We start from the raw sequence: 70,196 nt of genomic DNA on the forward strand, positions 1-70,196 counted from the left end.
CTGGCTCTAATTTAATGTGAAGCACCTGAGGCTGAGTAAGCCCTGGATTAGAGCTGGGGAAACCCTGTAGACAGGGCTATTGGTGTGAAGGCCGAAGTCCTATGTGAGCTAAGAAAAGGTACTATGTAGACCTTAGTGTTTTGGTTAAACTTGTAAACTGTGTGTGCAATCGGTAAACAGCTTAGCCATCTGATATAGTTAGAACTTGAAGAAAAGTATAGTTTAGAACTCCACGTGGGGGTTAGGTGTTTTGTTTTGTTTGTTTTAATTTCTGTAAATAATGAAAGTGCTGAAAAAAGCACCGTTCTGTGTGTGGGTGTGCTATTTTAAAGGGTGCAAATGAGTCTTAGCCGGGAGGCTGTGTTACACAAAGCATAGTGTGATAAAGCAGAGTGAAAGCATAGTAAAGCATAGGTAAGTATTGTATTAGAAAAACAGTAGAAAATGTGGCAAACCATGATAAAGAATTGGGGGAGAAAAGCTAAATTATTGTGCACATTTCCAGTGGTAAACTTTTAAAAGGGTAAAAGAACACAGTAGTTGGACAAACCACTTGGAGCATGTTGTTGTGACTAATTAATCTGAAAATATATCCCTGATTTGTGTTGTGTAATTTTTTTTGTAAGATGTTTCCGTTTGTAAGTCTGTTTTGGTCAGGACTGCATATATAACAGACCTGCACACATTTCTGATGCTTCAAAAGAAACACATTCTTGTAAGTGATCACTAAGAACAGACATCGCTGCTGATAATCTGCCTAGATTTGGAGATTTAATCACAATGTTAATGTTACAAAGCCAAAAAAAAATTAATAATAATGTGGAAGTTACTTTAAGGATTTATGCTTGATGCTTCTGACAAGCTGCATTTAAAAAGACCCTAGAATTGCTCTAGATTTAGTTTAGTGTGGTTTTCTGATGTGATAATGCACAATTTGTCTGTGTTTTGTGTTGTATATTGTGTTCTAGCTAAAGTCAATACCTGTTACATTACATATGTCCAAAAAGACTCACCTGTGCAAAAAAAAAAAAGAAGATAAAGTAAGATGGGCAGCAGTGTGGTGTAGTGGTTAGGGTTCTGGACTCTTGACTGGAGGGTTGTGGGTTCAATCCCCAGTGGGGGACACTGCTGTTGTACCCTTGAGTAAGGTACTTTACTTAGATTGCTCCAGTAAAAACCCAACTGTATAAATGGGGTAATTGTATGTAAAAAATAATGTGATATCTTGTAACAATTGTAAGTCGCCCTGGATAAGGGCGTCTGCTAAGAAAGAAATAAAAAAAAAAGATAACAACCAAATTGAGAAATGTGAGGTGACAAAGTTCAAGTTACCACAACCTCAGGACAGGTGTCAGGTGTTACTTCAGATGTAGTTCTTCCTTTTGCAATCAGCATGACTTTAAATAATAATCTCAAACATGACCATGCACTGCACTGCATTGTACTGTAATCTAACCTGCATTTCTACTTCCAATTTCACTTATTTTTCAATATAAGACATTGCGGCAGGGCCGAGTCCCTGCACATCTACATTTTGATATATTGTGTACGTGAAACTGATTGCATAATTGTTCTAAATATTTGTATTTAAAAGCAGTTTGTTTAGTTTTAGAAAAAATCGGGAGTTTTATTTGATGTAGACCTCTCGGTAAGCATTAAGACTCTGCATGATTATTGAGTGCATCAGAATCTGGGTTGTATATGGAAGCTGTATAACACTATAATCACATTTCCAATATTTGCTCCTACTTCATATTCCTTTTATGCTTGTATCACATTTGCATATTGCATGTCTCTTAAACCGGGCTATTCCTCTTGGAAGGGGTATTTGTAACACGGCTTAAGGCAAACATTTAAGGGGCGCCAGATTCCCAAGCACTCCGTTTTGGGCATTGCCTGGATCGGTGCTTCTTCTATATAACAGATAGACAGAAGTCATAATTAAGAGGCTGTGCTATTTGTATTCCACCTCCTAACGAGAATGCAAGTGCTAATGGAATGGCAAGATGGAGAAATTGGAGTCTTTTATATTGTTGGTGCTTGGATATAAAGGGCTATAATGAGGGAGCACTGCAATTGTCATTGCTTACCTGATACATGTTATAAAGTTATTTATAGAATAAAATGCGGCCCTTGCTCCTGATCTTCCATGATCCTCTTGCACCAGAAGTATACTTTGATAACATAATCCTAATGTTCACTGTAAAAGAAAAAAAAGTCTAAAATCCTTTAGCTTGGTGCTCGAACAGTGGATTGTTCTTTGTGTTCATGACCTTGTCCAGACTTGCCCAGTCAATGGGGTATCTTTGTGACATGTCATTAAAGTGCAGTAAAAGGCAGCAGTCAAAGTGTAAACTTTAAAAGGCAGGTGTGGATTTCAGACCCATGATGTCTGAAGCAAATTGAAGTGTTCCATGCACTGTGGACTACTCTCAGCAGCGTTGAGATAAGTCTGGCTGCTCTTTGATGGATTTTTTATCAAAGCCACAATGTCCTTTTGTTAGTGAAGGATCTGAATTTAATGCAGAATTTTAAATGCAGCCTTACAAGTGCATGATACAACCTCATCAATAACTCCTTTGATTTCTACTCTAAGACTACTCTTTCTGTATGACTTGTCTGGTATTTTAATTCTCATTTTTGTGGCGGGCATGTAACACTTTAGTAACTTTTAAAAATGTTAATTTGCCATGTTTAAACCCAGTTCTGTATGCGTTCTATGAGGGTCATGTATCAAGCGTTTGCGACATCATTAATGCAATAGTGCAGAGTATATGCTGGCCTTAAAATATTAAAATTAGATTTATGAAGCAGAACAGTTGTGCCGGCTCTAAAAGGCTCTAAAGGCTCGCATTTAAGCATTTAAATGTGGCAGCTTACGCCGTGCCTCATTAATTTTGTGCTAGTTAATGCATTCGGGATGGGGTAAAATTTGTGCCGCGGCGTCTGATACATGTCCCCCCTACATGTCAAAGTTTTGCTAGAACACAACAAATTTCATTTAATATTAATACATTTCAAGTACGGTACATCCCAGTTATAAAGCATAACTTAGTTAAAACCATACTCACTTATCCAGTAAGCCATAATTACAACATTATTTTTTCTCTCTTGTTTCCAGATTTAGTGTGCCTGTTTGAGGGTCTTTTCCAAACTACACTTTTTAATATTCTGATAAAAACACCGTCTGCAAGTCCATATAATTAAAATGTAGCCTGAACTTGGCAACGGAAGTATCTCAATACAATAATGACTTCAACATGCATATGCATTCACATTTAACTCTGCCAATGTGTCATTGATGACAATATGTGTGATAATATAAATATAAGACTTGCTGGTATACATATGCCTAATTTCCCCTGTGGGCTGGGGCCGGCCAGAGCCAAGAAAAACACGTTTCAGTGTTTTTTTCCAAACATGGCCAACCTCGTAAGTTCTTGTCCTGTGTCAAAAGGTCACTGGAGGATTGTGGGATAGTATTGTGTTGTGTTTTAAAGAATCTCGTAGCAGTACTATGTTCAGAAAAAAAAACAAAAAAACTGCCTGAGCAATGGATGCTGCAATTGAAACAACGTCCATTGCTTATTTTTTTTCGCTCTACATGTGATATTAGACAGCCTTCTCAACATGCATATATTCCGCACAGCGGCCATTAACCGTTTCTGGATTTCACAGCCAGCACAGATTGCCAAACTCCACTTGACAGCCATTACGTAGTGAAAAAAGCCTGACAAGTGTAGCTCTGTTCCCATCGGCTGCTTATCCAGCACGCGCCTCCCTGCTACGTGATAACATAGATCCTTTGTGGTCAGGTCTGGCCACATCGGCTAAGATATAGCAAACTAGGCCACAATAAGTGGCCATGGCTGGCCTGGGTAATGTGGCCAGCAATGGAAACCCTTTTTTTTAGGGCTAGCAGTGGAAATGGGGTAAGAGAGTACTGCTCGTGGGGCACTGGCCATTTATTTAATTTAAAATGAGTAACTTGTATGACATATTTTGCTTCAGCAACTTTGTGCCAAAGAGGTACCACTGGTTGTAAAAAAAAACAAAACAAAAAAAGTAAATCATAACTGGTTGGAATATAACTTCCTGCTGTATTCCTTGTCCATTGTGCAGTATTTTTCCCCCCAGATATGTCTTTTTTCACACCTCATAGGGAAATAAACTAGGAAATTACTTTTTTTCAACTTTTACTCCGAAATGTTCACCAGGAGAGATTGTTTCTTCTAAACATCGCAGTGTATCCAGATCATGCTCCCTCCTGCAACAATGATGCTGCTCTGGTTGAACTAAGTGGCATATTGTGGGAACAGAAAACCAGTATTGTTGCAGAAGGGAACATGATCTCTATACACTACAGTCCTTAGAAGACATTTGTTTTTCTCCCGGCAAACAATCACGAGTAAATGGTGAGAAATGTATTGCCCAGTTGATTTATGATGTTTGATTTAAAAATGTAAAGAGAGTCGGCAAAGGTAATGTGATTAGTTTCTTGTAATCTTTGCAGGGTGTTGAATAACTCTTTAAATTAGAGACTTAGCTAAAGTTGTTTGCAGAGTTAAAACGGACAGTGGTGGTTTGTTAGTTGCATTTGCTTCAGGCCTCTTCACTCTCACACATTTAGACAATGCACAAAAATGCCAGTTTATAATTGCACCTTACAGCACATCATAAACTGCAGTCCAAGTGAATTAGTGTTACTGCAGTTACAATGTCAATAAATAAAGTTGTCCTGGATTCCAGTTACAATGTCAAGACAAAGCAGATACACTGCAGTTAAATTCAGCAGATGTTACAAAACCTGCAATTAGATAAGAAACTGGTTAAAGGCTTTTGTGCACAGAGAGGGGAACCACGCTAATCACCGGACAGGAGCAATTTGAAATAATTAGCTTTCTCCAGCTTTTAAAAATGAGTAAGGGGGACTTAGCTTATTAAAAAAAAAAAAAAAAAGCCCAAATACTTCAAACATAGGCGTGAATCACCATGACCTACATCTATAGCCTACACAGATAAAACTGACACAGGTGGATATTTAAAACTCTGCATTGTGAAATTCTTAAGACAGTCTCCACTATATCCCCCTGGCCAGAATAACTTGCTTTCTATGTGAAATAGTATACGAATATTGACTGGAAATGAGGCTTATAAAACTGTTTCCCCACCAGTTAACAAACAGTGAAAATAATGTGGGTTTTATAAAATTGCTAAATTTAAACCAGGATTTTCAGGCAAATGTCGTAACTGCAAAAACACTGCCGATTTTTCTATACCACTCATTCTGGTCCTGGTCGCAGGTCAAACATTTCTGGGCATACGATTTCAAACTTTCAAGTCTAGGCTACCAATTTCCAGTTTAATTAAAGTCTGTTCTGCTGGGAATTTGCTGTGCTGTGCTACTTATGTTAAGAATGCTATAAAAATGTTTTATTTTAACTTGCTACCTTATTTGTAAGAGACTGATATTGTTAAAATGGAAGTATTCCAAATACTGACACAACTATTTATAAACTAGTACATATTGTGCCCCTATCTCACCTCAATGCTCTTACCAGTAAACAAGTGTCAAAGCACCAAGAAACACAGAAGTGATTGTCAAAATATCTTGTGAACTAAAATAGGACCTTGAACAACGATGAAAGCACACAGATATAGTATACTGTCTTACATTGAAATGAAATTGCATTCAATTGTATTATGTAATTCTATCTTTTCTAGGTTTAGGTTATACTTGCAAACTATGGGTGTTGGGTGGAGGGTTGTGTTTGTCTGACACATCGTGTATGCTCTTGTTATATAGAATTGCTCAATAATAATACTAATACTACTACTAATAATGCTGACTATAAATATGGCTTAGAGCAGGACCATGCTGGCTCTAAGGGGAGTGTGGCAGGGCTGAGGCCCTGCACATGTAAAAATGTATATTTGTGTGTGTGGTTGTATATATATTTGTTAACTAATTAGAATTGTAAATATTGTGTGTGGTTTTGGCAGGTATGGTGTTGGAAACCCATTTCTGCAAACTAAATACTTTCTACTTCCCCCTCCAATTGGCCAGGCCAACAAAACATGTGAAAATGCGTGTTTAAATGGAAGGCCAACGTCACTGGAGGGGAAGGGAAAAAATGTGCAGAATGTGGTCAGATGAGAGTGGCGTTAATTATTCAATCTGGCTTGATAACATATATAGGAGGAGCTGGGAGACAGCTCTGTGGTTAGTCGTAGGGAGAACTGAGAGCAACAAGCTGTGCTCGAGGTCCTTGCACCAAGTGTCTTGTTTGTGTTCTTGTGTAACTGTAAATATTAAAAGTGCACAGAAATCTGTGATGCTGTGGCTTGTCTGCCATTGTGTGTATTGTGAGTTGGTGTTAGACGGTACTATTGACTGCTTGACATATATATATATATATATATATATATACACATATACATATACATATATAACACGTTTGTTTGCCCCTATAAAAACGTAGACCCGACACAAAACTTTAATGCTTTTTACTCACACTTTTAATAATACAAAAAATAAACTAAAACAAAATAAACACCTAGCTCTACTCGAGCACTAACTGCACACACAGGAACCCGTTAACAAACACACTGTTTTACACACTGTAGCACGGTAACACACAGTACCTTTCATTTGACTGCTCGGCAGCAGGGTACACTTTCCTGCTTCCTTCTACTCAGCAGTGCAGAACAGACTGGCTGTATCCCCTTTTAAACTCTGCACCTGGCTTTAATTTACAATAACTGCCAGGTGCAGGTGATAATTTCATAACAATAACATTAAACAATTAACACACGCATTTGCACGTGTGTTTGGCAAGGAAGATTTTAACCCCCTCTTTGCCTTGCTACAAATATATATATAATGACTTTATTATTAACTAGTGTACAAATGTGTGCCAAAAACATCTTATATCTCTTCAAGGGATTTAAAATCTATATTCACCAGTCCCAACATGGTATCTTATATTAATTTACCTTAGGAAAGTTGTTGGATTTTGTTTCTGTTTTTAAACTGTTATTTCCCACTGTGATCATTTTGCTTTGAGCACGTGGCTTGCCAGTGATATTATCTTGCAGATGTTAGACCACAGAATTGAATTCAGAATTCTGGGCAGCATTAGTGTAACTATATCAACTTTTTTTTACCTTTAGTATTTTATTGTTAGTTTTTGTAATAGCAGACAGAAAAAAAAAAACATGAAAAACATGTCATCTTTGTGCAAGGCCATGCTAATCTTCTCTGCATTTTTCCAATTTTAGCATATGTGCTGCTGAAGCAAGCACAGACATTAGTATCTATAATAATAACTACATGTAGAAATGTTAGATTCATTTGGCTAGAGTATCCTGTTAACAAACACCAGATATACAAAATCATTTATTATGATGGTAAAACACAGTGCCAGGGCTGAGGCCCTGCACATGTGAATAATGTATTGTTTGTTTGCTGTACAAATAAAGTTGAATTTAGATTTGGCAGGGGTGGGGTTAATTCCATTCCTGCCAAATCTGTGTGCGGAACATGGCTGGGTCCCGAGTGATTGATTATTTGATGGTCAATCAAGCCCCAGCCACATGTAAAAGAGGAGCAAGATCTCTTTGTTAGAGAGTTAGTTTAGGGGAAAGGATGAGAGCAGCAAGTATTAAATAGTTTGAGTGAAATGGAGGATCTTCAAGCACTGCACAATAAAAAACAAACAAAAAAAAAACAACTTGTGTTTTGCAAAAGAAGTCAAAGACCCAGTTTAACTAAAATTCATATTGGCTCAGTTCCTCCTTCAGTCTCATGGGGTTTGGAAGATTTCCAAATTTGATGAGGGTGCAATTTATTTTATGAACATAAAAACATATATTTAACTTCTAGTTGTGAATAATATGTGCTCCTGATTTAAGCACACAGTCAGGTGGTGACTAGCTTTCCATGGCTTTTTTGTAAAAGAAAGTGCCTATTTACACATACCATGTAAGAGCTGAAAAACGAAAGCTAAATTGCACCCCTGACATGCACTCTGAAAAATACACATTAAAAGACTTCCATACCCAGGACTCCATAAAACAGAATTTACTGCAGATTTTCAACCAAAACATCACTGAAGGAACTAGAGGTGGTAATCATATAGGACTGTACACTTATACACTTATAGATAGATTTAGGACAGGGGGAGAGTCCACAATGGACTACCTACCCATGTTGTTGAGGCAGAATCACTTGGATCTTTTAAGACCCAACTTGACAAAGTTCTAAGATAAATCAGCAACTAGGAACCAGACAAGCGGCCTCCTCTGTCATACATTTTCTGTTGTATTTTTAGAGACCATCAAAACCAACATAAATGTTTTTTTGTAAAATGCCCCCTGCAATGATAATACCGCGTAACAAATTTTTATTTTTTTTTGGTTCCTGGGTAGTAAGTGTTATTTCCTAATTGCTTATGCCTCAAAAGTATAGAAAATGGCTATTATTCCCCACAAACTTTGCTTTTGTGACCAGGACAGTGATATTTTGAAATTGACCTATTTTCCAGAACATTCCAGATAGATTCAGTGCTGAGTAAACTTGGAGTAACTTCTAGAACTTTCCAGTAATATAAATAGTAGTATAAATACAGGGGCCTTAAGCCCACCAGTTCAGTTTAGTTCCAGCTGCCTAAGTGGATACATATCTGCATTTTTCTGAGATGGCATCAAGGTCATAGGAGACTTCAAAATGGTGGCATTCCTGATGGGTCTCCAAGGCAGTTTTACCAAGTTTCCCTGCTGTCTTTGCCTTTGGGACACCAGGGACACCAAGGCGCACTACCACAGGCGGGACTGGCCACAGCGGACCGAGTTCTCTGTGGGGAGGAACAACGTCAAGTGGGAGCCACTGGTGGACCCCCGGAAGGTGCTGATGCCACCACTGCACATCAAATTGGGCCTTATGAAACAATATGTCAGAGCTCTAGATAAGGCGTCGGCAGCCTTCAAGTACCTTCAAGACTTCTTCCCTAAGCTGTCTGAGGCAAAGGTCAAAGCCGGTGTCTTCGTTGGACCACAGATAAAGAAGATCCTGGAGTGCAATGAATTCCCCAAGAAGCTCACTAGTAAGGAGAAAGCGGCTTGGAACAGCTTTGTCGCAGTGGTTCGGGGCTTCCTGGGCAATCACAAGGCCGAAAACTATGTGGAGCTGGTTGAGACTCTGGTGAAGAACTACGGCACAATGGGCTGTAGGATGTCCCTCAAAGTCCATATCCTTGATGCTCATCTTGATAAATTCAAGGAGAACATGGGAGCGTACTTGGAGGAGCAAGGCGAGTGCTTCCACCAGGATAAACTGGACTTTGAACGCCGCTACCAAGGACAGTATAACGAGAACATGATGGGAGACTACATTTGGGGGCTGATTCGTGAAAGTGATTTACAGTATAATCGTAAATCTCGAAAAACTACTCGCTTCTAAATCTTTTGTAGTCATTTTTGTATTACTTTAGTATAAATATATGTTAATTTGGATTCATATGTTGTTTTTTTCTGACTTTATGTGAACGAAAAGACACAAATTCGCCCGTTTTCTCATTGGAAATAGGTAAATTTCAAAATATCACTGTCCTGGTCACAAAAGCAAAGTTTGTGGGGAATAATAGCCATTTTCTATACTTTTGAGGCATAAGCAATTAGGAAATAACACTTACTACCCAGGAACAAAAATTGTGTTACATAGTGTAATTGTATAAATTAAATGATAGACCAGATACTACATATTTTGTAGGTGTTTATAAAAATGTGATTCCAAGAAATTGTATCATCACAATTCATTATAGGAAATGACTAGCCCAAGTGTTGTTCTCCTCCACAGGTTAAGTAAAATCGTTCATAAATGAAAAAGATTGCATGTACAGCACTGTGAGGATTAAATGTGGATGCTAGCTCTTTAAATAACTTCTGCATTTAACAGGTCTGTCTTCTATCTGCAGCTTGCAAGTATCTGTCTTTTGTCTGTCTTTCACACTAAAAAAGAAACCCAGTGTCTATTCCAATAAAAGTTAACACTGGGATTGACCCAGCAAGGGCAAGACTCTATTGAGTTGAGCACAGATGTGTCCATATCTCCACTTTTAAAAGTCATAGGGTCATAGGCGCCGGAGATGGGTCAATGGGCCACTGCCCAAGCACTTTTTAAACAGGGGGGGGGGCCCTGCCCACCCATTTTTAACAGTGAGAATGACAAGAAAAGAAATATATACTGTATTTTAATACCTTGAATCTCATCGTTCTTCCAAAACACAATAGCACAGATAAGTGAAATAAATCCACAAATTAAGACGACACCGGAACTGTGTTGCTAGACAATAATTCTAACGTTTCGCTAGCTGTGCCGGCAGCTTCTACAGGTACAATGAAGCTTTTAACAAAGCCTATGGGAAAGAAAGAGTGCAGCGAAGCCCAGTTTATGTGTGGTAGCGAACGTTGCTACATTCGTCATCTTGTAACACTATAGAACTGTTGAAACATGTTGAAACATTTGTTACCATTTCATGTAATTTGTGTCCGAAGCAGTAAATAACTGTACTATATATACTGTAATAGTATTGTTGTGTATATGTGTGCTTAATTTTATTATTATAATATAACTGCACTTGTAAAACTTGTACCCAAATAATAAAAATAGTTTCCAGGACTGCACACACATGTTGACAACTGAATCTCTGTTTTTTCTGTAAAATATCAACAGTGGCAAGAATGGTAGATCTGTGCACTGAAGGTTCAAAGACAGAGGAATCCACATGGAAGAGAAACATATGTCAGTGTATTTCAAAGCACTAAAAATATATCTCAAATATGTTGCAGTATATAAAGAGCAACCAGACTAATCCCAGGGCTTAAAGGAATGAGCTACAAAGACAGGCTGAAAGAACTGAACCTATTTAGCCTAGAACAAAGACATCTTAAAAGGAGTTGATATAGTTAACCCTAACCAATACTTTAAGTATAGTACAAAAACCGGGTCCACAGGACATGTGCACAGTTGGAAATTAAGTGGATAGACTTAGGATAGAGGGAAGGACATAATTCTTCATACAGCTACCTAGCCATGTGGTGTTTTTATTTTTTATTCATTTTCCAGTTTGAAATGTCCAATTATTATTCAACCTGGCTCACCGCTGCAACCCTCGAACTAACTCAGGAGAGACGAAGGCAAGCACTCGCATCCTCTGAAACAAGTGCCGTCAGCCATCCGCTTTTTTTCACTCTGCAAGCCCGCCATGCAGCCATATCCAGAACTTACAGCGTTGGAGGACCACTCAGTTCCGAATAGCGTACAGGCCAGCCTGCAGGCACCCAGCCAGCCACAGGGGTCACTGGTGTGTTAGGGCAGGGATTGGGGTTAAATCCCAGCACTATTTACTGTTTAAGCAATGTGAGAATCTGAACTGTGGTATGTCTGATCTGATTGGAGGGGAACAAAAGCAACACGTGAGAATGTGGCCAGGTTAAATTGGATAATGTATTGCCAATTTAACCTGAGCACCTGTATGTAATGGAATGGCTGGTCTAGCCAGCTAAACATGGGAAGTCAAGGAGAGGTTTGGGTGTGGTTTGCAATGCCTGACCCAGGGCTGTTTGGTGTTATTTTCTTAAAATAAAATTGTGCAACCCAGTGCTAAAACAAAGTGTCTGGGCACAGGGTTGCATTGTTTTGGGCAAGCAGTTCTGAACATACAGCGCTCTGTTCAATTGATATAAATGACAGTGAATCTAAATTCTGCTGCTATTTAGAACACTAAAATATCAATAGGACCCTTTTATGTTCAATGTTCTAAAAACAGCATCTCCAACAGCTCAGGGGTTCTTTGGTATATTTTTGTCAACAGGGCTTTGTTTTATTTGTCGTTAATAATCAACACCAAGTGCATCACACTTACTCAGCTAGTCAACTAGTCATTTTCTTACTCATAGACGTCGCATCCTAAAATATATTGTTACAGTGCAGTTTTGTCAATCAATTAATGTAACAGGAAAGTATTTTTTTATTGTGCATGTTATGTATATAGAGTTTATATATATATATATATATATATATATATATATATATATATATATATATATATAGTTCATCATATTAATAGAACCTTTGTGGATTTCAGGGGGGCTGGAGCCGGGACTCCTCCCCTGTGTCACCCCGCTAAAATATCTGTCAGTCAACTTTTAATTACCTGTCAGTCACCCTATTTAAACCGTTGCCAGCTTCCTAATTCTCGACTTGCTTTTCAGTTTAATGTTACTACGCAGATTTGCAGACCCAGTCTTAAAACAAAAACTTTGTTTTCAATCGGTATAAAAATGACTGCTCACTTGAGGCAGCTTTTGTTTTCATCTCGGATAAAGAAATTCTCTCTCCTTCTGGCTGTCTGCCTTCAACAAATAATCCACCGAATAAACTTTCAAAGAAATCTGCCTGTCCTACTTCTCCTCCATATGAGAATGCTGCTACTCCAATCCCTGCTTAACCAGCTGTGCCCGCTGCCATTTCTCTTCGCTGCGCTAAACGCATTAAACCTGAGGACGATTCTCCAGTGCAACTTTTTTACAAGGATTGGCCCATCGACAAACTCGTGAAAGCCTTTTCAAAAACTATTGCCCATTGAAGCAGGGTGCGATCGGGCTGTTTTATTTGTTTCATATTGTAATTCCACATCAGACGAGTCTGTCTGTCCTCCTCAAAAGACTCAACAGAGATCAAAACTAGTCAGTTAATGCGCTGCTTCTGCTACTTTGCAAGCTTCTCTTGCCTCCGATTCAGCATCTACATCCCCTCAGCTTTCAATTTCATCTGATCCTTCATCCCATTTGTGTTCTCAGATTTTTAACGATATCAACCAACTCATTCATCCTCTATGCACCTCCATTCCTATAGGCAGCCATTACATCCTCATCAGTAGCGCACCAGCTGCAGCGCTTGCCTCCCCCGCTGCTTCAGCTACACCCACACCTGTTCTCAAGCAGCCAATCTTGACTTTAGTGATGGCCTCTACTTCACTCTCTCATCAGCAGAGATGCAATATTATTGAAGGTAAAGGTGTTAATTTGCAATAAGAATCAAGACCAATCTCAGAATTTCTGGATCACAGGGTAGTTGACTGTGGAGATCTGTCTGTTACTCAAATCTCGGGATCCTCGGCTGTGTAATAAATGTACTCTTGGAGAATTGTACTTGTTTTTTCTGTTTTTCGGAATCTCCTTTGTGAAGTTTATGCTCACCGACCACAAGAACTCAACTAACATGGTTGATCTCTCGGTCAGATATGGCGGTACCATTTTTATGAGTATCATAACATTTTTTTCAGCAGCTTCTCAGTTATCATTGGACAATACACTGATTACTGGTCTCAGCCCGATCATGATCTTTAGTAGATTCTTCAGTAGTCTCTATGCTAACACTTGCGGTTTGTGCATCCACCGCCATTTTAACCTCTGAGGACAAAAGAAATTATTTATTTATTGATTAATTGATTGATTGATTTTTTTAGGAATTGTGCATCTGCAGTTTCTTCTATTCATTCTTCAGCTCTGCCTGCTTTTTCAACAAGCAAAGATTCTCATGGAAGACGCATCAAACATTCTGGTGGCAGACAGCTGTGCAATAATTTCAATTCCTCATTCTGCATTTCCAAAGGATGCCGTTTTTTTTTTACATATGTGCAGTTTTGTGGCGATGCTCATTCAGGTTCCATCTGCCCTCTTTCATCTAAATGACATTCACTTTCTCCTTATATCTCCTCCATCAGCTCCTCCAGCTGAAGGACTCTTAAAGCTCACATCTCTCTTCTCAGTAGTCAGCGTCCCCCTCTCACAGGGGAAAACCATCGGTCCAGTTCACACCCTTGCGGTCCTAGTAATAACTCTGGGTACTATTCGATTTGAAGACCGACTGCCTACCAATCCTTTCAGATCTTCCTCTACAGCACTGGAACAGCATTTCTCTATTTTACGATAACTTCAATGCTGCCCCCCATGACCTCTCACTCCATACGGATGCTTCTTCTATCGGTTTGGTGGTATTCTCTTAATCAATGGTTCGCAGATGTCTGGCCACAGAAATAAAAAATAAAATAAACATAAAAATAATATCTTCTTCCTGAGCTTAAATCCACCGCCTTACTTGAAGTATTCCCTATTGTCATTGTAGCCTATCTTTGGGGCTCATTTTGCAGCAACATCAGCATCCAAAGTTAAAATCAACCAGTCCTTCCTCAGCAGTGGATTCTTACATTCGCTCTTCTCTCCTTGATAGTATTTCTGCTCAACAAGTATTGCTAGCATGCCCGGAGTGGAGGCCATCTCTCCACCAGGACCACCAGAGGTTTCCTCCCACAAAAAAAAAAATATATATATATAGAATTGTAATTAATCACTAACTTTCTTATCTAACTAACAATTTTCTCTCTTCTTTGCATTGGTGGAGCAGTTGCAGGGAGCTGGGGGTCCTCTTTTGGGGGCAAGTGAAGCACACTTCCCAACCTTAGAGGCTGACTATGTCACTTCGCTCTCTGAGGAAGGTTGCCACTAGCCAGAGAGGGCCCCTGGCCCTCTTTATGTGTTTATTTCTTATTCTCTTTTCTAGCGCTTTGGTTCTTCCTGTGTAGATCGCGAGGCTCTCCATGCAGCCTCGGAGCGTCAGCAGAGTCTGACCTCTCTCGACTAGATGACTCAGTAAGCCAGGGAGACCTTGGTTCGTCCTCCTATCCTTCCTTAGTTTCCCCTTGGGGGAAGTCCTTGCTTCCCAGCCTTGGAGGTCGATCGGTTCGGCCTCACCTCAGCGAGGGCGGTTCTCCGAGTAGTCAAGGGGAAACCCCTATTCTGTTACTAAGTCACAGACACTTTGTCTTTATTCTAGTAGTCCCTTACGCAGGCCTGGCTCCTGTCTCGTGAATAGTTCTCGTCTGTCAGACAAAAAGATACTGGATCTGGGTTCCGGTGCAGTCCGGCACAAATTAACCCCTGATTTACAGTAATTGATCTTTATGAGGGTCAAGGAAGTGGCTCGAAAAGAACTAAGTTTGCCTACTCCTGTTTAAATGACTGATAGCAGCACCTCATGAGTGCTTTACAGTATATGCAATGACATTGTTTTACATACAGGCACTGTTCCAACATAAATCAAGGAGATACATTTAGCTTTTGTTACTTTGGTTTTCTTGGTGTTAATAAGACCTGGCCCAAACTAAACAAAAGATTATGAAATCAGCCTACCATCTTATGTTGCTGTAGAGTAAAAGCTGTGTGTGTGTGCCTGGTATAAGGACAGTTAAGATTTTGAGCTTTACTACTTTGTTTATAGCCATCGAAACTTGGCTCTTGTAGACAGGCAGCTCGTGCCATTGTTTGTGATGGACTGGCCAGCAGCCAAGGCTGAAATAAATCAGCGCTGTCAGTCAACAGCAGCAGCGGCGTGCAGACAGGAGGAGACCAAGTTTCTGTTGTGAAATCCAAGTTCTAAAATATCCCTGATGCTGCTGAATATAACCCTTCTACAATTCCTTCAAATTCGTAATTGCCAACACTGAGAGCTCTCAGCTAACATTAACTCACATTTCATTGACTTAACTCTTTTTTTCTCTAAAGAAAAACGAAAAGTAAAATAAAGAGTTTGTTGCCTTTTTTTTTTGTCTGGCAACGTTCCCAAATTCTCACATCCCGTATAAAAAAACTAAAGCATATTACCATGGCACAGAACAGTTGTGTATAACGTTTCAGTATTTTTGGAGTTTAAATGAAAAGGGCATGTTCAGTAAACAAAACTGAAAATGGTTATGAAGCAGGTTATTTGATCCATGCTTACACTTTTAATATATATATTTATAGTTGTAGTTATTAGTGCTGGCCTGACAGCGACACTACAGACATTAACCATGTCTATTTATGTTAGTTTCTGAGTTTTACCTCAGCACAAGCAGACATGTGAGCTTCCCTGAAGGTGCCCCAATACTGCCCCCCTCTAGGATCTCCATGACCGTAGCAATGTTACAAGTGCTGGTTTATGTGTTTCTAGTAAAATAAGTAATACGATGTTACATTATGTAACTAGATTTATGAAATACAATGCATGAGTGTTAAAACATTTATACTTTAAATACAGTAGTTAAAACATCAGTAAATCCAGTATGATTTATTTCATTTTTCCATTTAAAACCAACATTTTAAATGTCACTGCCTTGATAACGGTGCAGGATCACCGGAATAAAAAGTTATAATTCAAATTGGATAAAACTGAGTTGCTTAGGTTGCTCTTTAACTAATTCAATAATGTACTTTTCTGCACCAGGGGGTTAGTTTTACAGCCAGTTTGTTAACTTTAAACACAATAAAATACAAAAACATTCAGCAACATATGCAGATATTACTATGTTTTCTGTCCAGTGCAATCTTCCCAGCATTGTCCCCCTTTTTTTGCTGGCACAGTTACAGCAGTAAAGTGTCCTGCCTACTCTGTGCACATTAATCATTCCATTGACAGCTTTCTGGCCTGGTTAAATTACTGTACCCCCTGGCTAAATCTCCTCACTGGGTCAGGACATCCCTGTAAAATACATTTAGCACCTCAGGGGATCTGTTCTGCCTAAACACTGTCTAATATATATTTATTTTAAAGCATTTAAAATTAAGATAGCTGAGTAGACCACATGGAAGTAATACTAAAATGTTTTTAGGCCTAAGAACAAAGAAAAACTGGACTACAGTACCTCACCACAACTCACCCACTTCCGCCCTGTCGAGGGTAAAATTGAAAGATACTGTCACTGAAACTCCATAATAAATACTGACAATATTTGTATCATTTCCCAAGCCAATCAGATTCACTAGTCTAACTTGGTGTAAACTCATAGCTCAAATAAAATAAGTATATAGTATAAACTATAAACAAAAAATTGTTTGGCCTACTTTAGGCCTACTTTACTTACCCGTAGAAAACAGTACATGATTGTATTACATGGATTGCTTACATTTTCCTGAATCCTGTAGTTTCTAATGTGCCTTTTATATAAGTGTTTTTCTTTCAGGATTTTTGGCTGAACTGTTGAATACTGCATTGTTTAAGTACTATGGTGCTATTCAGAAGGCAGAGCAATGGCTCCTCAATTAGCTTCCATTCTGAAATACCCAGAGTGTGCCTTACCTTTGTCTGCATTGTGTTGCTCTTGAACAGAACCTCCACTCTGCCACCTCTGCAGTGATGTCTTCTCCTCTGGAGGCCGTGGCTCTCTCATCACTCCCCTTGGAACGTCTGCAGCTGTGAAAGGCAGCTTCTGGCTTAGACAGAGATGACTCTAAGGCAAAAAAAAGTTACAGTTGGTTTAATCTATGCAGACATTGCTCCTACCTCATGAATGTTTACTGTTAGACAATGACAATATCATTAATATTCATGCAATTGTTCTCCCACAGTAAAATCTTAGCAAAGTGAAAGCATGATAAAGCAGAGGTAAGCATTGTAAAGCACAGAAAGGTCTGGTATAGAATAGTTTTAAAAAAATAAAACCATGGCAAACCAATATGCTTAAATTATTATTATGTATTTCTTAGCAGACGCCCATTTCCAGGGCGACTTACAAGATATCAAATTATTTTTTACATACAATTACCCATTTATACAGTTGGGTTTTTACTGGAGCAATCTAGGTAAAGTACCTTGCTCAAGGGTACAGCAGCAGTGCCTCCCACCAGGGATTGAACCCACAACCCTCCGGTCAAGAGTCCAGAGCCCTAACCACTACTCCACACTGCTGCCCCCATGTATTGTAAATTATGTATTGAATGTGTTAAAAGGAGCTTTTTACTTGTTTCTAATTTACTGTAGGTTTAGAGAAAGGAAATGGGGGGGGAAAAGGAATTTCCAGTAACACGCAGTGAGTAGTACATGTAGGGCAGTGTGTATAATCTGGCTTTTTGTCTCTTAAGGGAAATAGTCTCAATCGAATTATTGGAAAGGCTGCTGACAATTTGATACCATATTTCCCATGACAGAATAGACCCTACAAGTCACTCCGACAACAAGTATACCTTTCAGAAGGTAAAACATGTAAATCAAGCTTATTCATACCATTATACTTAAATCAGCATTTCAGTAGTACTCATGTCAAACACAGGTTTGACTTCCCTAAAGTACCAGCATATACCCCAACCACACGCAGCGGCATGACAGTATAGTGTAACTAACATGCTTTAATTCACACAGCACTATTTGTTGCAAATCAGTTTTACTGACTTAAGACATTTCAGACTTTGATAGCGGGCAATAGGAAGCGATCACTCAGCAGGTGCTATTTTATCTCACAAATAACAATATTACGACTCTGTCCATGGTGGCTGGCTCAATATCCTATTGACCTGTTTTGGAGGGGGTGTTTCAGCATCTGCAGTGCTCAATATGACAAAGATATGTTCATATTAGAGCACAGGCCAGACCTGTGATTGATACATGTTGTTGAGTCGACTCTTGTTCTCATAAGATGAACAGAACCTTTTTTGCTGTAGATGAATTATGTCTAATTAGTAGAAATAAAACTGTTTAATATTCATTGCACGACTAGGCCTTTTCCTGGAACTAGCCATTACACTGTTGGAATACTGGGCACATTAAAGTTCTAGAACTGTCTAGAAGGGATTACCGTCTGGTAATTGACTGCGCTGGGAAGGTAAGATTCCAAGCCATAGAAGAGGGCTCTACCATACAAACAAGGTCATTTACCAAGGTAATGCCTGATAATTTCTGGCTACCATATGACCCTGTTAGTCACATTGCTTTACATATGCAAATGAGTCATGAGAAATATCACTGCAATTGTTTGTACTCTGATATCAGAGACAGCTCTGTGGTAAAGGCTTGGTGTGACAGGAAGAACTACTGTAGACATTGCTGGGTTCCCACAACCAAACCTATACATAACAAGACAAGAGATGAGACATGAGATGAGACAAGGTTAAAATGATGGGAAATGACCCAGCCTGCGGTATAGTAAGCCAGTGTCAGAGATTGTATTTCAAAAGTTTATCTTTATTTATACATGCTGAAACCCCACTAAGATTTTGCATATTGTTTACAAGAGTATAGGAGACAATGGTCACGGAGTTTTCTGATAAAATGTCACACTTATCAGACACAGGTTCACATTATCAACCTTTGGTGTTTATAAAGTTTATGAAGCTAAAGGTAGGTCACAATACATGAATGCCACAAGCCAGTATATCATTGTTTATAATTGTTTATAATCTGTATTTTTTTTATATAGAAAATACATTTTAAGCTGTGTAAATAAAGGGGAAACTGGTCTCTGTTGCTTGGTAATAAGGAAATGCTCATCTTTTTTTGTCATATTAATAGCTCTAATTTGTTATTTGCAGCTGTGGCAGTAATGTATGTTACTGATATTCTAGTTTTACTGAGCTAGAGCTGTGGTACAGCCTAGTGCTTAGCTCCATAACAGAGACATGTGTCTCCCAGAACCTGCAGCAGATAGCATATCCACACAACCATGCCAACGTTACCAAATATAACAGTCTCAGGACATCCATTAAACATCTCATTCAAAGATGTGGAGCATCCAACAGCAAAGTACCCCTTAATGACATGCAGAGGCATTGGTTCTAGCCCAAAGTGAGGAATGAGCCCGTACCAGACCACCACCATCATTTCATATACTTCAGTCAGGAAACTCATGCGATAGAAAGAACAAAATGTATTAAGCTTAGACAAGTCAATACTACATTATATATATATATATATTTTCATTACATTCTTTGTCAAGGTACCGCTACCCATAATTGAGCTTGCTGATAAGTGGAGAGGCTGAGTGCAGGGAAGCCATCGGCAGGGGGGCAGGATAGCTGCCCTCCCCCTTAGACGAAGCCAAAAAAAATAGGTGGAGGCTGGAGAGGAGGAAGCGATCTCTGACGCACGGCAGGGACGAATGGATTGATATCCCCTCCCAGCTGGTCACTGGACATGTTGTTTATTGAATTACGTATGAGATACTAGTTATCTGACTGACGAATGTTCTGGTAATGGAGGCGCCTCATGTGCTTGATGTTTATGATTTATCTAGATTAAAAGTGTGTTCCCTGCCTCAACCACTGCTTTTCTGAATTTCATCTACTGTTATCCATTGGGTTTTTTTTTTTTTTTACTAAACCATTTAACTCATTATAAATGCATTCTCTGATAAGAATATGTGTTTCACATCTTCCATTATCCAGTTCAGTAAACAGATACTTTGATTTAAATATATATATATTTTTTTATTTCTTAGCAGACACCCTTATCCAGGGCGACTTACAATTGTTACAAGATATCACTTTATTTTTACATACAATTACCCATTTATACAGTTGGGTTTTTACTGGAGCAATCTTGGTAAAGTACCTTTCTTAAGGGTACAGCAGCAGTGTCCCCACCGGGGATTGAACCCACAACCCTCCAGTCAAGAGTCCAGAGCCCTAACCACTATGCCACACTGCTATATATATATATATATGTGTGTGTGTGTGTGTGTGTTTATATTGAGAATCTCTTCCCCCTCAATTGGGTTTAAACTGCAGTTCACAGGAAAGGAGATACCCCATTCTCTTTGCCTGTGAATTGCTGTTTAAATCCAATTGGGTGTTGGTGATTCACAACACATGCACATATTCTTATTAGAGAAGTGTGCCTTGTGGGGCAGGAACTAATACAGTACAGTATTGGAGCGATTGTCACATCCATTTTATGGACATGGTTACATATGTTTGCTACTGGGAGCACTATGACTGTAAAAAGCTTTAAACACAGCACAGAAACCAGGACCAGAGGACACAGTTGAAAATTAAGTGGCGACAGACTTACAGTAGGACAGAGGGTATAGGAGACATTTTACACAGAGAGGGGTGAAGGTATGGAATGGGTTACCAAGCCTTGTGGTTGATGCTAAATCAGTGGGACCCGACTTGACATAGTTTTGGGCAAGGAACCGGACAAGCATTGATAGGCCGAATGGCCTACACTCAGTTGTAAAAGTTATGTTATTCCTATGTTCTTACCAAAGTCCTTTCCCACTTATTGGAACTATCCACACTATTGGTTTTTAAATTATTATTTATATAGTTTTGCCTTTCCTTTTCTACACTGTAAATACATGTGGCACAGCTTTCCTTCACTTCCCGCTTGATCCAGTCAGGTACAGATGCTATAGGGTATCCACAATCATACCCTCAGAAATGGTTTAGCCCTTTCACATAACTCTGACTTATAATTTCCAGATAGTTCCCAATAAAGTGTGCATTCTCCCTGTATATTCAGAATACTGAATAATATTGTTGCTATCATTATTTTACTGCGTTTGATGCAGGATTGTCAACACTGAAGATTGGAGTTCTCTATTTCTCCACAGAGAAAGGATACCACATGCCACAGAAGCGTGCCTCATTTCTAGGTGAGGGAGCATTCTCTCTTTTTCAGACTGACAGCTCGTCAGGATGCCCCATTCCACGTGTGCCACTGTATGGTGGTTTAGTAACCAAGACAACTGAGACCACTTTTCTGTTTTTCATAGATGTATATACTGAACATTTACCGTATATCTTGAAAAACAGAAATGTTACAGCCACGGGATGTTTATGCAATAGAAAGTAATTGTTAATACTCTTGTTCAGCCCCTGGCTTGAAAGTATATGGGAAATCGTTATTAGGTGGCAATTATCAAATTAACTGAACAAAAAAATTCACAGGGTAAAAGTAATACTGCCAGAGATACTCCCATAGTAACTTGATGCCCATTTAAATGTTTTTTCTTTCTCATTCCTTTGTCTTAGCTAAGCGTTTTATTCATTTAAAAGGTATCTGTTTACAGGTTCATGTTACAAACAGCTTTTCATGCAATCAGTTTAGTAGATTGAAAACATACTTCACCAAGTGGTTTATTCTGCTAAACAACAGTCATTCTCAACAGTTCCTGTCCTTACCTTTAAGATGTTATTGCTGTGTTATTTGTTTATCCCTGTTGGTCACACATTATTAATTTATTTTTTTTTACAAATTTTAAAACGGTTTGTGTGAATTCTGTGGAGTGCGAGAAGTTGCCCTGCCATAACTTTGAAAAAAGCAAAACACATATGCTTTATAATATAGATACATAGATGGGAAACTTAACAACATGGTACCATTGTGCACATAGTCACTGGCTATATAATATTGTTGTTTTACAAAAAAAGTAAACCAATGTTATCTGACCTGTTTGACTGTCCAAAATATGACTGGAAAACTGTTAATACAATATACCAAATAAAGAAACCTTCAAACACAATTCCAATTCCAATGTCAGTGACACACATCTCCCACCACGGCTGTAAATACAAAATTAGAGCGATCAATCAGTAACATGAAAAAGAAAAAGGGGTTCTCAAGAAAAGTGTGACATAGAGGGTGTCGGACAGAATCGTTGGATAAACACTTTTGGAAAGTTTTCATAAGTCGTGTAAGTATCCACAAATAATCTGAAAGTGTGTGCTGGTGCTGTCCCAGTAGTATTTTAAGCATCCACTAATAATCCTAATTTTTATATTTTTCCCCAAAACATCTGTGCTTACTTAAATGCTCAATTTACACTTTGTTCAGCCAGGCATGACCTATTACAAAAAATATGATCAAACTGTACCCTGTATGATATAGACAAAAAGGTACAGACAGAAGAATAAATTGCGTGAGCTGATTTGAGAAACAAATTAACTGCGTAGGTGCAAAGCAACAAATATCATTTTGTAATTTGTTCATTCCAAAAATGTAATACAGTTTATCATGTACTGTGTGACATGTTTTTAAAATGCTTTACCAGACCTCTCTGGGCTTTGCCATGCTTTCACTATGCTTTTTTTACACTTTTTTGTGCCTTTACTATGGTAACCTTTTACCTAGTTTCCTAGCTGCCTAGTTTCAGAACAACAAGGGTTAACTATTGGCAATGCTGTTTTGAATGACTTCTCAGGCGTAAACAAGAACTGCACTTGTCAGTAACCCCTCGTCCTGACCTCAGAGATAGACAGTCCAGTTAATGGGCGTCTCTTTTAGCAAACAAGCAAGAAACAGAGAAACCATTGTCTGGCTGAGTCTCCTGTGGCTGTGCCCACAAAACTGCTGATGCAGCTTTAAAGGAAACAGCTTCACTGCAGTCAAACTCAGCCGGAGAAGAACAGAAAAGATGTATATCCTATTTTAGAGCACTTTTAAATGCAGCAGAGTACTGATTGGTTAAACTGGTCAATTCAACAGCTTTCAATATGAAGCTTTACAATGGGATATGGAGTAGTGATGAACTTTCTGAAGCCTGTCCTGCCAATGGTAACCTGTTCAAGAAGTTCTCCTGTTGTGTTCTTGTCTCTGAGCAGTTTCAGTGAAATCCATTCATGGAGTACGTCATGATTTTACTGTAGACCATTTGTTTTATTACTTCACGGGTCTGAAACATCACTAGCCTCTCTGAAATACAGTTCATAAAGCTTTTCAGAAAATGTTTTACATATATTTTATCAGCGAATCTAGCTCACCTTGAATGTGGACTGCGGCTCCATAATATCACAATAAAAATTGGCTTGATTTTCAAAGCTTGGTGACTTACTGAGTAAGTCTCCATTAATAAATATTAAAAACGAAAAAGTAAATGCCTTTTTTTTTGCATATTTACTTCAATAGCATCTTTAATTGAGCACCACGTTACTGGATCCTCAGCTGATGCACCATCCTTGCACTATTGCACTACCATTATGTCATTGTAGATACAAATGGTTTGAATCCTAACTTGTTGCTCTTGTATTCTAGTGGTAATTGCACTTACTGTAAACTATACTGTATTTAAATATTGTTTTTGCACTGTAGCTATAGGCATCTGTCAAATAAACAAATAATAATAACTGAGCAAAACAGAGCATGTATGTAAATGGTAGCTACAGTGTAACTACATAGGAAACAGAGAGTATTTATAAGAGGGGAATCTTTTCACTGAGGCAATTTACTCAGTGGGGTGGTGCAGGGCTGTGTTCTTGGACCGTTATCTAAATCAATGACCTAGATTGGAGGATAATTAGCAAACCTATGAAATTTGCAGGGGACACAAAGCTACAGTATAACACACAATAGGCCAAGACATGGAAAATGCCCAGAATCTACTTATAGTCAAGAAAAATGGATATCTAATGGGTGTGAATGCAATGCATTATGTTAACGTTGGCCACAACATTCATATTCTATTTGCTGAGCCTAGGTTGTGCACAATTCAGGGCTTAACAGTGTTGAACATTGGCTAAGATTAAGACAACATAATCCCCCTTTTTGATTCTATTCCTAGACAATTACTTCTAGGAATGGCTGTATAAAGTCACTGGCCTGTAGTAAAAGGGCTGCCAAGAATCACAACAGGGAAAATTTAAGGGCTGGCTGACAGAGGAACATGTAACCTAGTTACCCTTAAAGGGAGCTCTATCGTTCCAAAGAAACTGCACCCCATCATTATTTTATGGTTTTGTGTGCACATTATTTTGAAAAAACATTTAGTACATTTGCAATTGCTAATAATCTCATTTTTAATAAACATGACATTAATGTGTTTAAAAATGACTTGTTTAACCTTAAATGGAGGACATGCCAAACTTTAATAACACTCTGCTTGAGATAACTAATAGCAAGCCCCATACTCAGGTCATTTAGAGTTGTTAAATTTCCTTGCCAGTTTAAGCTGTGCAGACAGACATGCGGTTATTAGTTCAGGCTGCAGACAATTACTCTTAGTGAGTTGATGACCTCCCCACGGGAGAGGAGCAAGTAGGCACCACTGCTGCTAAACGGCTGGCTAACTTCAAATTAAAATGTTTCCAAAGGATGAATTCATAAAGCCTTGTTGCAGATTTACAGTTATGAGTATGAAAGCTAATTCCATGTATTTAGTCTTTCTGCATATTTATTGGTCATGCACTGTACAGCTACCAGTGAACTTCTGCATGCTGCATTTTAAAAATGAACAAGTTTCTTGCAGAAGGTTATTGAAATGTGAACAAGTGGGATGTGTGCTCTGGGCTGAAAAGCCTCAGAAAATGTCAGACACATTTCTAGTTCTTTTTTGTTGATGCTCTGCCTGCATAGATCTTCTGTGACCTGACTTACAGCAGCATCACACACGCTTTTCAGGCTCTCCATTCTCTAGCTAGTTGTTTAAACATGGCTGTCATACGCCTACTCATTTTTATTGCTCCCACCTTTATTTCGGTTTTTCACATATTCCTCTCATAATGCACTTTTTACAGTTGTGATGTTTGTATGTTATGCTAAAATAACAGATACTTAAACACAAATGGCTTTACAATGTTTTTTTTAATTATTTCCCAATACCACTTACCAGCAAAACATACCTATGAATCTAATTAAACAAAGAGCAATTATCTTTCCTGTATAAATGGCCATTTTTTGAGCACAGAAAGATGAATCTAATGTTTGTCAGGTTTGTTGTAACAAGGAATGTCAAGGATAACATTCTGTAGCTCTACCTGAACAGTAGGACGGACGGACATCAGGTGAAAACATGACTGCTATTGTATGTCCTACAAAGAAAACTGCTGAGGTCACACAGGTGGTTGTCAAGAACAGTCCATGCAGGTCTGCAAGAATCTGTGTGACTGGAACACCACCTAAAGGTCAATTCAAGTTGACTATTTCCCCATTGCTTTGATGCTTTCTAATGCTATAGAGTCCAGCTCTCTGAGTTCACTGTCGTCCTGTCCGCCCCCCCCCAAAATTCATGGTTCATGGCTTGGACCCAGGGAATAAGGTGTGTGCAAAGTGTTGAAGCTCATCTACTCCCCAACACTGCGCTACTGTAGCTGAAAATGTACTTCAATTCCAGTACCTCAACAAAACTCCAATGGGGAGGAGAGGATGCTTATCAGTTGACTATCCTATTTCTATTTTGTAATATATTCAAATGAAAAAGACACATCTTTTTTTTCACTTTCTGCATTTTTATTGAAAAAAATGGTACCAATTTGAAAAACAAAATCTGAGAAAAGATATCAATTCAAAGAGCCAAGCTCTAATTTACAGCGGTATTGCACGAATACAAAACTCTCCACTTTCAAACTGTATTTATATGGTTAAGGAGTGCACAGTACAGTCTCGAAGACACACAGTCAATGTTTTTAAAAAATGCTACATTTTCACTGGGTCTCAGTTTATTTGATACAGAGAATGTGTGGTCCCCAAGACGTCTTCGAAACCAAAGGAGTAATGCAAGGCATATCCAGAGCCTTAAAGCAAACATACTCAAGTTCCAGACTGTAATTTCTGGTGACTGGCCTTTGTGTTTTTGTTGATATCTCTTATAAAAGATTACAAAAAAGTATATTGTCACCACAGGAATGTTTTACATTTTAAAAAGAAACAAATAGCTTTTCAAAAATTCCACCCAGATGTGAAGACTTTTTAACAATGAAAAGTTCCTCAACAATGAAAACAGGAAGCAGGAACATTTTACAGTAAAAACAGGCATTATTAACCTGACAAAACATCTGATTTACGAGTGTGTTCTTGAAAGATATAGGTTGAGTTCTAGCACAGGCCAGAAATTCCCTCAGACAAAACACAAAATGAAACCACTGTGGTTTTCTTCAAATTAATTACAAATCTAATTCCTGAAGCCAATTGTTAATTACAGAAATCCAGTTTTGTGTTTTATTACAAACAAAATGATAAGTGTACTTTACACCAGAAACCAGGGACATGTATGAAATATATATATATATATACACACATATATAAATTATTTTCCAGTGCATTGAGATTACATAGGGTCTGTTGTTATATTATGCAAGTCCAAAACATAAAAGGCCTTTGACATCACTGTCATAAACATGCAAAGTAATGGAAATGAAGGCAATTAATATTTAATCAGGGATGGAAATAAGACTCCTATTGCATAGCAGTTACACCCATTGCAGGTTTTACTTGATGTTTGGTTACCCATAGCACAGGAGTCTCCAACCATGGTCCTGGAGAGCTACTGTGGCTGCTGGTTTTTTGTTTCAACCAGTTTCTCAGTTACTTAATTGAACCAATTATCGGCTTAATTAGTCAAGATTAACAGGTGTTCCAGATCTTTAGCCACTGATGATGTAAATACATGACCTGCAGGATGGGGGTTCTCCAGGACCAGGGTTGGAGACTCCTGTCATAGTATTCAAGCATTCAAAATTCTAAAAGGTAATGACAATGTCGACCCAGGGGACTTTCGACCTGAAAAAAGAAACAAGGAGGATCTGGAACCAACTCCCCAGTAATGTTGTTGAAGCTGACACCCTGGGATCCTTCAAGAAGCTGCTTGATGAGATTCTGGGATCAATAAGCTACTAACAACCAAACGAGCAAGATGGGCCGAATGGCCTCCTCTCGGTTTGTAAACTTTCTTATGTTCTTATGTTCTTATATAGGTAACAAGCTCAGGTGTGTCTTATTAAACCAGGAATGGATTCAACTGCTATGCAATGGGAGCCTTATTTCCATCCCTGTATTTTAAATATGACATTTGATTGTGTCCAATACAGCAGCCTGTTTTTCCAATCTCTATAGCCCAATTAGTTTTACTAAGCATGCCAAACACAGATTATTGTGCAAGAACCAGAGTTGTGCCTTCACAGGGGATAGTGGGAATATGTATTACATTCGCTTCAAATATTGTACTTCAAATAGAGTAAACTAGCCAACATACTTCCTAAAGTCAGTATTAAACCATTCTATTATATTAGTAACCTACTTAATACTGTGGGTCTACATTTTCTTTTTTGAAAAGAAAGATGTGTATGTCAAACAGCCGCCCATCTTGCTAACAAAAATAAAAGGGCTGGCCTAACCTTATAGAATTCAAGCAAATGCTTTCAAAAAACAGTTGTCTGTATCTGTGGGGCTGTAAGTATGAGTCATGTATCCTGGCACAATCTTGGTACTGACAAAACAGAACACGGTTACAAAAAATTGCACACAAGGAAATCTATACAGTAGAAATAAACAAATATACACAAAATAAATTATGAAGAATAAGTTACAAGGAAAAGAAGTCCCTTTTTGATGTTTGGAGCTGACCCACTCAAATTGGGTGGGGAATATATAAAAAAAATATTCACAAGTTGATTCTAAGGAAGGCAGGAGGCTACGGTAGTTGGCTCAGCTTTCAAGGTTCACAGGAAACAGCCATTACGGAGGCTGCTTACCATTTGACACCTTTTAAGGAGTTGCAAATAGTATAATCTACTGTTCATGACTTATAATGGTGGTAATTAGAGGATAGAACGATGGCTCTTGATGGCCTTTAGCCGTTATACAACAGCTCTTATTGCAAAACTTACAGCCACTAGTGTTACATTAGTTTATATTAACCCCAACTGTTTTAATGTGTTAATAATTTTTTTTCAAGGGTTTTCCTGGGTTTTTCATAATCTAAGAACACAGATATAATGGAGAATAGTCAAATTACAATGGGCAGTTCCAAAGGCATTCTGTAACTCCTTGGTACATTTAGACCCTGATTAAACGTCATGTTTGTATATTTTTGAGTGTCGCACTAACTACATTTTTTATCAGCTGGTACCCGACTCATGCACAAACATGTTATGGCTTTTAAAAGTTGTTTAAAATGTCAGACATCATCTATTGGGATTAAATTTAAGTAATTAAAATCAGTTTACGTTCAAGTAACAAGCTGCAAAAGAAAAAGAAAGAACCAAGTAATTTATGAGGTTTAGTGAAATTGTGATTGTACATTTGTTTAATGCCCAATTTTATATAAAAATGTGATAGACTAGGATTCAAGACTAAAAAACAGATTTCTGTCTAGGGTATTTTAATGAGTGGCAGGGCCAGCTTCCATCAAAGAGGGACAAAAAAAAATGAAACAGCATCAGTGGTCTACAAATGTATTAATTTTCACAATTAACCAAAATTATTACAGTCTTCCTCAACTTGAAGTATGTTTGTTTTCCTGTACAAAATCTACTTCTTAGTGACAAACTAGTGGTTATTTGTAACAATAGCACCGTACTGAATCCATTGAATTATCACATCCAAGTAACCTGAAATTAGGCGCAAGAACTCTGGCGCTCCACTGTTAAACCACATCCTGAGAAAATGTCTGATATAAATCGCAGGTTTTTGTACCTCATATGATTTTGTTCCCCCTTTTAGAACAACTAGTCCAAAACAATGTTTAATAGTTTAAGGAGGAAAGGTGTGGTACACTTTATCAATATCTATCAAAATAAAATTGAATTTCTCTAGAAAAAGGATATGTGCAAGGGAAATCATTTTTACGAATACAGGTTTTTTTTTAGTAAAGGATTCAGCTTTATTCAGTCAGTGCTAAAGGTACCATGTTTGCACCATATGCGAGATCCAAGAGAAGCCCAGGCTTGCCCTGTACGTACAGAATTGGATACCCTTCATTCATTATTAGCATTAGTACCTGCTTCACTCCTGTCCAAATCATTGTGTAGTGGTAGTTTAGTTCAAGCTCATCAAAAACTCTGATTTAGGACACAGACACACCTTTCTTGTGAGGTTCAGGGAGTCCATTAGGCACTATAAGCGTTCTGCATCGCCAGCATCGAGAAGATTGAGGCTGTTAAGCTAACACACTGGAGGTTTAATGTGTAGTTCTGTGTTAACAATGCACTTTTACAGATAATGCTGACCCCTGTGGGTGAGATGAGGTAATGCAACAGTGGCGCCATGATCTACCCACGCAAACAGGTCTGACCCTTTTTGTACAGAGGTTAAGATGCTTGCAGGGGGTCGTGAGGTAGCTGGATCACTCCCAGACTTACAGAAGCACACAGAAAAAGTGGGATATGACCTGCTGACAATAGTTTTACAAAACGAAACACCTTTCAGTTTTCAACAATTGGGACAGGAGAAAAATAGTACTAGAAACAATTTGGAAAAATCTTGGGAAACTTGAGAAATGGTCCCAGGGTATCACAGTTAAATCGAATTTCCAACTGCTATATATTTTTTGCTGTTATATATTTTTTTTTAACAGTCATGAGAAGATTCCACACAAAAATGGAAAATAAGGCATTCCCAATATAGCGGCATGTTGTTCAAGATGTACATTTACAGAAGTGCAAAAGACTGACATACTGTACAAAATAGTTCTTCACAAACAATATGGACATGTTCTTGTGAAAGAATCTGAAGAACAACATGGCTTCCTCTTGGGAAATTTGAGAGCATATAAAATCAGCCACCGGCCCGCGGTGTGTGGTTTATGGTCTAAACCCGTGTTCAATCTTACAGTGCCATCAGCAGCCAAGTTCCTCTGTGAGCGTGCAGTGTCCATCTCACCTCTGATCTGGCATCACTATGTTCCCTTCTCTTTCAAAGAGCAGATTGAACAAAGTAACTGCCAGTCTCCACCACACGGGCTGCTGGTTCCTTTGGTTTATGTGGTGCTGAAAGAAAAAACAAATTAAGGGTTTTAGAAAACCAAGTCACATGTTCAGGCCATATAGTTTTTTTTTAATGTGCCAGCCGTCTGTCCTACACTTTGCATTACTCACACAAAGAAACCAGGCAGTACATCAAACTATAATTATGTTTGCATATGTTAGGCCTGACAGTGTGCTGTGGCCTCTTTACATAAGGTTACATCATATGCATAAATAATAATGAGAATGATCAGCATCTCACAAGGGCAACAGCAGGCATGCTATAGGTGATATCTGTATACATTTTGCTTAATTATGATGCAGAATGCCTTGTAATCCATCCGTTATAAGGGGTCAGTAAGTCACATAAAAATGTGTAATTTAGATTTTTTTTCTTTACATTTAAAGATACATTTCAAAGTGAAAAAACAGCATAGCTTATAACATACGAATATGTATTTTAAGAACGTTAGAACTGTAATTCCCTTAACAGTAGGGTACATTGTTGTTTTCAATCCTACTGTTGCCTAACAGGGGAAAGTTGTAATTACACCATGTTTAATACCAAAAGCAACCTGTAACGCTATCATTTTGTACACATGGCTTTATCCAAGCTGTTTATTTTCTCCTTCATTTTTAGCAGATTAAAGTTTAGCAGTAGTTCACAGACACACAGGATATGCAATCAGCAAACTTGGGGAAGTTATCAAACTAATCCTGTTGGGACGACTATTACCTTGCTTTTACAAATCCCTTGTACGGCATATGATCGTTGACACTTTCTGGACGCTGCCCAAAAGGTGACCTTTGGTCCAGATTTACAGTGTGTGAAAGCAAGGATATAAACCATAATAGGTTGACCGCATAAGCAGCAATCACCTGGAACATTGAACTAACTCAAGACAACAGCGAGCTTCTCAGAGTGTGCAAGTAGGTCAGGATGTAAATCCCTGTCTTACCAGTTTGGGGAGGGGGGGGCAACACCTTCTTGGATAAGTGGTCACCAATCCAAAATGCAAGGTGTGCGAGAGGGGCAGGTGTGTTTAGACAAATCAGGACAGTGTATTTCAATATCTACACTTGTATTTTATCAAATTCAAGGTTAGGTTTAAAGAGGCATGGTTATCATGAGGAGTCTCAGATCAACTGGTTCAAGACTACTATGGGCTTCTTTTGGTCAACAGCACTGAAAACAAAAGGAATTTGTTCGTTTTTAGTAAAAATGATACCCTACTGATAATTCAGGACATTGAGATGTGAGTCACTGGAAAGATCCATTAGAAATGCTTGAATACTATAGAAATGGAAATGCAGCACAAGAACAGAGACATTTTGAATGTGCTTAGGTGTTTCCTTATAAAGGTTGACCATAGTAAAAGCATAGCAAAGTGTGAAAGCATGGTAAAGCACAAAGAGCTATGGTAAAGCAAATTTAAAAAAAACTGGCAAATCATGGAAACTCTGGTGAATGCATAGTATCACCATGCAAATTTACCATGGCAAACTTTTAGGGTTGGTGAGATATTAGTGGGTGGAAACCACAAGTGTTATCTCCTTGCATCTTTCAGAAAAAGAAAAAAAAATCATCATCATTTGGTTCCAAATTTGTTAGTTGTTACGACTCGGAACATTTATTCTGTCACAAAATGTAACTTGAGCATGCCTTGTATAACCTTAGAAAGCATTGCACTGATGTTTGTTGGAAACTAAAAGCCTTTCAACATCGGAAAGCACTGGTCTTTAAATGCTTACTTAACCATGAAAGAACTGTTTATTTGTGCCACTGCGTTCATGTTGATATGCAACATTCAATAGCGTTTATCTAACAGATGTGTAGTAACGGTGTGTTTTACCATGCATAGTATTACTCATCCTTTGCTGTGGCATCACACGTGGAATTGTACGCTTTGACAAGAATCAGAAATGCGGTGGCTCCAACCGCTTATGAAAATAAGCACTACCTGCAAATAAACTCAACACCACCAACAACAAACAATGGAAATTGTTTTTGCGATTCTTTTGTGAATAAACAAAAGAACGAACAGAAAAAATAGATTGCATTTCCTTTTTGAATCTTTACAAAAACAAAGTTCTCCTGTGTATATTTAGTTTTTTAGTTTTTCTAAACTCATTGAAGCTCTTTAAGATAACAGCCTTGCATTATCATCACAAAGCTATAGCAGCTACAAGTTACACGTAGGTCAATGGCTGCTTATCCATAGCCTGCAAGTGACAGCATCTGAGGACTTTCATAGCATCCCATTAACACCATTATTATTCCCTCTTTAGAAATCTATATAGTTAAACAATGCCTGCCCTAACCATTAGAGACATACAGTAAGACAACAACACTATAGTGCTTGGGGAGGTGTGACAGGATGGCTGGTGGGTAACATCAGACCAGAAAATACAGGCAACACAAGTAGTGTGGGGTGAGTTGCCTGTGCACTCTCTTTATTAAATCATATAAACAAAACACTCACACAAAATAAAAGGCACGCTGGCCAAAACCAACACAACGAAAAGTAAAACAAGTACTGTGCCGGTGCAAATCCACCGCGCAAAGATCAGCTGCTATACTTTTTATACATGTGGCTGTCCTCAAACTGGCAAACAACTAACGGGCACGTTCTGCGCATGTTATTGTTGGCAGGGAAGATAATTGTCAACAAGCTAAATTTGTTGAACAGTCACTTTCCAGTGCAGGCTCAGCCTCCCTTCCCCTTTAAAGTGTTAGCTCCTATCTGTTTAACTACCAGATAAGCCTTCACATGTATGGTTATAAAAATGAAGTTCACTGCATAAGCCTTATGCCATCATACAAACTGCAGGCGATTTTACTGCATATCTCCCACCTTGCTGTGCTTCATTGAGAACACAATTCCACTGATTCAAACAGTGGGGGATTTCAATATTGCAAATATTTAGATGATCAAAAAATAATCCTTTTTCTGTTCCAAGGTTATGAAAATCAATTAAAAACAATTATTGAGAATATCTGAAGTATTTTTCTTTCTGTAAAATTATATGTAAAACACCAGGGAGGGTCTTTAGATCTGCCCCTGTGTAGATCAAAGGAATACTTTTACATAAATCTGTAGTCCCAAAACAACTATCAATATATCAAAGAGGGAATTTCAAAAGAAAAAAATGTTGCTTTATCTGAATGTAAATGAATCAGTTGCCCCACCTGCATATAAGAAAATGTTTAATTTGCAATAAGTGTTGTCAAGCCAGATTATGACTTTGTACTACAACCTCTGTCACTAGGCCTTCCTTAGATACAAAGCATGAAGAGGAATTGTGAATAGCAGTGGTAAAACATGGCTCAATAAATAGTGTGAGCATGGGAATTTAATATTCAAATGCCACCCCAATTTGAGAGTTGACAGCCAAAAGACTCGTCCAGACAAGAAAAACAATCTTCATTGCTCCAAAAGGATGTGATCAATGATAGGTTAAGCTCTTTGTGTCTTCATCCTCACATCCAAACCAAAATCCATATAAGACTGACCTACCTAAAACAAGTTAGATTATCCTGTGTGAATTTCAGGGGCTGTTCATAAATAGAACAACCAGTCAGTGGGCTCTGATTATACAAATAATTGAATCTTCTACCACTGCCTTTGCGTCAATTAAATCGGGCCTGGGAAATTAAACGGATTCCTCAGAAAACAAAACAAGTACAGTCAAAATAATTTTGCATTTCAAAAAGTTTGAATAACAACTTTCTTGTATTCCTTTTTTTCTAAAGTGGATAAAAATAAATATGATCCTTATCCTTAAACATTGGATGGAAATACAATGCTCATGCAGTTTTTTCATACTTTTTCCCATAGATTCTTCCATAACAGATCATGGTGCAATGCTGCTTTCGGATACTGTAGAGTACACAAAAGGTCAAACTATGTGAAAATGTAGTTAACCAGAATAGAACAGGATTGTGTAAGACTATAGTGTTAGGGATTATAAAGTACTTGAATGGTTGAATATAGTGGCGTGACTTTTTAGTTTGATTTCCTGAATTCTATATTTACCATTGTTAAAGATCAATTTCTAGTATCACAACACAAAGCACACATTGGCCAAGTATTGCACATTAAAACAACCATATTTAATCCTTTTTATTCTGAATACAGGTATAGTTACTTATCAATAACTTATATACTACAAAGATAATTATGTGATACAGTGCCACATGACAATCCAACCTTATTACCTAAAACAAACCCTCCTGTAATGTGTCACACCCTGTTGTAGTGCCCTTTACTCAAACAACCAGGGGGAAGATCCTAATCTTGAAACCTGTGGACACCGATAGGGGAAACGTCAACATTTACTGGAAGGGGTTAGGAAACTAGATGCAGAATTATGAGTCCTTTGAGGGAAGTCTATGGTAAATCCTCCAAGAATTAAACTGAAAATAAACCGGGTCTTGTTAAAGCATGCTGTGTGTTGGTCTAGGCTCCCAAATTAGCACTCAGGTGGTAGAATAAACAAAACAAAACACTGTACTTTTTTGGAGGTAAATTTGAGGCAATGTTTATACAATTCATACATGAAATAATTGTAAATGTTAACAGGAAACAACTTAATGCAGATAGGAGTAGTTTAAATGTGCTATTTCTTACTGGTTTTACAAATAACATATAACTTGTGACATACTGCACTAAAAGACTGATTCAGTTGTGTCTTTAAATAAGATTACATTTTTTTTTTTTTAAATAGTAAGCTGCCTGCCAGAAAGTCCCTGGCGTTGACCTTTAGATCAGATTCAGTCACTGTTGGCTGCGAGTCAGTTAGATGGCAAGGCATTCTGGGTAATCTCAGTCACGTTGCTCAGTACAAGGATGACTCAGAAGTTAAATTTAGCCCTAGATATAAACACAGGGAGAGTTTACCCAGACACAGTCTGCAAGCCTTCTCACTCCACAACCACATATCTTATCGAGCACCATATGCATGTATAGCTGTTACTCAACAATGCTAATGGTAATGCTGCCTTATCACTTAACGACAGTTCATTTGTTAGTCCGGTAATTACAACTTATCTTTGACCAGATATCAAAACTACAAATATTGCATTACATGTTAAGCAGAAAGATAAAAACAGCAAAAATTTGCAAAAACAGAAGCTGCAAAGGAACATCACAAAAGGGAGGCAAATACAGTAGATAGATTTCACTAAAATCCCTTTTTTTATCTTTTTTATTATTAAATAAAAACAGAGCTTGGCACCATGTCCTTCTTATCTTTTGTTATGCTGGCCATTTTTCTGATATGTACACTAATACACACATAATAAACCATTCTTCTAATAAAATGTAGGAGTTAGATGATTTTATTGATTTTGAATCTTGTTCTTAACCTCCTACTTTCTACCAAGATTCAGGCTGATATAGGCAATGACTATTTGGACACTGGATTGAGAGGCCATCAATGTGTGCGTGTCATACATAAGAACATACAGGTACTGAAGAAGGTTCTCTGATTCAGTCTTTCAGGCGCCTTCACAATATGTCGCTGTGACCAGGAGACAGTAGTTTATCAAATGTCATGGAAAAACTAAGCGTTCTGATTGGCTGTTAGCGATCGTTTTTTGCAATACTGCACAGTTTGGCTCTCATTCAGTAATCAGAGTGAACACTGAATGTTGGGATTTTTTTAAATTGCCCATTTTAAAAGCGCAATAACACACGACAGGGTGGGCAATAGTTACAAAACTACTGTACTGTACTTTCACACAGATTTCATAACGGTTGCATAACCTGTGCTATTGCTTATGTAACTGCTTGGGTTAAAGTCTTATAGATATATTTTCTAGTTCATTTTCTGAATATATATATATATTTTTTTTTTTTCATGATTAACAGCAAAACACTCCAAGTCTAAAAACATACTCCTTATGTTAACATAATACATATTACAGCAAATAAGATTAATTCCTTGTGTAATAAGATTTACAGTAATAGGTATTAGTCAAAGGCCATGAGAGGAGTGCCATTAGACCTACAGTACATTACAATGACACTGAAAAAGACTTGGTTAAACACACACACACACACACACACACACACACACAAATGCATGGGACAGATGCCTGTAAAATCAGTACCCAAGTTATAGTTTTTGATAACCATGCCATTGATAATGTCTGGCTCTCCATTTGTACATTTCTATATTTTAAAACTGCTTGTAATTTTTTTAAAACTATTTATTAATGTTCTAAAATGACATTTCCATGTTAATGGATTGCAACTGTAACTGCACTTCTGTCCCTCTGAAACCGTTACTTCACAGGTACTTTCTGTTTCAATGTAAACAGCTGATTACAAGTACAATACTGAAATTGACAGTATGCTACGAGTACACACTTTAAAACACAAAAACATCACTTTGTTTCTTCTGCCGCTGAAGCATGTGGTTAGTCAACTGCCAGCTTCTGAGGTCACTTTTTTGGTCAACTATCTGGTGCTACCCTTACAAATAATTGACTCCTATGGTTAAAATAAAGATATAAGAGGATAAATGAACAGAAGTATGTTGGTGTATGACAATGCACTCCTTTTAAACCTAGTGACGGGGTAGAGAGGACCTGTCAGAGATGTGTTTTTCTATGGCAGCAGTACAAAGCAGGCTTATCTCCCTCAGATATACAGGGCTGTCAGGCTAACATAGGTACATCCTCTTTTTGAGTTTGAGCAACATAAATGTTTATGAAATCTGACACCATATTATTTTGGTTGCTTAATAATAAAACCAATCATTTTACTTTCATGTTAGCGGGTTAAAAAGTTAATCTGATAACTGCTTGGATTAAAATGGGCGGACAAGAGATTTCAACAGCTTTAAAAAAAACAAACAAACAAAACAAAAAAAAAAAACAGAAATCTTTATCTATATTACTGCCAAAACTCTATTTTAGATCCAATGAAAAGGGGTTTGTAAGAAAAATATATTACTGGACAACATAATTTTCAATGTGTCTGCTTGAATCCTAAGCCAATGGATCCAGCCAATATTATTATATGTTATGAATAGCTTGAACAGGCAGTCTTTTTGTATGACTCACTTAGTTAAAAGGCTATTACACAAGAGTAAAAAAAAAAAAAAAAGGAAAGATCAAGGTTGTTTTCACAAAACCACAAGATCATTGTCTGGTTGGGAGGGTAAGGATTAATATGAACAGGACACTATAGAATAATAAGAAATAGACCCGAGTGTGCCCTCACTGCCTCTTTGTTTACTGTTACTGGGCTGATCCGAAGCCACTCTCACGCCACCCTGTCCTCGTCTGCCAAACACACAGCAAGGCGCCTTGCTTCACACACCAGGCTTACAACCAGCTCTAGGGGTTTTCATGAAAATGTGTCATCTCTGTGGCTCTTTTTGTTTTTGTTGTCCTTAATATTGCTGGCGGGACTTGCTGGAGACTCCAAAGCCACAGCTGCACGTTACACTCACGCACAAGGTATCGGGTTACAACATGTTTATCTAGTCCAGCTACTTCTTCATTTTCTTTTTTCCCCTGACGTGTTGCAACTAATGAGCTAGGATGTTCTGGTAACCGTTGTGCTGCATGTGGTTTCATAAATCATTTCTCCAATGCAGGTTCACTTGGGATAAAAAAATAAAAAAAACTATTGAAAAACTCCCCAAGACATGCTGGTTTCAGGGTGTTAGAGAAAGCAACCTTTACTTTGATGGCAAGAAGTGACTGGTTCAAATCCAACCAAGGGGCAAGATGCTCTCCTCTACCAATGCAGGGCCACATACTGCTAACACACTTGAGTCTGTTCAATTGACTGAAACAGTGGCAGACAGAAATAATGCCACTGAGATCATTAACATTTGTGTATCAAGGATTTGAAAATAACATGTGTGTTATCAAACAGTGCATTACTGTCTATAGAAATACATAAATATGTCAGCAGGGAGGGTCTTATTTCAAGGTTTATAGAATGAGACTGAACAGACTAAATGGTGTAATTTAAATGGACAGGAGCTTTGTGACTTCACCGCTTCCATACTTTTTTGGCCCTTGTCATGACTGAGGCTATCTTGTGACATAGTAACACTAATATGATTGGTTGTCGGTGGGCACAAGTGATCGTTAACACATCTGTCTAGAACATATAAACACATGCATGTGGTTGATTGGCCACATCTATGCTTCACAAACCTTTGCTTGCTTGAACAGCTTTAAAAAAAAATCAACAAAGGGAGGACGGTAGATAATTTTCTGTCAATATATTGAGATGTGTGGATTTGCATTTGATGTGCATGGAAACTGAATTACTGTTTATCCCTACCCTCGTCTAGTCTCTGTGTTTTATGCCAGGGTCAGAGAACAACGTCTCACTGTTAATGAGTCATTTCCAATATGGGCTTTAGTCCCTAGGTCTAGTCCAACATGAATCTTTACTACCAGTATTTGAGACCTATTGGATGAAGTCATCTCAATGTTGACCACATTACTTTACAATCATAACCTACTTTTAACTAGGCTAATTCCTTAATTAAGGGATATGAAATGACAAAACAGATTTACTGGTAATCTTCACCAAACCACTAATGTTCAGGTGCATCACGTTGGGTTCGACCACACCATCTGGTAAAACAACAAGCTTAAAGGTGTTCAGTCCCACATAGGATAATGGAAAAACAGGACATGAACACTGTTGATGGGTGGTGTACTGGAAAGAGCAGCTCCTAATGGACAGGGCATTATATCACAATCAACACACAACTAGCAGTGCTGCAATATCATTGTAAAGTGCTACAAACATTTTTGTGGAATAGGCTCAGTACCAGATTCCTTTATGCAAGTTCCTCTGGAAGTTGTACTGCCCCACCGTTAGCACTGGGAGCTTTTAAAGCACTGTACACAGGGCAACCCTGGGGAAATTCTGTTTAACAAAGAAAATACTGGTATATCAAAAGCTAGGAATTCCTAACACTATATTATAAGTTAATTCTTCAGTCTGGCTTGTGTTACTGGGACTCAGACAAACGTCTTATTGATGATAACGTCCAAACACTGGCACTCTCATTTATATCACTCAGGTCTGGACAGTATCAGGCAGAGAGATTTAAAAAAGTGCATTAGACATAAGTGCTTTAATTACTGTGAAATATAAAGGTCATCACATGTCTGTTGCGAAAACTGAAAGTTTACAAATACAGGTTTAATGTCAAACTGAAGTTAGTTCTTAGCCAAGATCAACATCACAACTGGCTCTAATGGCCACTGTTTGTCCCATGTGGACAATGGCGGTTCTAGGATGCCCCTCCCTCCCCCGAGAGCAGTTTACTTGGCTAGCATAAAGGGAAGCCTGCTACTGTGTCGGCTTCCTTTTGTGTGCGCAATTTCAACCGTCTCTGATTTGCCCTGAGAAGTACGAGTGTTACAGTAATAAGAGCAGGAGTAGAACTTGCCCATACCATTAGAGTGTAATCCCTGTGGAACTGGTCTCCTATCTGCTGGAGTTTCTGCCCAATCCGAGCCTCGGCACTTAGCACTGGCTGCTCACCTCCCTGGTTCCTCTCCTCCACAAGCTCGTCCTCTACGGCATCCCGATTCTGCTCAAAATCCGCTGGGAAGTGCAATCGGTAGCCTGCATTACCTGCAAAGCAGCACATCAAGAAGAGGCTTGCGTCATCATAAAACCAAAAAGGAACCAATATTAGTTAGGCCGTGGGTTTGCGGGTTCTCTGCTCAGGATATGCAGATACTTCAAACACAATTCTGTAGACTTCCTGCTGCTTCTTGGTACCTAATCACTTCATGTGTTGTACTAGTATGTCAGTTTCACTTCAATGGTCTAGCTGTAATCACACCATGAAATGGTGTAATTAGTACCAACTGTACCTAAATATACAAAATCTTAACACAAAGAAAACAAAGAACTACAATACATTGAGCAGAATAGATACACTTTTAATGTGTTGTGGATGTTAAAGGATTTAAAGCCTGGTTAGCACGCCTTTAAATGGGAAAACATCAGCATCTATCTCCTCTTGTTTAAAATAGTAGACAGCAGAAAGAGTCAGAACCTACTGATCCCTTTTCTTAGCAGTTTAAGGCATACGTAATAGAGTTAAACAGCTGGACACAGAACTTCCCTTTTTAAAGTTTATCATAGTAAAAGCATAGCAAAATGTAATAGGAAAGCATTGTAAAGCCCAGAGTGGTACGGTAAAGCATACATAAGCATGGTAAATGATGGTAAACATGGTAAAATATAACATATTATGCATCCAGATTTACCAACATTACATTAGCCCCCCTGCTGAGCACAAACACTGTGACTGAAGCAAGTGTAGCTGAACTTCCTCCACCATCCGACACTCTTTTTGGCATTATATTTTTGGCCTGCTTTATGAACAATGGTTAAGCAGTGTGTAAGTACGTGAACGGACATTTAGCAGAGGATATTAAGTGCAATAGGAAATCTTGAACTTGCATAACAGACTACAAGCAGACTGGCTAATAGAGCAGACAATAGAGATATAGATCAGCAGACACAAAGACTGAAGTCTGCAGGCCTGAGATGAATAGTCGACTATTGTAAAAGAAAGTTGGTCAAGTGCAACAAAGTTGGTCGAGTGACACAACTAAATCTAAGAAACTGGTAACTAGCATAAAAACACCTGACACTTTGTGCTGATCTCTACGTATCTTGCTGAGAAACTACTACCACTTAACCAGAGAGTTGCACATCCACCCTGGTAGACAGTTCAAACAAGACGTAACCCTAGGAAAAAAAAGTTGTTACATAATCTCTCAGTCTATATCCAGCCTGGTACTAAATCAGACACTGGTTCCTGTCCCTGTGTCTCTTGCTTTGTGGAAAGGCCTTGATATCTTGGCAAACTAACGTGGAACAAAAATGATATCCTTTTAATATATGCATGAATCTGATGGATCCATACAGTAAAACTGTTGATATTCATCTTATGACAATCTGACTATTTGCATACTTTCCTTTCCAGGGTGATACTGACGGGCAGGTGATTGAAAGTTTCTGTTCCTTCATTCTGGTCATCTGAAGGACAGGGATTGAAATGATAGGCTTTCTTCTACATTTGTATTTGCAAATTAAATACACCATTGTACAAAGATATTACAACTCCATGTAGAATTACCAACCTGTAAATGTGCTAAGCTTATCCTTACCATAGAAAAGTCTCAGAGGCTCTTCTTGAACACTGCAGGGTAGCATGATGTCTCTGTTTGCCATGACGGGGCTTGTCGTCTGGGTCTCCTTGTTCTCGTACCTGATCTCCCTGAACCTGGTGCCCCTGCAGTATGAGAAATGGAGTGGTGCTTTGAGTGGAGAGCAGCTACAGTGACAGCGCACGGAAACTATGGTCTTCTCGGGACCTCCAGCCTCGGCATCGTCTGGATGAAAGACGTCGTCATCAACTTCATCCAGATCAGAATCCATAGGTTATTTTAATGATAATCTCCCTGGAAACAGAAACATGTTTAAATTAGTTGTAATCCTATACTACAGGCTTGGTGGTCAGGTCATTCAAGAAAAGGGCTTGATACCAGGAGGTTCCCGGTTCAAATCCCAGCTCAGCCACTGACACGCTCTGCAAGACCCTGAACAGGTCACTTAACCTCCTTGTGCTCCATCCTTCGGATGAGACGTAAAACCAAGTTCTTATTGTAAGTTGTTGCTGATGCATAGTTCACCCCTAGTCTCTGGAAGTTGTTTTGGATAAAAGCGTCTGCTAAATGACTAATTAATATACTTCGTGAATTTCCTGGGGATTGTATTTACAATGCAACTCCTTTAAACATGCACTGAAAGTATTCTTCCATTCATTTTTTTTTACAGTATATGACATTTTTCTCTTCACATGCTACATACGGTTAAGATGTTTGGTTAATCTTCCCCTTCCCCTGCTCCTTGTGCTAAACCCTATTTTCACTTTCCCCCACAGGGACACATTTGGCATGCAGGGTTTATATAGTTATGAAAATATGAAGTCACTATCATATATAGATTGTAAGATATGAGGCATTGACACCGTGGCTGCGGCAGCTTTATAGGACAACAAACTGTCATTTTCCTTACTGTACCCACACTCAGCTTGACCCAGAGAATCATAGAATACAGCTGTGTACTGAGTATGAAGCGAATATCTCAATGCAATAAGTCTTGTAATGTCTGGAAAGGTCATCTTAGGTCAAAGGTCAAAGGAATAGGTTATGTTAGATTTTGCCCTAGGTTGCTAACCCATAATATGAATATGAAAATGAAAAGTTGCACTGGTTTATGAGATAAAACAGTTGTATTTGCTTGATTTTAAAGTACTGTGTAAACCTGGTTTACACTGCAAATGTAACTTACTCACTTACAGATGTCCTGGTTGTTTAAAACAGCATATTCTCCCCTCAGTTTCATTAAAAGAAAATGCAAACAAAACAAAACAAAAAACATCTCAGTAGGTCAAGAAGTGTTTTATATTTCCACAGGAAGACATGCAAATCAGGAGTGAAGAAACATAAACCAAATCTGAATATTAGAAGGTCACTCTACCGTGTGAATGACCAACACAATGAACAAGCATCCTGTGTAGCTCATCAACAAAAATGATCTCATAGCAGTTTCTAAACCGTTTCCAGCGCACTGAAAACAAATAATGACGTCTAAATAGCCTGCTATTAGCATGTATGCAAACTGCAGTTATCTCTGTGCAATTTTTATAAGGCAAAACCACATATCAGTTGTGCACCTGCCAAATGTAAAGGTTATGCACTGTTCTGGACCTGGTACTTCCCCAAAATAATACCTTGTTCATATAGTCACACTCGGTTTACATTTGCACGCTAGACCAAAATGTTTTGGAAGGATACCAGCAAAGTCTGTTCTCCACAGTGGCCAACAGAGTTATGCCTTTTAAAATTGTTCCTTTTGAAACATAAAGCGCAGCCTTGTATAGGGAAGCACCTGCCAACTGAGCACCACCTATCATCCCAATACCAAAGTCTGCAGTCCTGCCCCTTATGACTGCAACTGACTTGCAATGGGGTTATATTACAGCAAACCTGCCAGAGGAGGCCGTTGGCATTATAAACTCGATTTTTCTACTCAATGGTAATTATTTTTATGTAAATGTGGCATTAGTGAAGGCAGCAGAAATCTGACAACACATCAGTAGAAAGCAAATGAACCCCTTATAGAGCTCAACGGTACCAGTTCTTAAGTTTACAAGGATACAACAGTGCATCAGCCAACAGAAATCCTCAATGGTCAATAATTTAAATGACACCCCCACCTCTGCCCAAAAAAACAGACCCAAGCACTTGGTTGGTTTAAGTGGGCCCTGGGCCTTACAGGGGCAAAGCATCTATGTATCTCACCAAGTAATTTCAGCAGGATTACAATTGACAGAAGGAAAATCCCTGTGGTATAGCTTCACATTCCATGATCTTACAATGAGTTATATTTGGTTCAAGTAGCCTACTTGTGTGCGAGGTGAGTTGTCTCGCTGTGTGTTTACAAGGAAGATACATCAAACTACTTCACACAGAGAACACAAAAATCCTGCCAAACACTTACAGTACTTTTACCAGTCCAAGAAGTGATAAAGAAAGGAATCAAGCAGATATTGTTGACTCTAATTACGGTTTACTGATGTTCACCCTGTTTAAAGTCTACACCTGTATTACACCACCTACACAGAAGCCTTTCCTTTCCTTTCTGAGAATCTTTTCAATGGCCAGAGCACAGCTGTACCACAATAATTATAGCTTGAGCCCCCCACTCACAAAAGAGGCAAAACATGTCTATTTTCAATTCTGTGTTTGCATGAACCCACGATGTACCCCTCAAGCAAAGTAACTGGTTCTGGAACAGGCACTCATAATGCCACTGTCTTTATTGTTATTATTTATTTCTTAGCAGACACCCTTATCCAGGGCAACTTACAATTGTTACAAGATATCACGTTATTTTTACATACAATTACATTATTTTTTACACATTATTTTTACATACAATTACCCATTTATACAGTTGGGTTTTTATAGGAGCAATCTAGGTAAAGTACCTTGCTCAAGAATACAGCAGTATTGTCCCCCATCTGGGATTGAACCCACGACCCTCCGGTCAAGAGTCCAAGCCCTAACCACTACTCCACACTGCTGCCCTTCTTAGCACAGACTGAGACCAGGCCTCACATCACAAGCTGTTTTTTATTTAACCTCACAGTTTTGGTAATAAACCCACAAAGCACAAATGCATTAAACTGCACAGACCAGTGCAATGGTAATCTAATTAGAATGGACCTATTATCCTAAATACCTAAGCTCAACTCCGGGTATATTAGTGTAGTCAATATTCCTTGGTCATAAGGCTGCCCGCTTCTCAATGGACTAACGTAATATGCTAGTTACATCACAACTGATAGATACTGTGTTTAGTTTCCATATCTGCCCCAAAGCAATGACAGAACTGCGCCACTGAAAATTCCCCTCCCCTCTTTCTTGCTGTCATCATAATAAAAGACACAACAGAATAAATGCATACATAAGTGAACATTGAACTGAACTCAGCAGTAGGGGAAAACAATATTCCAATAGCAGCACATCAGCCAATAGAAAACTGTGTCTGGTTTTCTGCCCTTGCATCACATTTATATAACAAAGCTACACTGCAGCATACCAGTGATATATATATATATATATATATATATATATATATATATATATATATAGATATATATATATATATATAGATATATATATAGATATATAGATATATATATAGATATATATATATATATATATAGATATATATATATATATATATATATATATATATATATATATATATATGAAAAACAACAATATGCAACCATATTTTAACAACGTGCATTGGAAGAGGTGCATTGGTTGTGTTCTCGTTGCTAAAAATTGATCGGCTGTCTTCACTGTATTAAAAACACGAGGAAACGACAATGTGCAGCCCGAGGTTTTATAATTGTTAAGAAAAAAATGGGCGTCAGCTTAAATTCATATAGCTTTAGGACCCAGGGGGAGCCTCTACCGGACCTTGCTCTGTATTTAAATCACTCAACGCCGAGGAGATATTGCATCATTTTGTAAACATCAACTCTAACGGGGACGCCCAAAAGCAACTTTTTAAAAACCTTATAATTGAAGTTTTCCCACTTAGCTTGTACGCTGTGGATATCCATTGCCTAGCGTTTGGCTATTAAGAACTGTGTACGTTTATCGTTTTTTCCAAAACTGAACAGAACAAGTGACAACAAATGTACAGTCCTATTGGTATACGGTACTAAACATTTAACATATAATTTACACCGTGTTAAGCAGGTTTTTCTCTAGGCATATGACGAAAGCAACCTACATTTGGAGTTTGTATTTAATGTAATAATATAGCTTTATCTACGGTGTTATTACTTTTTCTAAAAAGTTAAAATCCAACATGACTAATATTCTCAAATTGGAGGTTTTTAATAAGTGAATATTATTTCTTAAACAAGATCGGACAATCACAATAATTGCTATAGTCAGTGTGTAGGCGACTGTGTTGAAACGCAGACATTGTTTCACACTAAACACTGAATAACACTTATTTGCCAACAGAGGGCGGTAGTTCTTTAGCTTCAAGTCTGGCAAATTGCAGAACACTCAGTTACAGTGTAACAAAACGCGCGAGACAAGCGACTGTTTCCTGCAATCTGCAGCCTCGCAGTGATCAGTAAACATCCCAGGGGTACGGTGGTTAGGGCAACAAAACTAACACAAAAAACCACGAACTGGATGCATTGCTTTGGAGATTTTTGCTGGAAAGCTGACAACGCACACAGCGTGTTACTTAATGAACCAAACGGTATTTTTATGTTTTAGCCTAACTGTATTTTATTTTATTGATACAAAATTGTGTACAGGTATTATGGCATTGTATATAAAATAATACGACAAACGACGAAAACTGATTGTCAAAGCTCAGTTTCTTGGAATGTGTTTGCATTTTCATCAGTCTGTAGGGGAACCTGCTGTATACAGAAAACTAGCGCTTCGTGAGAGTAACAAGTACTGCTACGAAACTTGCATATAATCACATTTACGATCGTTTTGTACATTTGTATAGATATTATTCAGGTATGTTACATTACTTAAAACATATAACCAAGCTGCTAAAAATAGACATGTTATGGCTAAGTTAATATTAAACATACATATTTAATAACTCACGTTACGCAAAACGGAAATTCGCATGATTTGATTTAAGGATCCCGTATTTCCATAAACTTCCCAGCTACAGTTACCCGAATCCGCTTGCAGAAAATCTTCGTGATGCGTAATATAGTTACAAATACTTAAATTACCAATCAGAATTGACAATCCCAAATTACCATATGTGTAATTTACGTAGAAAGCATTTCGTTTCGTGCTACGGTTGCATTTACGGTATGAACACTGTATGATGCAGAGTCAGACACACCGGTATGGATTATCAACATATGCAAAATCCTTCCCTTTGTCAACTTGTTTGTTCCCAGTATAGCACAAAAACCGGCAAAGGAACTGATTTAAAATCGTTCACCCAGTCAGTACCACCGCTTGCATGCAAGTGCTTGTCGTGACGCATCCCGGAAACCGCTAGCCAAAACAAACAGAAAACACACATCTTCTCGACACACTAGCTGTGCATACAAGACACGGATAACGGGAGAGTTACGTGGTTTGATTTAACCCAGATCACTGGCAAATGCGTGTCTTATGAATTACAGTAAACAATCCAACAAAATAAGCGTTACTATTGCGTTTGTTTCAATCATTTGTCAAAAATGACAATACTATAGCTGTAATATATATTTTTTCTTTTGTGAAAATCTATTTATTTAAGGTTAGGTTTATTGTGATAGATGTTATCCAAACACAACATATTTTACCATGTAAACTGAGGCATCAAATCATTTTTCTATGCAATGTGCATGCTTCAGCCGGTGTTAACCCACATCTGAAACATCTAGCATTTACAGAACGTATTCTGTACGTCATCCTGCCGGTGTTTTAAGTAGTCCCTTTACTAGTACAGATTACCTTTCAAAATCCGGAGTTCTATATGATGCTACCAGAACAATACAATAAAAAACCGCATACTAACACACAATATAAATCATGTACAGAAGTTACTCACCGCCAGCTGATTAATGTGCGTTTGCAAGCAGTCGTATCTCTGCCTTGAAAGTGTTTCTGTCAGCCGAAAACAAAACCTTGCTCTTTATCCTTCCAAGACAATTTTCATACTGGCATGCTTTGCATTCAGCAACAAGCTGTTTTCACTTTCTACGACGTCATCGGCACGTACTCCGCCCCGAAACGTCACTCTAGGAAGATAAGCAGTATTCTTAAAGGTACACTTCAGCATTTGTAACCTGGGCTGCATTTATGTTACGACCATTGAAACTGCAATTTTAGGTTTTTTTTTTTGTTTGTTTTTTAAGTAACCATACATTATACAAAACACCAAATTGCTTGAAAATATAGATGCATTAACAGTGACGTCAATTAGATAATTGTTAATTACAGTGTGTAATAAATGGAAGTGCTTTTTTTTAGAATTGGACGTTAAACCGATGTCCCGTTTACTCGATGAACATTACAGACCTCATTGAGAAGCGTTATGAAGGAATTCTAGTCAAGCTCTGGCTTAGCTAAATCACCCTGTCCTGGCTTATTCTGACAAACAAACCCTTCCTCGAACTATATGGGTCATATACTGTTAATCAGAACATGTCATTTATTACCCGGTTAAATACAAAATGGGAGCAGTTTCAGGTTTTAGATTATGCTGTTTTTGCATGTACTTGCAAATACTGTTTTTACAATTTAAAACCGGCTTTTTTGTCATGATTTGCCAGTGTCTTGGTGTGTTTGAAAGTGTGTCAATATGCTGTATTGTCATTTATTTAAGAGTATGGCAACTTACAGAAACATCACTGCTGCAGAAACCACATTGCACATTTTTTTTTATCTATGTTCATAGAGCGTGTCTGCATTAATATTCGATCAAAACTCAAGATTGTAAAGAAACGGCAACGATTTTGCAACATATCCCATAAATACGCCATGTATGTTATCTGTATCTTTAAGAGAATGTTCATTTTCGCGAGTGCAGGGTCCAGTGTCATTTTAAACCAATCAGGGGATTTGTTTTGATCCCGCCTCTCCAGCGCGTATTCTGACACGTGGATGGGAAATTCCCCACAGAAGCTGATTTCCTATGAAAACTGAACTGTACAAGCGGTTAGTTTTACCGCTCTCTCTCTCTCTCTCTCTCTCTCTCTCTCTCTCTCTCTCTCTCTCTCTGCTTTTTTAGTCTCACATGTGTGAGTAGGCTTCCTGAGCGTCTGGCAAAAGAAAATATGTGATGCTGGTATTAAATGGCTTTTATCGGAATCAAAACTGAGCTCGCGGTACAACACACTTGATTTGTTTGAACAGTCATAGTCACATACCTTGTCTAGTCATAAAGTATGCAGATTTTACTACCAATATGATTTTTATTGGCACTAAAGCAACTGATTCCGCTGCTGCCAGTAGCTACACAAAACACACTCTAATACAACCACCCGTTTCTCGTCAGCCCTGATGTTAAACTACAGGCAGCAGCAGTGTTTTGAGGGCTTCTTACTGGCAGTAGAATTAGTACTGGTAACAGGAAACCTCAAAAAGACTGCTGCCCGTAGATTTTCCACTGGTTCTAATCACTCCGTTAACAGTAACATTTTTTAATGATGGAACTAACAAGTGATGAAGAACGTGTATACTGTAATGGGATGTTAAATTAGATTTGCTTTTACAACTCAGATAAAGAGGCTGCTGCACACATGTCTAATCTCCCCTTTATCCAATTATGTTCCAAAGATCCGAACACATTTTGCTAAATGTAACGTTGTAGCATCAGTTGTTCTCATTTTAAACATTCTTAAACTCATTGCCTAAGTACAGTGTTGATACAATACCCCAAAGAATTGGTGAATTTCCATCATTAACTTGAAGGGATTCAGCATTTTAAATCACAGCAATTTGTACTGACTTGAGCACTTAATAATTATTGAATAAACATTATAAAGATGTTACATATTTGTATATTTTATAAAGCATGTTCGCTGCTAATGTTTAAAAAAAAACCCAGAGAGACTGATTTTCAGTTTTATTTGTATAAAGAGACATATTTTGCATAGACATTTTACAAGGAGTGGGGTTTTTAGGACAGACTGTTATGTAACACAATTTTTGTTCCTGGGTAGTAAGTGTTATTTCCTAATTGCTTATGCCTCAAAAGTATAGAAAATGGCTATTATTCCCCATCAAACTTTGCTTTTGTGACCATGACAGTGATATTTTGAAATTTATCTATTTCCAATGAGAAAACGGACGAATTTGTGTCTTTTCGTTCACATAAAGTCAGAAAAAAACAACATATGAATCCAAATTAACATGTATTTATACTAAAGTAATACAAAAATGACTACAAAAGATTTAGAAGTGAGTAGTTTTTCGAGATTTACGATTATACTGTAAATCACTTTCACGAATCAGCCCCCAAATGTAGTCTCCCATCATGTTCTTGTTATACTGTCCTTGGTAGCGGCGTTCAAAGTCCAGTATATCCTGGTGGAGGTGCTCGCCTTGCTCCTCCGAGTATGCTCCCATGTTCTCCTTGAATTTATCAAGATGAGCATCAAGGATATGGACTTTGAGGGACATCCTACAGCCCATTGTGCCGTAGTTCTTCACCAGAGTCTCAACCAGCTCCACGTAGTTTTCGGCCTTGTGATTGCCCAGGAAGCCCCGAACCACTGCGACAAAGCTGTTCCAAGCCGCTTTCTCCTTACTAGTGAGCTTCTTGGGGAATTCATTGCACTCCAGGATCTTCTTTATCTGTGGTCCGACGAAGACACCGGCTTTGATCTTTGCCTCAGACAGCTTAGGGAAGAAGTCTTGAAGGTACTTGAAGACTGCCGACTCCTTATCTAGAGCTCTGACAAATTGTTTCATAAGGCCCAATTTGATGTGCAGTGGTGGCATCAGCACCTTCCGGGGGTCCACCAGTGGCTCCCACTTGACGTTGTTCCTCCCCACAGAGAACTCGGTCCGCTGTGGCCAGTCCCGCCTGTGGTAGTGCGCCTTGGTGTCCCTGCTGTCCCAAAGGCAAAGATAGCAGGGAAACTTGGTAAAACCGCCTTGGAGACCCATCTAGAATGCCACCATTTTGAAGTCTCCTATGACCTTGATGCCATCTCAGAAAAATGCAGATATGTATCCACTTAGGCAGCTGGAACTAAACTGAACTGGTGGGCTTAAGGCCCCTGTATTTATACTACTATTTATATTACTGGAAAGTTCTAGAAGTTACTCCAAGTTTACTCAGCACTGAATCTATCTGGAATGTTCTGGAAAATAGGTAAATTTCAAAATATCAATGTCCTGGTCACAAAAGCAAAGTTTGTGGGGAATAATAGCCATTTTCTATACTTTTGAGGCATAAGCAATTAGGAAATAACACTTACTACCCAGGAACCAAAAAAGACAAGAGGCTACATTCAAAACAAAGATATGGACAATTTGAAAAAAATGACCACACCAATGACAGAAGAATTTCAACAAACGTTTTTAAAAGAGCAAAGAAATTAAAATAGAAGAAAAACACTTACTGACACCAACCTCGTAATGTCAGTAAAAAAAAAAAAAAAATTAATAAATGGGGACGACTTTGTTTGAACCAATTTCTCTCCGAAGCATAGCAGCTAACTTGTGCAAACATAACTATGAATGCAGCATTCACAGTTTACACAAACACAATGAAACTCTCAGCCAAACAAAAAAACATCTTAAGAAAGAATTTAAGAAACATTGAATATATAAAATAATAATATGGATCAAATATATTAACACACAAAAGTTAGTTTTGAGCTGGCGAATTACAACTCAAAACCAACTCGAGACATTGTAGTGTAGTAATCACTCTCTCTCTCTCTCTCTCTCTCTCTCTCTCTCTCTCTCTCTCACTCTCTCTCTCAGTTTATAACATTCTTAATCTTTAAAATCGAATTGTGTATCTTCATACTTGGGGTTTTTATTTATAAACTGTTAAGATGAAATGTAGTGTCCTTACCTTTTAATGCGTCAATGTCATGCCCTGCAAGTAATTTGCTTAATGCGTAATCTTTTTGGGATTAGGTAAACATGCAAATTACAATACAAACAATTGCATATAGACACTCGGGCACAACGTTGCACCCTGTCGCTAGCATTTACTAGCCTTTGAATAGAAAAACAAGATGAAGGGAAAAGGGCATTTAAATGTAAAGTGCTATGTAAAATACTTGAATGCAACACATATTTTTAATAAAACCATCCTTGAATGTCAAAATCTGCTGTAGTGCCAATCCACTGTAAATATGGGATTTTAATTATTATTATTATTTATTTCTTAGCAGACGCCCTTATCCAGGGCGACTTACAATGGTTACAAGATATCACATTATTTTTACATACAATTACCCATTTATACAGTTGGGTTTGTACTGGAGCAATCTAGGTAAAGTACCTTGCTCAAGGGTACAGCAGCAGTGTCCCCACCGGGGATTGAACCCACGACCCTCCGGTCAAGAGTCCAGAGCCCTAACCACTACTCCACACTGCTGTCCATTAATAAGATGGTTAATAAACTGAGGGAAAACACCAGCATGTTTTTGTATTGCATCATTGTGTTCCCCATTGCTTGTTCTGTATCATACACTGTATGTTAGGCAGATTACCCTAAAAGACTAGTCCAGGCCTGGAACACAGGTTTTCATTGTTTATGATACATATACTCCACAATGATAAGCAACCGTATCAAATGCCATCAAATAGACAGACTTTCTTGTTAAATATTTTCAATTACATACATGTGTTTACACAAATACATCCACAAACTGTAAAATGAAAGCAGTCATCTTTGATCTTTTGATAGCGAAAAACAATGATTTCTTTGTGTGTGTCTTTAGTCATTCTAGTGGCAGTACTTTAGCACTTCTGAATTACACAAGGAGCATCTGAAAGTGATGACCAACGAACCTTGTTTTATACAAAGCAGCTTGTCTCATTGTCTCTCATATTAAAATTAATTATAAACAAGTTGGCTAATCACCTTCATCTTTAAGGTTTTGTTTCCAATACCCTTTTGAAACAGCTAATGAGTTGTCAGTCAAAGACCAGCCGAGGGCCAGAGAAATATTACATATAAACCCTATCCACGCGTCAGTCACAACACAGACTGCATTAAGAACCAGGGAAAGTTGGCTCATTTAATTACACGCCACTCTACGTTAAACTATGTTTGCAGGCCTCACATTCAGATCATCTTGCTTTAACAAAAACAGTTTACCGTCATTACTTGCACATCTTCACTTACTCACGTTTCAAGATTCTTAAATCCTGTTAGCTTTTACAGGGCATCTATCGTAGAACCACTGTATTTAGAACCTGGATGGCTGAGACAATCCACGATGTTTAACTCCCCAGACATAGTAATCAAACTGGTTCAAGTCTTGATTTTTGGGAGGCTATGCATCCTAGGTAATAAATTCTTGGGCAATAAAAGGTTATTTTGTACAGCTGACAAAAAGGTTGCCTCATCTGGTGAAAAAAATAATTTGGGCATATATGTAGTATTTTATTTAACCTTTTCTGGGAATTCTTATCATCCTGTCTTAATATATAAGGCCCACCATTTTGAAAATAAGCAGGCAGTATAAAATGAAATATTTTGAAGTCCCCAGCTCCTATTGTTTACAATGCTATGGATTTACTTGCAGTTTCCACCATCAATTAAATTAGACTATAACAGTCTTACATCAAAAACACGGTAGTACAAGGAAGGGCTGCCAAATTCAGCATCATCCAGCTGGAAAGTGCAGCACAATTGAGTGCCATGGTTTATACAAATTTGCTTTCAGGCCTACTGTTGTAAACAGAAGTGCTTAGTGATATTTTCTCAGAGATAAATAAATAGCCCTTCCCTATGCTTCTCAGTCATCGCAGGGAGAATTGCATCACAACTGATTTAATATAGACTAAACCGGTGTTTTATGAGAGACAGTGATACTAATGTAATAAAGCCTCACTACTGAAGTAAACATGCAATCTCTTGGGTTCTGATCCACCAAAATATATCTTAGCATGTTACCCAAGAAGGCCTGTATCAACTCCCTTGTCTTCCAATAGAGAATAATGAACACACAAACAAGGGTTGAACTTATACTGCAATGTTTCCTTTTAAATCCTAGAAAAGCTCTTTCCCCCTTGACTGATGTCACAGGTCTAACAGGCTATTGTGCTCAATCTTAGGCCAACCCAAGCAGTCTCCACTTGTGTCAACCAAAGCAACCCAGTAAATGAAAGCAACCGTCCTTTCTGATTGCAATCCAACGAACATCCAGGGCCGAACAAGATGTAGCTCAGTGAACAGCTGAAAACTAGTGCCCAAAAGGTGGGGAACTATCCCACGAACTACACTAAAATTAGTCACATAGTTTTAGAGGGGCTATGTAAAGAGTATTTAAAGTTTGTGTTGATTATTTAAATTAAGTTTTATATTCATGACATTATATAAACTGTTAAAGAAGCCAACAATAGTCTTAAATCAGTTTCATGAATAGCATACTATTTAAATAACCATAATATAATTATAAGTTTAAGCAAATTGGGCTCACAGTTTCTAAGTATTTAAGGTTCAAGCCACTATGTACAGTTGACTTTCTCTCTTGGTATAAAGGCCCTTCCACACAGGATTCGGTGTATCTGACGTGATCTTTTCATGCATGTCAGGCTTAATCTAACAATCAAGAGTCCCGCTGCTGCAGTTTTGTCCCAGCTCAAGAGGAAGACAGAAACGGGAATGTCTGTCAAACAATTTATGATCCAAATAACCTAACATGAAGAAATATATAATTGTACAAAATGATAGAAAATATCTGGCAATCTATTGCAACCGGTTAGTCTTTAACAACCTGTCTCCTGCACATTTTTGCTAGGAAAGACAACCAGGAAGTGTGCAGAAGAATACATTCCTATACTGTAAGAGACAGCTGTCCATACAAAACTCTTTACAAAAAACCTTTTGCTAAAAGGCACTTTGATATATCCTTTTGGTTTCCATTTTTATTTGAGCTGTATAGCAACAAGTATTAAATGTATTTAAAAAAAGGTATTAAAGAAAAAGGAATACAAGCCCGTGAGGGGGCATTGTAAACACAATGTGCTAGAGTGCAAAGCTGTGCTGTGTGTGCTGCTGCATGTGCAGTCATTCCATGCTCTTCAACAGCATGTGCAGTCATTCCATGCTCTTCAACAGCATGTGCAGTCATTCCATGCTCTTCAACAGCATGTGCAATCATTCCATGCTCTTCAACAGCATGTGCAGTCATTCCATGCTCTTCAACAGCATGTGCAGTCATTCCATGCTCTTCAACAGCATGTGCAGTCATTCCATGCTCTTCAACAGCATGTGCAGTCATTCCATGCTCTTCAACAGCATGTGCAGTCATTCCATGCTCTTCAACAGCATGTGCAGTCATTCCATGCTCTTCAACATGTGCAATCATTCCATGCTCTTTTGCACAGTGCTCTTGCTTTGAGAGTTGCTTGTTCACACATAAACTCTGCCTGTTACAAGAGTACACAGAACATGATTCCACTGGTATACATTTGCTCCGTTGCCCTGCATTTCGAGACACTGAGAGATGCCATTACTGGGGAACTATCCCACGAACTACACTAAAATTAGTCACATAGTTTTAGAGGGGCTATGTAAAGAGTATTTAAAGTTTGTGTTGATTATTTAAATTAAGTTTTATATTCATGACATTATATAAACTGTTAAAGAAGCCAACAATAGTCTTAAATCAGTTTCATGAATAGCATACTATTTAAATAACCATAATATAATTATAAGTTTAAGCAAATTGGGCTCACAGTTTCTAAGTATTTAAGGTTCAAGCCACTATGTACAGTTGACTTTCTCTCTTGGTATAAAGGCCCTTCCACACAGGATTCGGTGTATCTGACGTGATCTTTTCATGCATGTCAGGCTTAATCTAACAATCAAGAGTCCCGCTGCTGCAGTTTTGTCCCAGCTCAAGAGGAAGACAGAAACGGGAATGTCTGTCAAACAATTTATGATCCAAATAACCTAACATGAAGAAATATATAATTGTACAAAATGATAGAAAATATCTGGCAATCTATTGCAACCGGTTAGTCTTTAACAACCTGTCTCCTGCACATTTTTGCTAGGAAAGACAACCAGGAAGTGTGCAGAAGAATACATTCCTATACTGTAAGAGACAGCTGTCCATACAAAACTCTTTACAAAAAACCTTTTGCTAAAAGGCACTTTGATATATCCTTTTGGTTTCCATTTTTATTTGAGCTGTATAGCAACAAGTATTAAATGTATTTAAAAAAAGGTATTAAAGAAAAAGGAATACAAGCCCGTGAGGGGGCATTGTAAACACAATGTGCTAGAGTGCAAAGCTGTGCTGTGTGTGCTGCTGCATGTGCAGTCATTCCATGCTCTTCAACAGCATGTGCAGTCATTCCATGCTCTTCAACAGCATGTGCAGTCATTCCATGCTCTTCAACAGCATGTGCAATCATTCCATGCTCTTCAACAGCATGTGCAGTCATTCCATGCTCTTCAACAGCATGTGCAGTCATTCCATGCTCTTCAACAGCATGTGCAGTCATTCCATGCTCTTCAACAGCATGTGCAGTCATTCCATGCTCTTCAACAGCATGTGCAGTCATTCCATGCTCTTCAACAGCATGTGCAGTCATTCCATGCTCTTCAACATGTGCAATCATTCCATGCTCTTTTGCACAGTGCTCTTGCTTTGAGAGTTGCTTGTTCACACATAAACTCTGCCTGTTACAAGAGTACACAGAACATGATTCCACTGGTATACATTTGCTCCGTTGCCCTGCATTTCGAGACACTGAGAGATGCCATTACTGTCAGCATGTTAGGCTCATACTGAAACATTAACAGCCAGATCAAATGCATGCGAGACCACAACAGAAATACACCATACCAGGCAGCAAAAGGAGGAGGGAAACATGAAAAGGCTTCCTTCCTTTCCAAATACTTTGAACTTTTCCTTTAATGTCTGGTACAAACAAAAACACAGCGCAAATGGAGAGATTACTACCATATACACCTACAAAATGGACCAATTAGCTGCTTTCTAACCACACATTACCGGAAACTTTCTTCATTTAAAAAAAAAAAACAGGTATAAGAAATGAAAACAAGTGCTGTAAGGTGTGATGTATAATTACATGTGACTTTCCTCCACCTGCGCTTTTGTAACATATGTTGTTACAAAAAGTGGCTCTTTGAAATAACAGGTGATTGCAGATTGTAAGTTGGCAAACAACACCTGTAATATTAGTATTGACTTGATACCTACTTTTCCCTTCAATGAAAAGTGAAGCGAGACTCTGCTGTGATTATAATCCTATCCTTCTGTTTCAAGCTGTTTTGCATCACAGAAGCCTAAGATCCAACAAGACTTTTTACGAATGTGAAATTGCAATAATTGAATAATTCAATTTATCCCCATTCATCAATGCCATGCCAGTTGACAGTCCCTTCATATGTACAACAGTCCTTCTGTCACCCACACTAAGTTTCACTTAATCTTCTGGCAGCATTTCCACAAATAGTAACGGAAAGATATTTTGTAATGCAATATACCAGTTTCTTTAAAGTTTGAGAATCACTGAAATGTGAACTTTTAAAAGTGCCCCAGACCTGTATAATTTAAAATAAAATGTTGCTTTTTTCACCGTAACATTCCTTTATTTCGTCCTAGTAAAGGTAATTAGACCTGAATACCTAATAATCTATTCTGCGTGGGATAAAGTCTGATATACACAGCCTTGGCGCTTGTCTACCCAATTGGATTTGGTATCACTCCAGTGGGGGGCATGTTCGCCTGGCATTATGGGTCTCCTGATTACTCTGGAAGGTCAAACGAATGCTCTAGTTTACATAAGCATTGCTGATCAAGTCCACCCAACAAAGCTGCACTTGAAAATGGCTGCAACTTTCAAGACAATAATACACCCATCCACCACACCGGGATTGTGTATGAACGGGTTGAGGAGAGTGGCAGACTTCAGGCCTCTTCCATGGCCTTTACATTCCCCAGATCTCAATCCAATGATGTTTGGGATGAGCTTGAACGAGCCTTTCATCATAATGATCTTCTGCCTGCCTGCCTGTACCAATTGTGTGTAATATTAATGACTGAATGGATTAACATCTCTCGAGCCACTCTCCAGCACCTCGAGGAGTCTGTGCCATGTCATGGCAAGGCTGTGACAAGGGCAGGCTGTGGTCCAACCTGATATCAGGTACAGGTCCTAATAAAGTGGTCTGTTTCATGCAAAATATATATTTTTAAACTTTCATTTTCATTAGGGATTGATCGATAAAGCAATGCTTTTCACAATATACACGAGGGCTTAACAGTAGTGTCGTGGTACATCAGTCAATAAAAAAAAAGTATTGCTTTTTAATTAGGATACTAGCACAAAAAGATAAGGGGAAATTGACCCTTTATGAATATTGTACCCTGCCATGGCTAGTAAGCTGTAATTTAGTGTATAAAGCGAAATCAATTGCTTTTTTTGATTTCACAATTAGATGAAATGGGATTTTATGCAGTTTAAAATAGATTTTCAAGGAATCATTTCCAACTGCTTTTACTGGGAATACATTCTTTCGGAGGCTTTAGAGTTTTAAATAAGACAAAAAATGTCTGAAAAACTACCAGAACTGTTCTGTGCATTTAAAAATGCACTGACTGGCATATGTTCAAGTGTAAACAGGTGTCTTTTTGATTTAGGACACTGTAGTATATTTCTGGTCACAATACATCGTACATGCCTGCATGCTCGATCCATCCAGAAATGTGGTTCCAGTGGTATAGTTTTTGTCAGAAGCTGCCGTTTGAGAAGCCCCTAAGAAATTGGTGTTATCAACATCCTGAGCAATATTTTCAAATATTCTTAAAAATGTTTAAGAACACGTGAAATGGACAACACACAGCTTAATTGAGGTTTCAAATGTGTTGAGGTTGTTGAGGAGCTTTACTGGGAACTAAAATGCACGCATAGAGCAGCAGTCTGGTATCTAAGATACTATTGTGCTAGTTGAATGAGCATTCTGTAGCCTGTATCAATCATTCTTCACTCACTGTGGTGCAATCATCACAACTCATCTTTTGCAATGTACATTATGTACATATATTGAGGAGCATTAGTAATTTCTAGCCAGAGGCAACAGAAATCTGTCACCACATAGCTGGGCTTTCTCAGAAATAGTAAACGCCATTGGCAATTAGAAGAAAAATAAAAAGAGAAAAACAACTAGTGTGCTTCATTACTGAGCTACTCAAGAGTATAAATACTCCACATACAGATAAAATACTCCACATACAGATAGCATCTACAACGATCTTAGTAAATAGTATTATTACATATTTTGTATCTGGCATTTTCAAGGTTGTGTAATCACTTAACAACATGTTGTAGGGCACATTGCCTTCATTAACAATACAGACATTAAGTAATCCAAATAATTAGATTAAACAGCAGAATCAGAGGCACTCTGGTTAGTCTCCTGACTAAAGGTTTCCTTGATCAAGGTAATTTAATCAGGAACTGTACACCTTCACTTCAAAGGAAGACTGAACATTGATATGGGCTTGACCATCAGAACCAAAAGGACAGAACTTGCTTTGTGTAGGAAAATCACATGTACAGTATAGTCGAGACGATGCAATAGAAATCTTGTCATCATAAACGTCTGTAAGGCATGTTCTTGTTGCACCACGTTTTTGAAACAGTGCCAAGCTGTTTAGTTGCACCATGTCTTCAAGCTGTCAGTACTAAGAAGAACCTAGAATTGTTGCTTAAACAAGTTCTTACTGGTTTTATCTAATACTAGCTACACAACGGAAACTTCACGCAAGTTTTACATATGCTTAACCCTTAATAAAGCTACCAAAAAGCCATACTATAGAGAGCAAATCCCTGTGTGCATGTGATTAGGCGTTGCTGCTAAAGTTAAATTTCTAACCTCTGCTATTTTCACTGCACCCCTTATCGTTGAATGCTACCCTGCCCACCACATTTCAGTATGTATGCTAAAATCCTAACCTGGCTGCAGCTGCGTTATTATGGGTGGTATGGCATTTCCTGACTTTTGTGCTAAACCTGCAGCATTCAAGTTAATTGAGTTTCCTGACTTGTGGTTTCAAGATTAAACCATAAACCACTTTTAACAAAGTTTTTTTTTAAATGAATAGTGTATAGTGTTACTTTTGTAGGAGGAAAAAAATAAATTTCTAAACACATTTTTGACACAATATGAAAATGTACAAAAAAATTTGTGGGCATGTATAATAAATAGGTGAATATGAACATACAGGAAGGTCTGGTCACACCTGGGGACTGTATGGTGCCCTCACAATGTACGCTAAGCATCTGTACTGTATATCTCAGTATGGGTCTACATGCTCTAGATTTTATAAAGAGGACTAAGAATATATCTCCTCACTTATTGGCAATATTTACTGTATATTTGACCCCCCCCCCCCCCCCGCAGTGTTTACAACACATTACTTTACCTTTGCTCTATCCTGTGCTATTCACATCGCAGCAATTTTAACATATTACTGATTGTTTTGATATACTTATTCACAAATCAAACAGAGAATAAACTAAAGATTTTTTTTTTCAACTTTTACTCTGGAATGTTCATCAGGAGAAAGAGATTTTTTTTCTTCTTCTAAACATCTCAGTGTATGCAGTTCATGTTCCCGCCTGCATCAATGTGTGATTCATATCATCTTGATAGAAGCAGGTGTCAGAGGAGGGAACAAGTGGGTTCGATAGCTAGATTTTCAAAGAATATTTTGAACTGCAGTCTGACCAAACCATAAAAAAATATATCTCTGTAAAATGTAAAATGTGCCTGAGAAGTAATTATTTGTAACTGTAACTAGTTACTTTTAAAAAAAAGTAATAAGCTACTTTAATTAGTTAGTTTTGTTCAAGTAACTTGTAATTTTAACAGATTCCTTTTTAAATGTAATCTCCCCAACACTGACTGTAGGTCACATGTTCTGATTGCACCTAGGCTATTAGAGTGAGTTTGAATGACAGCACTGATTAGTACAAGAAAACAGCAGCAGCAGCTTTCCACTGATAGGTCTATAAAAAGCTTGTCTTCAGCTTAAAATCTGTCAATTCCAAACCAACCTCCAGGTGGCAGATGACAACTTTCAACTGTATTCTGCCTCCTCGGCTGTTGCTTTCTCACTGATTTTGAGGTGCTGGTGCAATTTGAATCTACTAAAAATGAAAAGTGCACACTTACTTGTAATCTAAAATAGGTCTTTGTAGTCATTTTAGAGTAATATTTAGTATTACAAAATACAAAATGTACAATGTACACATTACACTTTCTTTATCTTCAATTTAAAGAGCCAGTATCATAGTTTAACCTTCACAGTATTGTATGTGTATTCTTTTTCAATTCTGAACAATTGCACCTTACCGGAAACATTTTCTGTGCTGTGTTTTGACTTTCTTTTGTTTTCACATTTGCTAAAGTACAGCTGGAACAATGCTGATTTGTTATCAGAAGTAGCTGCTAGAGCCAGCCTGCATCTGCAAACTAAAGACTGCAGGAATCCAGATTTATCTGCTTTCCTCAATAGAAGCACCTGTCATTCAAATACTGCCATTTTGTCAGTGGAGAGAAATAACATTTGGTTTTGAATATTCCTAAAAATAGTGACAATATCATTTCTATGAATCACGTTTGTTATAAACATGTGCAAATTATTTAGCGTTGCAGCAGGCATTTTACAAAAATGATGTTTTAATGGTGTCTAAAATACTATAACAAACATGGCTAAAACTTCTAGGCTATTGTGTTTCATTCACTAGTTGCATTCCAAATAATAAGTGCATCCACTGACTTTTATCAGGTGTACCATACTGCTACCTGACTGGAAAGAATGACAATGCTAATTCCAGGACTGTAGCCGAAGATGTAAACACAGCAACCAAGCTTTGGAATAGATCGGAGTTGCCCTAAGCTGTTCATAATTTCAATAAAGTACTTTCAAGTGACTGGAAACAACACAGCACCAACACACCTCACAGGTTTTGTTATACTGTGACTTGTAGAGACGTGATTTTGTTTTTATGATTCTTTTGTTGCTGTTACACTTCCTTTATTCTCAACCTACAATTTGGAAAGAAGAAAAGGTAACCTAATACCGAAGGGTATTCATCAAAGCGGTCACAATAAACCGGTTTGATTGTTACATTTACATTGCATAGCACGTATCTATGATATCCCACTGTTGCACTGCAGTAATTTACAATACAGACACGAAGTAATCAAGCATTGCAGGGAGAACTAGTCAAATACAGAGGCTAGTCTGTGAACCCCAGTGAAAACAGGAAAACTATTCAGAACTGAAACTTACATTCGAAATACTTCAATCACATCAACGGCAGCATTTAAATCCACCGTGTGAATGCTGCAATGGAAACTGCAAAAAGTGAGCAAATCTTAAGATAAATAAAATTGATAAACTTGAGCACACAATTATATTCACTAATCTAATATGTATATAATAGCAAGTTGATGCACAATTCTAAGAAAGAGAAAGTTACTTGTGTAGTGGAAGAGGCATGTCCTGAGATCTGTCATCCATTTTGGCAATAAATCAGTCTGGAGACCTGAGGCAGAGTCTGTTGTTGAGCTCAGCCCAGGTCTACTATTGATGCAATGCCATCCACTTGATTAGAAACAAAGTTTTCCAAAGTGGATGCAGTTTACCAACCCAGCATTCCCCCGTCAAAAGCTAGCGCTTTCTAATATGTGAGGTGTTTAACCACCCTTGCAGAAAAGATAAAAATATAATTAGGATAACATTAGCAATCGCTCAAATCTAGCAGAATCCTAGAGACCACACTGGTGAACCATTGCATCACAATGCACAAGTATTGCACAATGTTCCCTGGTATGGAAGCCCACTGGTCCTGATACTGGCACCAAGATAGTGAAATTACAAGCTCATGTGTATTCCATTGTCATATCATTGGTATGCCAAAATATGAAGAGGATTCTAGAACACTTTTACAAATGCATCATATGCAGTTGTGCTAGAATTGTCCCTAAGTACTGAACCATGGCATTGCCATTGTAGTATGACTTAACTGCCACTGAAGATATTTTGTTAAGGGAAGCTAGTTCACTGCTTTCTTTTTGGGACTGATTAGGCCCAAGTTTAAAATGGACATTTATTTTACTTTATACAAAAGCCATACTAAAAGCATTATATTTAGCAAGAATAGCAAGTAGTTTGGTCAATCACTGTCGTATTTAACAATGACTAGTGTTTGCTATGAAAGAGAGTGTAGCTATTCAAAGGCAGCATTTGTAATAAGCATATTAGAAATATTTTTTATGGTTCATATTTATATTAAAATAATTCCTAAACTATAGTTAATAGAATAACATAAATGACCAGATGTTTTGGCTCTATTCCTGAAAACGGTATCACTAATATGTAAATGGATGAAGTTAGAAGAGCAACACAAGGGCAAACCACTAACTAGAAATATAAAACAGCGCTGGTTTTAAAATAGAACATTTAGAGCCTGCTGTTTCTAAGGTAAGTGCAGACCAGAAGGCACCTTTTGTTCAAAACAAATTGCTTACGGTAGATGCCAGTATGGATGGTAACAGTGTAGCAATTGGTTAGTGTTTCACTGGAGAAAAGCCCACAAGAAGGATGCAGGACTCTGGGAGATGCCTCCATCACTTTGTTGCATCAGAAACCCTTATAAAGAAACATAACACACACACACACGGATGCACAATCATATGCTCCATTTACCAAGGCATTCTGACTCCACTAATACAACATCTTCAGTGAGTCCTGCCTAGAAACTGTGGGGGAATTCCATAATTGTGACTGGATTAGCTCCCTAGCAACCATGCAGCCAGTCGTCCTATCACCAAGGCACACTAACCCAATAAGAGGCAGTTCAAACACATGGGCATACTGACCTGGCAACAGTCAGGGAAAAAAAAGCCATCAGCTGAACCAGACATCCAGCAATATCACATTGTAAGCGCTGCCTGCCTGTGATTGGTTCATTTATTTGTTAACTTGTGCGTGTTTGTTTACTTGCTAGCGTATCCATTCATCCATTCATTTAGATTTTTCAGCTCTCTTATCAAACTGTAGCCCACTGAACCTAGAAAGGCACATATCCCCTGAGGTCCAACAGACAGAGTCAACAAACCAGGATTGGTTCAAAATGAACAAGAGCAGACAGAGGATTCCTAGTAACAAGACAACTCTTTCATCACACTACCCATTTAAAAAACGCATTGCAGAACTGGTATACTGTAACATTCACCAAAAATACTGCATTATAGTGTATGTGGGGCAATAGGTGTTCCCGAAAGGTCCCAGAAAATGGTTACAAAATCTTTGGAGTTCCAGTAATCTTTAAATATGTGTGCTAGGATGAGTGGTCCCCGTCTCAATTTAGAAGTCAACTGTATAACTGTAGATATTGTATTGTTTTGTGTCTATTTCAGCTGAGGATTAATTGATATTCAGGCTATTTAGCTCCCATGAAGTGACTGGCTGGCCAATCGGTCAATTAGCCCATTAAGCTAATCCACATGGAAAGCAGGTGGCTATAAAAGGCTGCACTCAGCGTTTGTTAGAGAGGAGTGGTGGCTAGAGCTCAGGACGGTGAGTCGGTTGCTGGACAGAGCAGCCAAACAAGTGTTGGTTTATTTAAAAAGAGTTAGGGACTTTTTTCTGGCCTTAACTTTTGTTTTCGCTGTTTTAAAGTCTTTATTTTGCTCCTTTGTTTGTTGTGCAGCTCAATAAAAAAAATAAATCTTTATTTGGCTCTGTGGCAGGGCGTAGTTCCTCCACATGTAAATAGTGTGTTTCATATTTGGTTGTTTTTTTCTTTCGGTGCTTGTAAATGTGGTTTGACTGTTTTGAAGGTTTGGCAGGAGGAAGCCATGCCCTCTGCAGGGATGTAATGCTGGCTACCTGGGCAGCAATAGCAGCCTTACAACGTTATAAAGTATGCCTGTTTTTCTTTGCTGTCAGCTTACATAGCTTTAACATTTGAATTTCATTGGTCTGATTTGATGGCAACTTTTCAGCACTGACTGTTGGATACAAATTGTTTGTATTAGGGGTGCTATGGTTTCTAAACTAAACATTTGTGAATCAACTTCAGAGTACAGACAAAAGAACATTCAAAAGACAAACAATTTTACCCAATTTCATTTTTAATATTTAAAGGAATTTCAACAGCAACAAAAAATTATAATTTAAGATCCTAATTGTGTTACCGTACCTAATTTTATCAAATAATAAAAAGAACACAATCTTCAATGGCAGTTTAATATCGATGAGTTTTGGAAATAAATCCATTGAGATTAGACACATCATTTACAAGTGACCTTAACACTAGTGAGAGCTAATGAGGGCAGCTCATGCATTTACTTATTCAGACAATGAACGAAGGATCGTAGTGACCAAACATTTTGAGATATTGATTTCCAGTTGGGTCCATAACTTTAATTTATGGTTCTCTCAGTCAGTTCATTTATGGGTATTGTCCAGTTAAATCTGAATGTTTGCCTGTGTGACCTTTTGGTTTCCAGAACATATGCTTGACTTCATATCTGACACCCAGCTGTATTCCACCATTCAACTGCTCTATCCAAAAAATAATAATAATTTGGTGGCCACATTTTCTTTAAATTGCTGTTGGACGTTCAACACTTCAAATCTCACAAACCATTTTAAGGTGTTCCTGTTGAGATATGGACAGTCAAATACACCAGTAAAGCCAGGCAAGAAATACAGAAAGATCTAGAAACCTGCAATACACAGTTTATGTCAGCTCAGATGAAGCAGGTTTGAATAATTGAAAAGTCATTGGAAGTAATTTCTTACTGACCCAAAACCTCCTTGAGAGACTGTGAAGAGTGTCCAGTTATTAACACGCTGATATCTGATCTCTGTAACAGAGAGCTCTGTGCAGCATCTCAGACAGCGAAAAACAGGCTCATCCCTTCTTCTGTATTGGCCGTGGCGCATCACAAGACTGCTACGCCAAGTGACACTGTTTCAAATAATAAAAAAAACTCTTCTTCATGATTCGTGCAAGTTTATTGGAAACGCATGCCGTCAACTACAAGAGTACCCAAATTAGTTATTGAGCAATCATCAATACAACTGTTTTGTTTTAATTAAGAACTTACACTTGTCAATAATTTAGCCTGCCAGACATATTTATGGCAATGACTTCATACATGTGTACATGTTTCTATCATTGTGTAATAGGTTTGACTCAATTGTGAGTCATCTGGTTTAATTACAAACAAAAATGTGCATGTTTTTTTCTATTTTTAGTATTTTTGGCATGCTTCATTTATTATGAGCCAACAATGATGTCACATACAGCATATCACAACCAAAAGGAAGCAGAATTTTCTTTCATTTTTAATGTAAGAGACAAGCATCAACAACAGTTAAATAATCCATTGTTTTGAGTGCTATATAAACACTGATTTGAACATTTTATTTTAAATAAAGGTAATTTTAAATGGTTGGTTATCCTTTGAGTGAATAAATATATTAAACCTTAATCATTAGAGGTAGAAAAAGATGTTATGAGATTATTGGCTGTGGTTTATTTGAGCAGATCCCAGTTAATCATCTGGAATGCAGATTATGTATCATAGAAATGCTAAAAAATATATATTTAAAAGTTATTATTGTTATAGTCTGGGACATGGAGATAATTTATAGTAATAGTTTCAGTACAGACCAATTTACATGCCAGTAACAAAATAAATAAACACTGCATATTTGTAGAAATCATTGTACACTTTATTGTTCCACTATTTGTTTAGTATATAAGTTTATTCATATTTTCAAGCCTCAAGTGTTGTATTTAAATAATGTTGTAATGTGTTTGGTATTTTTTTTTAATAGGGTCTATCATAGCTTCCATTACGCTTTCATCTTTTATTGCTCTGTAGCTGCTTTACAAGACCATAAGACAAGGAGTAAGATGTGAATTCGGATACATGTTGAAACCCCAGATTTGCTGTATGACTGTACAGTGAACTCAAACACGAGTCAGAAACAGAAATGTGGAGTGAAGGTCATTCTGTTGCTGTGGCATGCTTGGGGATGACCTGATGAAAAGCGGCAGAAGTCGGGAAACACACTTAACAGTTTTCATGACTGAGAAGACATAATTTACGACATTGCTTATGTGAACATGGCATGTCAGCATATTCTACAGCATTTCACCAGAAACGACCTTCAAAACCATCGGTGTATGAGAGCAGCATTAACGTTTCATGAGCAGGATCCAGAAAGTGGAGTTAGTTGAACACAATGCAGCTCAGAATAAAAAAATTAAAATGACACATATATGTCATTTTAATCTTCAAATCTACCAAGGAAAGGCAAGCTAGGGCCCACAATTTATAGCTACATTGAGTTTGATTTTATTTTTGGTCATCAGAAATGAAAAATATGAGAATGAATCAAATAAAAGCACTGGAAAAGCAATGTCCATCATTAAATTAAATTATGTTTTTTTTTTTTTTGTAAATAAATCACTCAATCCCATTCAGGAGTCCCATTGCATGTTGATTAGTTCAGTTCTAAGATCTCATGATGGGTGAGCAAATATTTTAAATAATTATATATATATATATTTTGCAGTGATTTCCAGTTTATCTTTTCACTGCTTTTTTGTAACCCCTACACTGTGAATAAAGTGTGTTTGGGGGGATCTAAAAATAATCTTAGTGTAATATAGAGCAGTAGATTGTATTGTAACGCTTGAAATGTTTTTGCTTACGATTGTAAGTCGCCCTGGATAAGGGCGTCTGCTAAGAAATAAATAATAATAATAATAATAATGTATTTCTCCCCAAACAAGCTCTATTAAAAGTATAGTAATTATGCAAATAAACAATTGAAACTATGAGAACTGTCAACAAGAATAAAAAAGAGGCATTTATATTTAAAAGCAGGTTAATTGTTGGCTCATGCAAACCTTATTAGCATTTATAAAGGAGAACTTAAAACAAACAAAACACCAAAGGAATAGCAGGGAATGCAAACATTGCATTATGGTTGGGTGCAGAAACACTAATTGTCCTCCATTAGCATGCTTTATTCATTCACAATGATTTATTAACACATATTAAACTAGGAAACTGAAGTCATAAAAATATGCTGCTGTGTTTTCCTTAGAAAATTGTTTGGAAGTTTTTCTTTTTAAATTGAGCACATCTAGTAGGCATTATTTAACATTTACCCCAGCTTACTAGCGCTTCTCAGGTCCTTATACAGGAATTTTCTTTCAGGGTAAATACCTTCTTTCAGGGTAAATACCTTTCAGGATCGTTAACCTTGACCCTACACAACCTATCCCCTTTTTACCAGGGACAGGTGGTTGATGCAATGCAGGGATATTTCCTAGCCCTGTAAAATGATAATGAAATCCAGGAATAGTTTATCAGAGCAAGATATAATTGATCAAAATTACCCCTGCGGTAGCCTATGTCAAGTAGACCCTATGAGAAATGTCAGCGTAGTAAGTATGGCCATGTATGAGTTTATCGTTAAGTTTAAGTGAAATTTATACAGTAGGAAAAATTAAGTGTGTAGCTGCAAGACATATTTTCAAAGCGCTTCCTCCAGTCTTTAATGAACTGATATTTAGGATGTATGTTAGGGTTACAAAATGAGAAACAAAACACCTTCCGAGTGCTTAAGAGAACTTGGATTATCTTAGTTGTTAGGTTCTAGTTTTGTAAAATTCACAAAATAAGAGTTAATTAACTTTCTGTAAAACTGCAGTCTCAGCAGGGATGACAAGATCAAGGGTTAAATACACATAAGTGGGTTGGCTAAATTAAGCAACAGGTAACAAAAATGCCTCAACAGGATGGAATGCTCCAAGTCAGTGCAACATGATTTTATCATCACTCCTCGGCTGCTAATTATTCTTCCTGTGTCTACAGGATTGTGTTTCTGTGACTGCTCCAGCTAGTAAACTTTTCGTTGCCTCCATTCATTTTTAATAGCAGCTTATTATCTCCCAACAATGTAATAGCAGACAGAGAGCTTCTGATCTGATACAAGATCCTGGCTCGAAGGCAGAGAGGTCTTCTGAGAGCCGAGTCAATGCTAAAAACGAATAGAAGATATCTGACAGAAATTGAGGTATTTGCCTGCTGTAGGAGTTCTGTGTTGGCACCGTTCAAACTAAACTCAGATTTGTCTTTGATTTTGTCAGTGTTAAATTCCTCGTAGCTTGGCAAAGCAAGAGACAATATAACAATAAAGAAAGTAAGAACAAAACAACAAAGGGCCTGATTCACAGAATGTTTTTGTTGGCGTTAGTGCCATTTCTGTTTTAATATCAGTGTTAATACTCTTCTTCAGCAAATGATCCAACACACAAAGGTCAGTCTGTGGGCTTGAATTAGTGCTATTAACACCTTTTCTTAACAGCGCTTTGTAAACTCATTTGGGGCATTCATTATATAATCCACTCAATTCACTAAGATTTAAATACTTGTTAGCACCTTCTCAATGCAGCGTTATTAACCAGGAGAAGTCAGCATTTACAGAATTAGGTATTAACCCCATTCTTATACATGGGAGTAGTAGTAGGAAGATCTGCTGTTCTTTAGTTACATAGAAGGCATTATTAGGTAGGGGGAATCCCATCTGCTCTCTATCAGACCCTAAACACATGTAGACAGTTTCCCAGATGTTTGCTAAAAGATTTCGCCTCATACAACAGGCAATATCAGAATCATGCAAGGATCTTAGACCGAATTGGAATCTACTACCAGGCAATCACATGCAGTATCTGTTGAGGCTAAGGTTTTATCAGCAAGTCTAAGTTGCAGTTTTTTTAAGAGTTTATGTTATTTCCTATAACAATTATTATAATTACTAAGAGACATACAATAAAATACTACACGGTGTATAAGAAATACAGACCAACCGAATTTAACGGTTTATTACATATATCAGATCAGCCTGTCACATAAATGATTCTGTTTATGTTCCTGTGAGCGATTATAATTTGGTGATGCTTGAATCATTGACCAACAGTTTATGGATTTGTTGATTAACTAAGCAGGCTACATGTGAGCTAAGTAGGCTACATGTGTAAAACAATACATATGACGAAATAAACAGGCTACATTAAGACGCCCAGTACCGTCATTTATTACATTTTAATTTAATATGCATGTACTAGTGGGTAAGACTGTAGGCACCAGAACAACAATAGTTTAAACTTTGTATAACATGAAGGGTTGCATGTAGCTGGACTCCTTACATAGAGTTACATATTATAATACTATTACATTTCCATACTGCAAATACACACCCTACCCCAATGTATAAATATGAATTTAGGTTATGCATAATAAATAAATAAATAAAAGCAAAAGTGGGCTTGCATTGCATAGCCTATTTAG

At 37.9% G+C, this 70,196-nt stretch overlaps 1 protein-coding gene and 1 pseudogene across 3 annotated transcripts; both read right to left on the reverse strand.

Annotated features, from left to right (window-relative positions):
• Window positions 1-7,206: 7,206 nt before the first annotated feature.
• Window positions 7,207-7,305, reverse strand: LOC131697654 (U6 spliceosomal RNA; annotated as a pseudogene).
• An 18,711-nt stretch (window positions 7,306-26,016) lies between these two features.
• LOC131697572 (bcl-2-modifying factor-like) lies at window positions 26,017-47,852 on the reverse strand. 3 transcript variants are annotated; one of them, XM_058987425.1, is made up of 4 exons: window positions 47,673-47,852; window positions 41,663-41,956; window positions 40,017-40,109; window positions 26,017-30,507 (listed from the first exon to the last, which is right to left on the reverse strand). In XM_058987425.1, the coding sequence occupies exons 2-4, from the start codon at window positions 41,931-41,933 to the stop codon at window positions 30,434-30,436; spliced, it is 438 nt and encodes a 145-aa protein (XP_058843408.1). In that variant the 5' UTR covers window positions 41,934-41,956; window positions 47,673-47,852; the 3' UTR covers window positions 26,017-30,433. The 3 variants fall into 3 exon arrangements, with proteins under 3 accessions (XP_058843408.1, XP_058843406.1, XP_058843407.1); XM_058987423.1 differs by having other exon boundaries at window positions 39,928-40,109; window positions 47,673-47,848; XM_058987424.1 differs by lacking the exon at window positions 47,673-47,852 and adding an exon at window positions 46,724-47,100 and having other exon boundaries at window positions 39,928-40,109.
• Between the last annotated feature and the right edge of the window lie 22,344 nt (window positions 47,853-70,196).

Source organism: Acipenser ruthenus, chromosome 15 (assembly GCF_902713425.1).
Source record: "Acipenser ruthenus chromosome 15, fAciRut3.2 maternal haplotype, whole genome shotgun sequence".
Classification (NCBI taxonomy): Eukaryota; Metazoa; Chordata; class Actinopteri; order Acipenseriformes; family Acipenseridae; genus Acipenser; species Acipenser ruthenus.

What these genes read in the sequence shown, in the direction of transcription:
- LOC131697572 (XM_058987423.1), bottom strand. Translation starts at nt 41,933, where the DNA reads ATGGATTCTGATCTGGATGAAGTTGATGACGACGTCTTTCATCCAGAC. An exon ending in GCCTCTGAGACTTTTCTATG is followed by an intron (nt 40,110 to 41,662) that starts GTAAGGATAAGC and finishes GCTGCTTTGCAG; the next exon opens with GTAATGCAGGCTACCGATTG. An exon ending in ACAGGGATTACACTCTAATG is followed by an intron (nt 30,508 to 39,927) that starts GTATGGGCAAGT and finishes TTTTTCTTTCAG; the next exon opens with CACCACATAAACCAAAGGAA.